The sequence below is a fragment of the Lagenorhynchus albirostris genome, chromosome 20 (genome assembly GCF_949774975.1).
Source record: "Lagenorhynchus albirostris chromosome 20, mLagAlb1.1, whole genome shotgun sequence".
NCBI lineage: Eukaryota > Metazoa > Chordata > Mammalia > Artiodactyla > Delphinidae > Lagenorhynchus > Lagenorhynchus albirostris.
This window is the reverse complement of record NC_083114.1, coordinates 428,695-480,136: the sequence shown is the minus strand read 5'-3', so window position 1 is coordinate 480,136 and position 51,442 is coordinate 428,695. Positions and strand designations below refer to the sequence as shown.

The 51,442-nt window shown below is 58.8% G+C and overlaps 1 protein-coding gene across 6 annotated transcripts; it reads left to right on the top strand.

The window, feature by feature from the left end:
- The first annotated feature begins 878 nt into the window (after positions 1-878).
- MAP2K3 (mitogen-activated protein kinase kinase 3) lies at positions 879-23,319 on the top strand. Of its 6 annotated transcripts, none has more exons than XM_060135940.1 (12): positions 879-1,090; positions 13,294-13,360; positions 13,696-13,744; positions 14,500-14,613; positions 14,709-14,828; positions 15,420-15,536; positions 16,431-16,482; positions 17,637-17,764; positions 18,210-18,287; positions 20,554-20,693; positions 21,731-21,818; positions 22,293-23,319. In XM_060135940.1, exons 1-12 carry the CDS (start codon positions 1,042-1,044, stop codon positions 22,374-22,376), a joined length of 1,086 nt encoding a protein of 361 aa, XP_059991923.1. In that variant the 5' UTR covers positions 879-1,041; the 3' UTR covers positions 22,377-23,319. The 6 variants fall into 6 exon arrangements, with proteins under 6 accessions (XP_059991923.1, XP_059991922.1, XP_059991918.1 ...); XM_060135939.1 differs by having other exon boundaries at positions 17,607-17,764; XM_060135935.1 differs by lacking the exon at positions 879-1,090 and adding an exon at positions 6,762-7,109 and having other exon boundaries at positions 17,607-17,764.
- Positions 23,320-51,442: the final 28,123 nt, after the last annotated feature.

The window sequence follows — 51,442 nt, the reverse complement described above, 5'->3', positions numbered from 1 at the left end:
TGCCTGGGGATGCAGGAGGAAATAATGACAATTAGCAGGCCTCCCCTTATCTCATCTGGCCCTCCCCATCACTGTGTGGGTAGGCCCTGCTGTCACCCCATCTTACAAGTGGGAGGGCACCTTACAAGAAGGTGGTGGAATCTGCTTCCCTCATGTGAGGCTCCTGGCAGGTCACACACTCACGCCCGCGTGAAGCGAGGGACTGACCCCGTGACCTTTGCCAGGGTGTCCATCCTAGTGACCTGGTCCCACTGCCAGATTGGTCAGTGGCTCCCGAAATCCTCCAAGGCTCCACGTGGGAGCCGAAGGGAGGGCTGGCCCGTCCGGACTGAATAGTCAACAAACACCTCCTGAGTGTCCGCGGTAGCCCAGGTCCCTTTCCACCAGCTGCGACCGGAGGCGCGGACGCGAAAACAAGCTCCGGGGTGACCTGAGTTGCCCAGGTCAGCCCCGCTAGGAAGTAGTCGAAGCGGGATCTGACCCTGGCCCCACCCGGGGGGTGCACTTTGACCCCCGCAGCACCCGCCTTCCCGCTCCCCGGGGCCGCAGCTGGGCGGGCCGCGGGTACCCAGGGTTTCCGCGCACAGGAGCCAGCGCGCGTGAGGCGGGGCCCGGGAGTGGGCGGGGCTTGCGACCGGACAGGCAGCGGGAGGGACCCGCCGGGGCCTGGGGGGCGGGGCCTGACGGGTTTCCCGGTGGTGGGCGGGCTTGACAGGCGGTGGGAGGAGCCGTACCCCGGGCCAATGGAGGGCGAGGCTTGAGCTTGACGGGCAGGCCCCGGCCGGCGATTGATAGGCAGGGGCCGGGCACGGAGACCGGCGGGCCAATGGGTGCGCGGGGCGGGGCCTGCGTCGGCGCCGTCCGGCCGGGGCCCCCGCCGCGCTGCCCAGTCTGGCCCCGCCGCCGCCCGCCGCGGACGCGTACCGGCCGACGCCCTGCTAGCCGCCCGGGCCACCCGCCCGCAGCCATGAGCGTGCTCCGCCCGGGCCGAGCTCGCCGCCCCCTGGACTAGTCCCGCCGCCGCCCCGACCCGCCTGCACCATGGAATCTCCTGCCGCGAGCCAGCCCGCCGGTGTGCCCGCATCCAAAGGTAGGAACGCCCGGGCTGCGGACCCGACCTCTGCGCGGTCCCCCGGCCTGCACCCGGGCAGCTCCCCTGCCCGGAACGCCTCCCTTAGGTCCCGGGCCCAGCCGGACCCCAGTTTAGGCCTTGGGGCTGCACCCAGGCCCGAAGTCGGGAGAGGATCTCGTTCTGATCACCCCGATCCAGGTCAGGAACCTTGCTTGGACCTCCCACTTTGGGCCTTAACTGCACCTTGGACAGGAACTCTCCCAGTCTGGGTCTCTCAGCTGGACCCAGGTGGGATTCACGCTGATCTTGCATCCAGCCCCCTTCCACTCCCGGGTCCCAGGGCTGTATCCAGTCTGGGCCCCCAGTGGTGCTCCCCTGCTGCGGATCTCTCTGTAAACGCCCCCTCCCGTGTGGCTGCCCTGGCCACGGTCCAGCTCAGAGCTCCCCGTCCTCTCCCCCAAGGCTCTCCACCCTCCTAGGTCACACATTGCCCCATCCCTGGCGGCCTGCACCCCGTCCTGCAGCTCTGTCTGCAGCCCTGTCTTCCGGGGAGCCTCTCTTGGCCTCCCACCCCACCCTACTGCATGGCCTCTCCATCGGCTCCCTCATCTGGACTTGCAAGCTTCTCTGTGCACGGGCGCGGGCGGGGGGGCGGTGCTCACCTCTGACGCTGCCTGTGGGTCCTGGGCTGGCTGCCCGGTGGGTGCTGGCCCTGCGATGGGCTTGCTCTTGTTTTCTGCAGGCAGCCGGCCTTCCTGGAAATGTCTGTGAGGTGGCGGCTGCGGCAGCAGGCTTTGTCATGCAGAGGGGGAGGATGAGACTTGGAGGGCGAAAGGGGGATTTTTTTTGGCAGGAAGAGGAAAGGATGTTTTTGGCATGTCGGAGTCTCAGCGGGCTGGGCTGTGTGAGAGAGTTCCAAACCGGACGCAGCCGTAATGAATGGGCTGCCCGCGGCTCGCTAACTTGCTGTCTCTGGGCCTCGGTTCCTTTATCACACCTACCTTCCGTGGACTCCTGGCGTAGGATGTGAGACAGTGAATACTAAAGAGCTCTAGGCAAGTGTGGGTGATGAGATGAAGAGCTCAGAGGTGCTGGGGAAGGGGTACTTGCTGCGTTTTATTACTGTTACCATTGTTCTCGCTGGAAAGGCCTCAGCCATGTGGGATCCAGGCCTTGCCTCTGTTGGGCTGTAGCTGCAGAGTGAGGGGGAGAAAGGTAGCGGCTGGCACTTAGGGGGCCCCTAATCAGGGGTTGTCTCTGCCTCTTTTTCTCTGCGGTTGGGGGAGCCCAGGCAGCTGGAGGGCTTGTGGGGTCCTGGGGAGGGTGTGGGTCCTTCGCTGCCCCTGCTCCTGGCGGCTGCTGTGGCTGGGGCCAGAGCCCAGCCAGCCGGGTGGGCAGGGTAATTACGTCTTACATAAGTGGGAGGCCGGATCCCTGACCGTTGCCCAACCACTGTGAGTAACCCAGGAGGCACTCGAGGGGGAAGACGGCTGGGGAGGGACTTGGACTGCGCAGACCTCGTGGAGCTTGGGAACCGGGAAATCAGACACTTCTTTTCCCCAGATCCAGGTGTAGGACTGGCCTGGCCAGCGCTGTGAGACCTCGGGCAGGTCCATCAGCCTCTCTGGGCCACAGTGTTTTCATGGGTGGAAAGAAGAGGTTGGAAGCAGTGTTTGTTTTTGAAGGCCCTTCAGCTCTTCCAGGCAGGGAATGCCTCATCAAAATAAAAATTAAAGTTGCAGGGTTGGGAAGGGAGAAGGGTCATGGGTGTGAAGGAATAAAGCACTTTGGGGAAACACTCAAATGCTGTGTGACCTGAGTCCCGGCATTGCCTTCTCTGAGCCTCTGTGCAGAGAGAGGGCCGGGATGCATTTCCAGTCTGTGGGTCCAGGTAACAGATGATATTGGGTGGGGACGCTGTCATCCTCTTTGGGGTCTGTGGCAGCATGTGGTGGGGAAGCCATAATGACCTCTTGCCAAAAATCCCAAGAGCTCCCACTTACCAAGGTTTTTCCGTGTGCCGTGCGCTAGCCCGTTTATTGCTCACAGCCCCATTCGCAGACGAGGAAGCTGAGGCTCAGAGGTGTTCATTGCCTTGCTTGAGGTCACACAGCTGTGACAGATGGAGCTGCTGTTCTAGGGCTCAGCGCTCTTCTGTGTCCCATTTCTGTGATGGGTGCTTGGGCTGAGCTGGTGGGATCCTCCCCCTCCCCCGTCACACCTCTGTTCTGAGGCATCTCCTGTAGCCCACGCCTGACCTGGAGGACGGACTGAGCAGAGGTGATGTCTCCTGTGTGCAGAGCACTTTATAGCTGGCACATTTCATACTCTCTGCGGTCCGGCCCATTTGTCAGGTGACAAAACTGAGGTCAGCTGGGAGGAGTGGCTTGACCCAGCCCTCCGTGTCCTGGGCACAGGCCACAGTCTGTCCTTCTCGCCACCTTCTCGAGGAATTTGGACCAAGCAGGATGTGGTTGGTGCTCGACCTTAGGGAGCTTTGCCTCTAAGCTTCCTGCCCTGCAGGGGTGCCCTGCCCCGTCCTCCGTGCCACAGCCCTTGGGAGTTTTCCGGGAGTGCGCGAGGCCCCAGGCCCTACAGCCCTGCCGTTTTCCCCGCTTCCTCGCCCGCATGCCATCTCTGCCTGGGATCAGAGGCCGAGGGCAGCCGCGGCCAGAGGGCAGGGGCACGTTCGGTCGGCACAGTCTGGGTCTGCTGCCTCTGGCCACGCTGGCTCCCGGATGCCTGACGGTGACACTGAGGCTGCAGGAGCACCGCGTCCCGGCCCTTCCTGCTGTGCAGCTGCCCTCCCCTGACCTGCCCTGCCCTGCCCTGTCCTGTCCTGTCCTGGCTCTCGGAGAGATTGGAAGGTGGCACTTGGGGACTTCCCCCACCCCTGGCGTGACGCACAGGAAACTATCCGCCAACCTGCGGCTCAGGGCCTGAAGGGAGCAAAGTTCTCAGTCGCTTGTGTGGGGAGAGGGCCGGGGCAGCGGAAGGCTTCCGGCGTGAGTCAGCGGGCACTGGGCGCTGACTCACCCGTGGGGCACGCCAGCCGGCTGGCTGCAGCTTAAAGGGCCAGTGCCTGGCCGCTGGTGGGTGGGAGGGGGCTGGAAGTCCCCACCTCTCGGGCAGCCTGTGGCCCGGAGCTGGGCACGGAGGTGGCCCCCCTCCTGGACCTGGGATAGAGCCGGGAGCCCCCTCCTGGCCCTGCGCCCACCCGCCCGGAACTTCCTCTGTTAGGCAAGGGCCCTGCTTCCTCTGTCCAGGGAGCAGCGGCCGTTTCCCGCCCTTGGCCCAGGGCCTCCTCCGGCTCCGATGTGCTCCCAGGGGCCGCGGGCGGCCGAGGAGCAGAGGTGGTGCAGGGTCCCCTGGGCTCTTGGGAGACAGGGCTGTGCAGAGGTGAAGACTCTGCCGTCAGATGCCAGCTCAGCCCCTTCGCTGTGACATTGGACGTCCGCTGCCTGCTGTAAATGCTTTCAGTCCCCTGGCACCGCCCGGCTCTCGGATGTGAGGCCTCGGTTTCTTCACCTGCAAAATGGGAGTGGGAACCCTGCGTGCCGTCTTGCCGGCAGCCGCGAGGACAGGTGTAGACAGCCTCATTCCACTCTTACTAAGTGTCGGGTCCTGGGAACAGCGAGACTGCCCTCTGCCCACAAAGAACCTCAGCGAGACAGGAAGTACGGCAGAGCCTGGGCTCGGGGGTTCGAATTCTCACTTGCTCCACTGCTTCCCAACTTCCTCACGTGCCCTCTCTGACCCTCAGTCTCCTCTTCTGTAAAGTGGGAGAAAACAGCCCCGCACAGGGTGGTGGTAAAGGTGGGAGATGGTGTTTGTCAAACAAATGTCACCTGTTGTTATTTTCTCATCGTTACGGTGGTTCAGTTGTTCGTTGCTGGATGAATGCCAGCATGGGGACCTCTGGTGATGGACTTGAAGCTCTGTGACACGACTCTGGCTGCAGGGCCCTGTAATGGCAGCTAGAATATACCAGGTTCTTTCCCCACTGCTCCCCAAGCTGGAGCTGGGAGCTTCATTGCCTCTTGGGCCTTCCTGGGGAGGGCTCGCAGGGAACGGAGAGGACGGCGGGCCTGCCTCGGCCTGCACATCGGCGTCCCCTGCAGCATGAGGGCGTGTGGGACCGAGAGTTGGGAGGGTGGGAGCCTCCTAGGCCAGCCCCTCAGTGGGTGGAGCTCCGTCAGGGCCAGGCGGGGCACCTGCTGCAGGAGCGCAGGGGTAGGTGGAGAGCGCCCTAAGCGCGGAGCGGAAGGAGGCCGCGGGGGAAGTGGTTCTGAGGGTCCAGCTCCAAGGCCTCCGTGTCGGTGGGCGGCAGGGCTGAGCTGAGTGGGGAGCAGCTGGGCGGGGCCTAGGCCGCTGTGGGGAGCATCGTCAGCGTCTTGGGAGGGGACACTGTTGGGTCCCAGAAGAAGAACGCCACGCAGGGCCCTGTCCCAGCTGGGTGCGGCGACGGGGCGGGCCTCCCTGAGCTCAGCTTCCCATGCTGGGGCTCATCGCCCTCCCGGGACTGGCCGGGCCTCTCGGTGTGGCCCCTGTGGTCAGGCCTGCTTCCCCAGCAGTGGCCGTGGAAACCCCCCGAAGACTCTTGTAAAGGGCGTGAAGAGCAGGCAGGGCTGGGAGGCAGCCCCTCTGCAGCTCAGACACCACGCTTGGGCCCATGTTCCACCCCAGAGGGGGTCACCAGGCTCACCCTGACAGGGCTTCCCCCTGCCCCTCCCCCCAGTCCTGGGCACAGGTCCCTGTCACCCTCCCCCTGTCCTGAGGTCCTCTCTGGGGTGTCCTTGCAGGCTGAGCTGGCATCCAGGGGCTGCCCTGGCTTCTCTGGGAGGCGTGTCCAGTCGCCCCTCTCCCCTGGTGCTTGCCCTGGGCCGCTCTGCACTGGCCCTTCTGCCCTGTCAGGGCAGACACCGGAGGGATATATGGAATGTACCTGTACGTTTTAAAGAATAAAGAAAAGTGAATTCTGTATACCCAACACCCAGCTAAAGAAATCTCAGCTTACTGTGCGCCTGCAGCCCTTCAGCGTCGCCTCTCCCTGACAACCGTCCTGATGCGTGTGCTCATCATTTCTGTATTATTGTTTTCTTTTTTTTTTTTGCGGTACGCGGGCCTCTCACTGTTGTGGCCTCTCCCGCTGCGGAGCACAGGCTCTGGACGCGCAGGCTCAGCGGCCATGGGTCATGGGCCCAGCCGCTCCGCGGCATGTGGGATCCTCCCGGACCGGGGCACGAACCCACATCCCCTGCATCGGCAGGCGGACTCTCAACCACTGCGCCACCAGGGAAGCCCTGTATTATTGTTTTAAATCAAGCCCTAATGTACGTGTGGTGTCGTTAAGCTCACTGGCCTGCAGGAGCCCCAGGCCGGTGTCCACGCCATGGTCCGTGGGACCAGCATTGGTGTGTAGCGGTGTTGGGGGAGCGGCTAGAGCTGGCTGGCGATCAGGCGCTGCACTGCGGGGGTGATACCGGGACCTGCGTGGAGGATTCAGCGTGTTAACACGTGGCAGCACTAAGTATGGGGCCTCAGGGTTAGCGTGTCTGAGTGCCTGCAGCTGTTATTACTGTTGCTTCAAGTGAACGTTCAGCCCAAGCGGCGCAGTGCTCGGACTGCGCAGCTGTACCACAGCCCTGAGTTGCCTCGTCTGCGTCACTGTGCAGCTTCGAGGGTTTGTCTTAAGGTTTGCACGAGCCAGTGGGCACGAAGGGACAAGTGAAGGGCCTCGGATGTCCGCGGAGGTGTTTGGGTGCCACCAGGAAGTAAAAAGGGGGCCCCGGGACATCGCTGTGCCTCCCTAGGTCGCTGCTTCCCCGGTGTTGGCGGTCAGCGGCTGCTGAGGCCTGGATGGGAGGCTGCCCGAGGCCGCTCGGCGCGGGCCCTGGAGAAAGTCTCCTGCCCTTTGTTCTTCTGTGCACCTGGGTCTGGGCCTCCGGCCCACGCCACCCCCTCTCACTGCAGCCCAGCTCGTCCCGGCCCGAGTTGCCCTGCGCAGACCCGGATAGTGTGGTTGGACCGTTGCTGGGTGAGCCTGCGGGCACTTCCAGCCCGAGCCCCCTGCCTGGCTTCCCCCGCTGCAGAGCTCTCCAGGTTGCCTCCTCTTCCCCGTCAGCCTCAGCTCAGATCTCACCTCCGCAGGGTCCCCTGCTTCCCTTTTCTTCAGAGCACTTAGCACTGTGGAAATCGACGTAAATGGTGTGTACCCGGACTTTGTTAGTTGGCTTTGTCTGTGGCCCTGTCTCTCCCCAGCCCCGGGCGTCTAGGGCCGGATCGTTCTGGCTTGTGGGGCAGCACCTCTGGCCTCTACCCACCAGATACCAGTAGCATCCCAAGTTGTGACAGCAGAATGTCTTCAGGCTTTGCCACGTGGCTGTGGTTAGAGCGTGATCCTGGGAGGGCGGGGCCCTGTCTGCTCACTGCTGAAGGGACGGATGCTGTGAGCTGGGTGGGCTTGGGACCCTCCCCACGGGCTCCGCAGATGAGAAGGGCCCTGGAGGTGGGGGGGACGAGGGATGCCGAAGGCCTCTGAGGCCAGGGCCTGGCCCGGGGGCCACCGTGCCGCTGTGGGGGCACAGGGCAGGGCTGCTGGGTTGAGCGGCCCCCCGCCCAGCCTGGCACTCCCCTGTGGGCTCGGTGGTGCTAAGGGCACCGTGGCGGGTGCGGGCCTGGCCCGTGGAGGCTCCCAGGAAACGGAGAGCCCTCCCCTCTGCGGGACCTTGGGGAAAGGCCACTGCAGAGCTGGGGAGCCGGTGTGAGGGGACGTCCCTCCTGTGCCTGCCTCTCCCCCCGCAGAGCGGTAACGGGGGGGGTCACGATATCGGGGGTGGGGGTGGGCCTTGGCTTAGCTTGGTGCAGGTCAATGTACTGCCCCCCGAAAGCCTCCGCGTCTCGGGGCCTCAGCTTGCCCACTTGAGCAGTGGGAGCGGGTTGGCCTGGTTGGTCTCTCTCTGTGGGACCCCCACAGGATAGAGGTGGCCAGCTGGGGGCAGGGCCAGGCGGGGGCGGGGGCGTCCTTGGACATCTGGCCTCTGACACCTACGTGGTGGCATGCGCTTACTTACCTGATGGGCACGGACCTGGGGGACCCAGGACGTCTCCAGCAGGATTGGAAAGCACGAGAGGCACCCCAAATATCCAAAAGTAGGAGGCGGGAATAACAAAGTGGGAGCCGGTGCTGCTTTTGTCGGGGAGGCCACGGATGAGACAGAACGTGGCGGGGTGTGGGGCTCCCGTGCGCGCGAGGCCCGGCAGGGCCCGTGGTGCGGGGCTGTCTGCCCTGCCCCCCGCCGCGGCCACAGCCTGAGAGCCGGGCACGGCCGGGTTGTTGGAATCTCCCCAGGCCCCGCTCAGGGTCTGCTCCCCACCAGACGCTTGCTGTGACCTCGCCTGGTGCCTCCTCTCCGACCCTCTTGGTGCAGCAGACCCGTGAAGACGCTTCCGGGGCTGCTGAGGGTGTTGACAGAGCGGCCGTCTGGGCTGCGGGCCTCGTGTTAGCTTGGGTCCCACGCGTTTCCAGGTGGCTCAGTCTAATCTTCCTCGCGCCAGAACCACTAAGGCAGGGGACTGGACCGCGCGGGATGCGCTGATACCCGTGCGAGGTCGGTCCGTTGTCCCCACGTCACAGTTGAGGCCCAGAGAGGTGAAGTCGTTTGCCTGAGGGCGCCCAGGTAGGAAGTGGCAGCTTTGCGGTTCGAGCCCGGGCCGTCTGGCTCCAGAGTCAGTGCTGCCGCTGAGATGTACCTGCAGGGCTGTGACTTGTGTGGAGCCGGCTGGACGCGGGAGAGCCAGTTAACAAGGGCGCTTCGCTGCACTGAACAGGCAGAAGCTGAGGCTCGCACGTCAGCTGGGACAGAGTTGCAGGGAAGCGCATTCTGGGCAGAGGGAACAGAACCAGGAAAGGCCCTGAGCTGGGAACGACGGTGGCTCATTCAGGTCATGGCTGGAGTCCTCGTGGCCTCCTGTGGCTCCCCTGGAAGGCCGGAGCGGACGAGGACACAGGCACCCGGTACTGTGCGCTCCTGCACCGGGAGCTGGCGGGCTCGTCGTGCTTTGCTGGTGGCAGCCCACAAAGTCTGTTTGTCGTGGTGACAGTCGCCACAGTGGCCTGCACCTGGGCAGCCCTGGCCCGGAGCAGACGGTGGGAGGGGCCGGTGTCCTGTTTCTGGCCGCCCCGCAGACCCAGTTGTGTCACTCTAGACGTAGGCCTGGGGACCCTGACAGGCAGGGGGTCCTCGCCCTCTTCCCCTCCCCCCCACCAACACTGCAGCCACAGGCAGGGAGACTGAAGCTTGTCAGGGGGACGTTCCCAAAGCCCAGGGCGGGCCGTGGGTGTGCAGGCTGAGCCCAAGAAAGGTGGAAAGGGGGCTGAGAGCAGAGAAGGCGCAGGAGGGCCTGCGGCTGTGAGCCCCGGACACCCCCACGTGGATTGTTACCTTTTAACTTAAAATGTTTTATTTTCTGGTTACAAAATAGCATCAAGTCAAGAATAAAAGCCACCCATATTTCTCACTACTTAGCACGGATTTTTTCACCTCTGCAGAGGCGCTGATGATAACTGTGGTGTCCACCTGTGGGCCAGTAGAGGGCCGCCTACTTTGTGCCTGACCCTCGGCCTTGCCTTTTCGGGTGGCAGGTGCACCTCCGAGCGGGTGAGAAGTAGAGGTGCGGGCAGGAGGGCGCTGTGCCGGGCTCCAGCCGGGCTGCAGAGCTGGGCTTCCTCTGGCCTGGCCTGTGGCGTCCGCACGCCATGGACCCCTGCGCCACCTTGGGGCCTGGTGGTGACTGAGTCTGACCCGGGGCAGCACAGGAGTGGCCTCAGGAACTGAAGCCCCGGCTTTTCTGTTTTCCTCTTGGCGTGTGGAATGTGCTGGCTTCCCTTGGGGGGGCGTGACAGGCCTGTCCCTTCCTCCCTGCAGGAGGGGCGCTGTGAGCCGCTGGCCTGGCCTGTTGGGGTCTCCAGGTGTGACTCCTGGCCAGACCCTTGACTAACGTGCAGTGACTCCACCTCCGAGCCTCGGTTTCCCCAAGTAAAATGAGGCTAAGAGCTCCTCCTCCAGGGTCGTCGGGGCGTCTGGAGGAGATGGGAAGGGCCCGTGTGTGAGTGGCAGGTTGCTGCTTCATGGGCGAAAGGACTTTGGAGGGAGACCCCCCACCCCGGCCCCTGACAACCCGCCACCTTGCCTCGTCTGTAAAATGGGACGCAATCTCTCCACACACAAGGTCACGATTGGGTAGCTGGCACTCCCCCGTGCTGGGGGCAGGCAGGTCCTGGACGGGCCCTGGGGGTTCAGAGGTGGTGAAGCAGCTCGATGCAGGCCGAGCGCTGTCCTAAGTGCTTTATCTGATAACTCTGCAGGGAGGTGCTGGTTTTTTCGTGTGTGTTTTTTAAAATTTGGTCGTGCTGGGTCTTACTTGCGGCAGGCGGGCTCCTTAGTTGTGGCACACGGGCTGCTTAGTTGTGGCATGCGAACTCTTAGTTGTGGCATGAATGTGGGATCTAGTTCCCTGACCAGGGATTGAACCCGGGCCCCCTGCATTGGGAGCCTGGAGTCTTAACCACTGCGCCAGCAGGGAAGTCCCAGGAGGTGCTGTTTTTGTCCCCATTGTATGCATGAAGATACTGAGGCCCGGCCTGTAAGGGGCAAAGGTGGGATTTGAACTTGTGGCAGAGAGAGCCCATGCTTTTGGCAGCAGGGTTGCGCGAGAGCCGAGCCTGGTGTGGAGTGGGCAGGGGCCCCAGCTCTGGGGCTGTGGGCTGTACCATCGGAGCACTGACTCGGCCGCAGGCCCGGGGCCGCCTGGGTCAGGGCCTTTGGCCAGGACTGAGGCTCTCCTGCCGGCCGCCAGGGCACAGACGGATGCACCTCAAGCCGGGCATCTGGGGGCCCCTGGGGGTGTTTCTACGGAGAGGCTGCAAGTGTCTGCCTACGTCACCCACCGTGGGGTAGATGCTGGGACCCCAGCCCCACCGGACTTTTCCAGGTGGTTCACCCAGCTCTCAGGGCAGCTGGGCGCGGGCCTCGTCTTCGCAGGGGCACTGATAACCCCTCCTATCATGGACAGTGGTGGCGGCCCCGCCCCCGCTGCTGGGCCGGAGCGCGTGGGCCTGTCTGGATTCACAGATGAGGCGCTGAGGCTGCGCAGCAGGGTGTGCTGGAGGCTTGATCCAAACCCGGTTCAGAGGTAACTTCAGGAGGGTGTGCACAGGGTCTCCTGGCGCCCTGTGCGCACCTGCGGCACGAGGCACGGGGCCTTGGGCGGGAGGCGGAAGGACGTGCCTGCGGGAGAGGCACATGGGCACCGTTTCTGCTCCGGGTGGTTTCGGGAAGTCCTGGTCGAGTCCCAGGTCGGCCCAGGGCTCTCGATGCCGATTCTTCTTTAGCACCGACCGTGTGCCGGGCACCGGGTCGCACTCTTAGCTGGCCAGAGAGTCCTGGAGAGGCGACACTTCTTGTCAGTCCCTGGCGGTGAGGGGTGAGGGAGGCGTCGCCTCGGGACTCAGGCCCACCCCGCACCCTGGGGGGTGGGAGTGGGCTTCCTGGGGCCGTGTGGTGAGAATGTGCACAGGCTCCGGCCTCCAGGGTGAGTGGGTCCAGCCAGAGCTGGCCCTGCCCGCGCCTTGGGTGGTCTTCCTCCCCTGGGACGTGGACCCCGCCAGGCCCCTCTCACCTCCCACCCTGTTGGCTAGAGCTGGGGGTGGGGCTCCTCACAGATGGGGTTACTGAGGCCCAGGGGCACTGCAGTGTGCCCAGGGCAGTGGGCAGGGGTGAGATGAGGCCATGGGTCCGTCCTCCAGGCCTGGATATGCCCTGCTTTGGCCCCTGCAGGCCTGATGGGCTTACTTCCCGCTTCCCCAGGAAGGTGGGCCCCGAGGAACCTCCCCCGCTCCCAGCCCGGCGTGAGCCTGGGCGGGGATGCCGACAGCATCAGGGGTAGCTGTGGGTACAGGCACCTCAGCCTCGCCGCCTGTCCACGGGGAGGGCTGTGTGGAGGGCTGGGGAGCTGGCCCCAAGCACAGGCAGGCTTGGCGGCAGTGGGAGCTCGGCCGGTCCAGCGCCCTCGCTCCACAGGGGACGTCCTGCCCTGCCCTGGCCAGCCCCGGCTGTGGAACCAGCAGACCCGGGTGCACATGCGGTCCTTTCCTGACTCACCTTCCTGCCCTTGGCCCTGGCCCCGTTTTCCAAGCTGAGCCGGTGCCCTGGAAGGTGGTGTTTGTCCTCATACTGTGTCCAGCTGGGGCCCCTTCTGGGGAAGCTGAGGCTGAGAGGGGCGGGGCGCCTGCACACAGGGTCCCGGCCCACGGGCCTGGCTGTGGACACCCCAGGCCGGGTTGCATGTGTTGCCTGCCGGCAGGGCCCCCAGCCTGCATCTGCGCTCCAGCACGACGGGTGGGGACATCGAGGCTCAGAGGCGGGGTGGGCGGCAGAGCCGGGGCTCCGGCTTGGTGGGTGCCCCCTCACCGAGGTTAGCACTGCATGGGGGTGGGGCGGGTAGAGGCCCTGCTACCTTCCCAGGCTGCTGGACAAAGCCCCACACACTGCGCGGCATCAACACCGCAACCTCCTGTCCCCCGTCTGGAGGCCGGAGCCCATCCAGGTGTCGCAGGGCTGGTCCTGCTGCGGCCGTGACGGGAGGAGCCTCCCCAGTCTCGCCCCCGGGACTGCAGACGGCCATCTTCTCTGACGCGTGTCTGTCTCTGTGTCCAAATTTCCCCTTTTTAAAAGGGCACCTGTTATGTTGGATTAGGGCCTCACCTTAAAGACCTCGTTTTAACCTGATCATCTTCTGTAGCTCTCCAAATAGGGTCATGCTCGGAGGTACTTGGGGTTAGGACTTCAGCTTTCAGGGGTTAGGACACGATTCAGGCCTTCGGAAAACTTGGGACATAGGGCTCTGCGTGGGTGGGAGCACGGGGGCCTGATGGGGGCCGTGGGGGCCAGTCTGTGACGGTACGTCTTCCTCGGAGGTGCCGTCTCTTCTCAGGTGGCTGTGGGGTGACTGTTCCAGGAGGACTGGCAGGGCTCAGGCCCTCCAACCCAGGCTGGGCGCGTCCTCTGGGCTCCCGGAGGCCCCGGGGCCCTGTCACGGCGCCGACTTCGCTGACCCTCGGCGTCTATGTCTGTGCCGGGGCCCTGGGGCTCCTGCCTGTCCCGGGAGACGCTGACTGAGCGGTGGCTGAGCGGACGCTCCCTTCTCTCCCTCCCATTTAGGAAAGTCCAGGAGGAAGAAGGATTTACGAATCTCCTGCGTGTCCAAGCCGCCGGCGCCCAGCCCCACGTGAGTTGGCCTCGGGTTTCCCCTGGCGCCGCGCAACGGCGTCCTGAAGGGGCCACCGTGAGAGCCGGGCCCCTGCCTGGGCAGCACCTCCTCTGGGCAGCACCTCCTCTGGGCAGCTGCGGGGGCCACGGGCCTCGCACGTCCGCTCAGGGCCCTGCTCTCCCGTTGAGGACAGAAGGCGAGGCCCTGGCCGCGTCTGCGTGCTGTACCGCGTGCTGCCCCGCACACGCTCCGTGGCTGGGGGTGGGGGCTCCCGGGCAGGATGTGCACCAGGCTGGGCTGCCCGCTCAGGAGGGCGTGGCTCCCCGGGCTCACGGCCCCGCTCCTCCCTGCAGGCCCCCCCGGAACCTGGACTCCCGGGCCTTCATCACCATCGGGGACAGGGTAGGTGTCGTCGGGCCCTGGGAGGTGGCTGCGGGTGGTGGACAGAGCTGGGCTGGGGCGGAGCGCCGGCTCCCCGCTGCTGACCAGTGGCCCGTCTGGGGCAGAGGTGGTGGCTGCCTCCCGGGGCCCTGGTGAGCCGGAGCCGGCGTGGAGCGCCCCGACCTCAGAGGAGTGGTGCTGAGCACGCAGTTCCCCGGCCCTGCCCTCGGGGCCGGTGCCCGGGCACCTGCGTTTCACTCGCACTTCCTGATGGCTTGGGAGGCCCGGCTTGGGGACCGTGTGTGGACCACAGGACACGCCGAGGCTGTCCCGTTCGTCCCCTGCTCACTCCCTTTTATGGCTGCTCCCTGTGAGGTGAGGCCCTTCTGTTGTCCTGTCCGCGTCCCCGGTGCCTGAAGCAGGGACTTGCGTGTAGTAGGTGCCGAACGAGTGGTTCACTCTGTCCACCTGAGCGGGGCGGGGCGAGAGGGAAGGAGCATCTCTCAAGGGCCCTACGCCGCTGGGAGCACTTCCCAGGCCGGCCTGCTGACACCTCGCAGCAGCCCTTGGAAGGAGGTGCTGTGCCTGTCCTGTAGAAGGTGAGGGGAGGCTCAGAGAGGTTAAGTGAGTTGCCCCAGGGCACACAGCGGAAGTGGTTGGGGCAAGATTTGAGCACAGGTCTGACTGGCTGGCAGTCCTCTCTTTCTGCTGCCCCAGCATCTCCACTGGCGCCTGACTTGGCCCCCGTGAACCCTCTCTCTTTTGTGTCCCCCAAGAACTTTGAGGTGGAGGCGGATGACCTGGTGACCATCTCGGAGCTGGGCCGAGGCGCCTACGGGGTAGTGGAGAAGGTGCGGCACGCCCAGAGCGGCACCATCATGGCCGTGAAGGTGAGCAGGGCCCCCAGCCCGGGGCTGTCAGGGCCGGGGGCACCGGGGGCCGCGCGCCTGCCTCCCAGCCCCTGACCGCAGCCCTCGCCCCGCAGCGCATCCGTGCCACCGTGAACTCGCAGGAGCAGAAGCGCCTGCTCATGGATTTGGACGTGAACATGCGCACGGTCGACTGCTTCTACACCGTCACGTTCTACGGTGCCCTCTTCAGAGAGGTGGGCCCTCGGGGGGCGGGCCCGGGGGCTGGGGCTCAGCCAGGCCCAGGCCGTGGTGGGGGAGACACGAGCCTCACCACAGGCTGGGTCAGAGCTGGCAGGGGGCCCAGGGGCTTGGGGGTGCCCCAGGGGGCGCTGCACCCAGCCTTCTCAGAAGGCTGTCTCGGGTAGGGCGGCTGGTGGGGGGCTGGCGGAGGAAGGGCCCGCCTGTGCCCGGCTGTGGGCGGGGGCGGGTGTGGGGCTGAGGAGGAGGGGTCTGCAGGCCCGGGGCGTGGGGCTGAGCTGGTACAGGAGGCCCCGGAAGCCCCCACTGGAGGGGCACAGTCCTTCTCTCTGGAGCCTGCCGTGGAATTAGGGGTCAGATGGGGGGGCGCAGAGGTGACAGCGGGGGTGGGGGGCTGCCGTGTGGAGCCAGCAGAGTGGGCAAGCCTCGGGGGAAGGGGGAGGAGCTGGGAGGTTGGGGCATCCGCAAAGGCTGAGGGGTGTAGGTGTGTCGGGGGCGCTGGCCGGCTCCGGGGAGGTGGGCACGGGAGGACGCCGGCCCAGGCAGTCCTGGGCGGGCATGGCTGAGCTCCCGATGTCCACGTGCAGGGAGACGTGTGGATCTGCATGGAGCTCATGGACACATCCCTGGACAAGTTCTACCGGAAGGTGCTGGACAAGGACATGACGATCCCAGAGGACATTCTCGGGGAAATCGCTGTATCTGTAAGTGGCTCAGGCCCTGCTGGGGTGGGGGTCCTGATGTTGTTGTCTTGGGCAGAGTCGGGCCCCCAGTGTGGCCCCCAGCTGTGGCCCTGAACCTGGGCGGCTGCCCCTCGAAGCCCAGCTGCCGCCACCCTGGACCAGAGCCTGGCTGCTGAGGAGACCGGGGCGCCTGGAGCTGCACAGCTTTGGCAGAGCAAGGCCCTCTGGGGCCACGAGAAAGGACTTGGTGTTTACAACTTCCTCATGCCCGGGACGAGGCCGCTCTGGGGCAGCTCACAGAGGCATGGTGTCGGGGGAGGGGTTCGCATCCGTGCTTGCCTCCTGAGCTTGCATGTTCCTAGGGCAGGGCGGCAGCCCCGGGCATGAGCGCCCCGGCAGCCAAAGCAGAAAGGGAAATGGAGTCAGCGAACCAGCGGTCCTTCCTCCTGACCGCACCTGCGAACGTGCGAACATCCCCCTGGCGTTGAATCAGGGTCTTTGGGGTCATTCCTGTGGGGAATGGCTCCGAGCATGTAGCCCACTGACTGCTGAGGGAGGGAGAGGAAGCAGGGAGGCTGCAGAGGGCTGGGTTCTACCAGGAGCCTGGTAGGGGAAAGGGACAGCACCCTGGGAGCTCCTAAGTCTGGGACTCTGCAGGGTCGTGGGCATGTCACTTGAGACCCTTGCCCACTCAGAGCGATGCAGGAACCCAGTGCGTCTGCACCAAGGTTGCTGGGACCCCACGGCAAAGGCTGGGATGTGGGCAGGGCCTAGGGTAGTGAAGGGTTGGGTGTGTACCTGGGAGAGGGCGACGGATGGCCCTGGGTGGGGTGTCTTACAGCTCTGTCATGGTTGATGCAACCGGGAATCACAGCCATCCGGTCTCTTCCCCCCTCTTCCTGTTCCAAATGCCAGATTGTGAGGGCCCTGGAGCACCTGCACAGCAAGCTGTCCGTGATCCACAGAGGTCAGTGCCCAGGCCGGCCGGCGGGAGGGGGCCTGGCTGCTCACACACACGCTCTTGCCCGGTCCTGCTGGGCCCGCACCGCCAAGGCTCAGAGGCAGCCGGCTCTGACGTGCCTGTTGGGTCAGGCGCTGAGCCTGTTGCCCGGTCCAGGCCACTGTCCACTCCTCTCAGCCATTTTCCTCAGCCCCCAGGCCCAGTCCCAGTTCCACTGGCTGGTGCTCCGAGCACGGATGGGGTGGACCGTTGTCCTGGGAAGGCTGAGCCGTCTTGTTTTGATGTGTTGTTTACCTGTCGCAAGACACGCAGGGGGCTTGTGTAGCGCTGCGTGAATCTGATCGTTGTTTACGCTGTGTAACCCCCGCACATCAAGGTGAAGGTGTTTCCAGCCTTCCCTGCCCTCCCGGCAGTTCTCAGCCCTTCCTGCTCAGTCATGTCCCCAGCCCCCCACGCCCTGGAGCCGCACTCCTCTGATTTCCCCACAGTGGGTTGGTTTTGCTTGTTCTCAGCCTCCCGCTTGGCCCGCTGATTCTGAGACTCACCCAGGCAATGTACGTCCTGCCTCTTCATCTGTGTTCTGGGTGCTCTGCTTTTCCAGACCAAGTTCATTAGGCTAAGCCCCCTTGACCACTCAGTGGCAGGTTGTCACGGAACCTTCGGCCCTTTTTCTGGGCGTCTGTATCCACACAGAAGTCCCCATAGAAGGCAGCAGAGATGCGTGTGTGTGTCCTGTGTGTGTGCTCGCTGGGCGGTCCCTGCTGTGCCCTCCAGCACACTCCATGTCCACCTCGAGTCCGGGGGCTCTGGGTTCTCCCGCAGACCCCTCTCCTGTGTTTTAGCTGCTGCCCTGCGCTTCCTGGACAAATCTGCCGACCCCTCTGGGTGGGCATGGGGTGGTTTCCAGTGCCCACGCTGTCAGTGACGGGTCCCCCTGGAGCCTGGGTGGACCGCAGAGCTAGAGGTTGTGCTGGGAAGTGGCGGCAGAGTCCCAGCTGGTTGGCTGCAAAGACATGGTCCCGGGCGAAGCCCCAGAGCCCTGACCTCCTCCCCTAACTGTGGCTGGAGCCCGGGGCTCCTGGCTGTGTGGCCACCAGCTCTGACCTGGGCAGTGGGGGCCCCACAACCAGGAGCTGAAGGGCGTGTCCTGCCCCTGGCAGACGTGAAGCCGTCCAACGTGCTCATCAACAAGGAGGGCCACGTGAAGATGTGCGACTTTGGGATCAGTGGCTACCTGGTGGATTCCGTGGCCAAGACGATGGATGCCGGCTGCAAGCCCTACATGGCCGTGAGTGGTTCCTGGGCCACCCCAGGAGGAAACGGCCAGGCTTGGCCACCCCTGCCATGTCCTGTGTCCATCAGGGATGAGGCCTCCCCAGACCCCGAATTTCCTGCCGTTGGGGGCAGAGGGGTCTGCTGCCCGGCCCTTTCCACCCCTTTCTGACTGGCCCCGTGGTGCCCATTTGGGTAATAAGTCTCACCTCAGGGAGGTGGCTGGTGGGGCCTGCGGGGTCCCACCCCTCCCCCAGTGTCCCGAAGGTGGGACCCCCAGGCAGGGCAGCTGGGTGGCAAGACTCAGGCCTCCACCTTGAGACCCTGGCCCTCGCTGGCCTCAGCTTCCTCATTTGCCCCGGGCGAGGTGGGATGGGTGAGCGCTGGCCCCTCGGTTTGGGGTAGGGAGGCCAGACCCAGCTGAGGATGCCTGGGCGACCCTGCTCTGGTCCCTCTTACAGCCTGAGAGAATCAACCCGGAGCTGAACCAGAAAGGCTACAATGTCAAGTCCGACGTCTGGAGCCTCGGCATTACCATGGTACCACCTGGGGCTCCCTTGCTACTTGGGAGGGGCTGTACCAGGTCCTTGAGCTTCCGGGGCCTGGGAAATAGTTTAGCCTTGGACAGAAATGTTGGTTGGCTTCACAAACTGAGGAGAGACTGTGTCATCAAAAATTACGGTGTCTTAAGGGGAGCATCTGCAGGTGCCTTATGCCCGCCGTGGGGTGAGGGGCAGCTTTACATGTTCTCGACGTCTCTGATGACTCGTCCATTGGACTTTACCTGGCGCTCGTGGCGCTTGTTGAGAAATCACAGTCAACCCCAAATTAAGTGAGCTCCCTGTACATGTGGCCCCCTCACGATCACAGTGAGACTCAGCCCTGGCGCTGGACGGTCACACTGCTTCTCCACGTTTACTGTCACAGATAACATCGTGCTGTGCATCTCTGTGCCCAGAGGCTGTTGATATTTTTGTGGTTTTTTTTTTTTGAGCTCCTTAGAAAAAATTACCAGGAAAGGAATTACGAGGTCCAGGGTTTGGACACTTCTCTGTCTTCCTACTTGTAAACTCTGGTGGTCCTTCTCTGCTGCCCAGGCAGGGTCCTCACTTCTGTGTGTCGGAATCATTGGAAACTCTAGGAAAAAACGCAGGCTGAGTTTGTCCTGTGAAAACCCAGGGTCACACCCACACGCACCGCACTGTACCGCCTCCATCTGAGGGGTGCATTTGTGTCTTGGCTGGAAAGGGGCCTTTAGCCTAACGGGAAGGTGCTCTCTTAGCACAGGGACTAGCGATCTGTTTGGGTGCCAGTCACCACCAACAAGAAGCGTTTGCTTGAGCTGAGGTCTCTTCTGTTCACTACGGTGATCACTTGTCAGGGAAAGGGGCCTGGGTGGACCTGCTTTGTGTTTTCATCTCAGCGGTCAAAATCGGAACCCAGAGTTTGCTGTGAGCTGCCAGTCTTTTTTAAAAAATTAATTAATTAATTAACGGCTGCCTTGGGTCTTCGTTGCTCTGTGCGGGCTTTCTCTAGTTGCGGCGAGCGGGGGCTATTTTCGTTTCAGTGTGCGGGCTTCTCATTGTGGTGGCTTCTCTTGTTGCAGAGCATGGGCTCTAGGTGTGAGGGCTTCAGTAGTTGTGGCTCACAGGCTCAGTAGTTGTGGCTCGTGGACTCTACTTTTCGTTTAGGTGTGCGAGCTTCTCATTGTGGTGGCTTCTCTCGTTGCAGAGCACGGGCTGTAGGTGCGCATGTTTCAGTAGTTGTGGTGCATGGGCTCAGTAGTTGTGACTTGCGGGCTCTACAGCATCAGCTCAGTAGTTGTGGCGCATGGGCTTAGTTGCTCTGTGGCACGTGGGATCTTCCCGGACCAGGGCTCGAATTCGTGTCCCCTGCATTGGCAGGTGGATTCCTAACCACTGCACCACCAGGGAAGTCCCGAGCTGTCAGCCTTTCCCACAGATGACTGCTGCCAACTGCAAGTGAGGCACCCAAGGCACAGGGAGGTCTGGGTCTAGTAGGAGAGATGAGGCCATGGTAGCCTTGTGTCCAGTGAGTCAGGGAGAAACAGTGATGAGGTCAGAGCTGGAAGGCTTCCTGGAGGGGGAGGCGTTGGAGATGGGCCTTACAGGTATTGGTGGCTGGGCAGTGGGGACTCTGTGGAGGAGGAGGGGCCTGTAAACTTCATTTCCTAATGGAGTCTGGTGGATTGTTGCACAGTCCAGTAGATGAAACTCATGGTCAAAGGCAGACCTCACAGTCTAACATTCCTTCTGCAAACACATGAGAGTCATTTCATTTCCTGTTTGTCCTTTCAGTAATAACAACAGCCCAAATAAATGGCAGCAGACGCTTAAGTCATTGTTGAGACATTAGGGAGTGGGGAGTGGCCTGTGGCAAAGGAAAGGGAAACTGGTTGCCTATCCGAGTTCTTTTGCTGCCAGCAGCCTGTGGGAAAGCGTCCCCAGGTTGGCAGCTCCTCTGATTTCTTCAGATTAGCTGAAACCTGGGTTTTCATGTACAATCTTCTGAATTCAGATTGTTTGAAAACCTGATGATAGCTAAGCCAGTCAAAACTCAGGGTTGGATTTGCTCCATGAGCCATAGCTGCTGGCTGGGTCAGAAGAACTAACTACTGGTGTCCCCTTGGCTTGCATCTTTGGTATGATGTCACCTATCAGCCCCTGGACCTGCCTCACAGTCCAGCTCTGGGTGCTGGACCAGGACAGGCAGGATCTGTGAAGGCCCTGCTTCCGCGTGCAGAATGTGGGTGCATCTGACCCAGTGCCGCTGTTTCCACTGCAGATCGAGATGGCCATCCTGCGGTTTCCTTATGAGTCCTGGGGGACCCCGTTCCAGCAGCTGAAGCAGGTGGTGGAGGAGCCATCCCCGCAGCTCCCAGCTGACCGCTTCTCCCCCGAGTTTGTGGACTTCACTGCACAGTGGTGAGTCTCAGCCCTGCCTGGACCTCTGGGCCTCCCCAAGCCCAGTCAGTACCCCTCCCTGTCCTGGCCAGATCCCAGCTCCTCCCTGGGCTTGGTCTCCTTCTCCTTTAGCAAATAACCCCCAAACAACATAGCATCAAAGTAAGTAAGGCAGAAATAGTTTGAGTGCAAGGAAAATTTGACAAACTATGGTCCTAGTGGGGAGATTTTAATATAGTCCCTCTAGAAATGGACAGATCATGAAGATAGAAAAAGAAAACAAAAAGCATATGGAGGATTTAAATGCATAACAAATTTGCTTTCATTGCTGTTTAGAACTTCGTATCAAATTAAAGAATGCCCACAGGATCCTTATAAAAATTAATTATGTTTGAGATTACAAAGGAAATAGAGGAAGAGGCAGAAGGCAAAGCCATATAGGCCACGTTCTCTGACTGTAATTAGCTGGAACAGGAAATCCATAACTGAAGAGAAAAAAGTTACATGCAAATTAAAAGTAAATTCTTCTAATGCACTCTTGGGTTATGAGAGAGATTTAAACAATAAAATTATAAACTAGTCAGAAGTGAAGACGATGAGAGTATAACATGTCAACATCTATGTGTTGTGGCCAAAGAGATACTCAGAGGAAAATTCGTAGCTTTTATTTCTTTTATTGGAAAATAAGAAAGACTGGAGACAAGTGAGCCTGGCAGACAGAGTCATTTTCTCCCAAGACCCGTGGTAGGGGGTATCACGATTAAGGATACCAAGTAAGTGATTGTTAATGTTAGCATTTTGGTATTGGGATCATTGCAAATTCCCTAGATCACTATAGAGACAAGAAAGCTAACACCCCAAGAGGCAAAGAAACTTGGTCCAAATCTCTGTAGTTTGCACCATGGAGCCCACTCTGCCCTTGGAAGCCCCCCCAGAACAGTCTGGCCCCTTCTTCCCTGAGCCCAAGGAGCATGTGTGTCCCCTTGCTGCCCGGGCAGGGCTGAACCCAGACTGGCTTGGCTGGCCTGGATGGGCTGGACTCACTTCTTCCCTGCCAGTCTGGCCCCAGCCTGCCCTCAGCCTGCCCTGTTCTGTCCTAGCCTGAGAAAGAACCCTGCGGAACGCATGAGCTACCTGGAGCTGATGGTGAGTGTGGGCGGGACTCTCTGGGAGAGGGCTGCATCTGTGCACAGCGGTGGGCAGCTCCTCTGGCTTGCCTGGGCATTCACTCCTAGGAACTCCCGTCACTCATGTGTACCCTGGCTCCCTCCTCCCCACTCCATGCCAGGCCCTGTGGAGGGAGGCAAAGGGCAAGGGGGGGCAGGTGGACCATTTTCTTTGGAGGCATCAGGGAAGGCTTTGCAGGGGGACTGGGCCTAGAAGGGTGAATAAGGATTTACCCGCTGAGGGACGGAGGCCTAGCGTGCATGGGGAAGAGTGAGTTGAGGGTGGCTGCGGGGGGGCTGAGGAGGAGGCCGTGAACGTTGCCTCTAACAGGAGGGCTTCTGGGGGGCAGAGGTCCTGGAAGGATGACTAGGAGTTTGCTGGGCAGGAGGAGCATGTGGGAGCACCTCCACCTCGCCCCCTCCAAGGTGACTGACTGCCTTCTCTCCCCATCAGGAACACCCTTTCTTCACCTCGCACAAAACCAAGAAGACCGACATCGCTGCCTTTGTGAAGGAGATCCTGGGAGAGGACTCGTAGGCGGCGGGGCCTTGGACCCACTCTGGCCCCGTGGCGCCGCGCAGCCCTCTGCTGCGGCAGTGCTTGCCCACACCCATAAGCTACTGCCAACCTGGCCTTGGGCACCCGGGAGGAATCCAGGGGGCTGCTCCCGCCTGACAGGCTGTCGGTCCCAAGTGCCAAAGAACCAGACCATCGGGGCCCTCCGGTGCCTCTGCCCCTGCTGCTCCAAGGACTTTGAGACTCTGGACTTGGAGGGGCCAGACGCCCCTCGCAGAGAAGGCAGTGGTGCCTTGTACAGGCCGCTGCCTTGGCCCGGCCCTGGATGCCACCCAAGTTGTATATTTTTTTATCTCTCGACTGAATGGACTTTGCACACTTGGCCCAGGCTGGCCACACCTCTGTCCCGGCATCGGTAGGGGGACCCAGTAGGGGGATGAGCCACGTGAATCCCCTGGAGCCCCCATGAGGCAGATGCCAGAGCCACCGAGGCCTTCACCCCAGCACTGGCAGACGGGGCTCTAAGGGGCCCCGGGGCCGCCTCGCCCCTGCCTGCCGCCTCTAGGGGTGTTGTTTCACTTTTATTTTTTTAATTTATCCTCTTGATTTTTTTCTTTCGCTTTGTGGGTTTGGCTGGTTTTTCTTGCATGGTTTGGAGCCGATCACTTTTCTGTCACCTGCTAGGGGACCATCAGGCTAAGACCTGCCCTCTCTGCTCAGGCTGGGGTCTCGGGGGATGGGCCCAAGGTCTCTGCTCAGAGAGGCGCTAGGGGAGCCATCCAACTCACTCTCCTTGGGGACCGGCTCGACGGGGGCTGTGGATTTGCTTTTGGTATTGTTTTAAAAAAAAGAAGAAAATATATTTTTTTGAAGAAAGGACTTGCCCGTCCAGGGTCCTGTCCCTGATTGGCTGGGGCAGTTACCTGATTGCTGTTTTAATTTAAAAAAAAAAAGTGGGACAAAAGGTCGTGTGAGACTGTGTGTCATAGCGGCGAGCCCTCCTCCTGCTTAGTGACGGCTGGTGGCCCTGGAGGGGGGACCCCTTGCCCCGGGACAGGGACACGGCAGCGTGATCAGGGGAGTGGGGGCCTCTCACCTGCCGGGGCCCTGCACTTCCACATGTGAGGACACGAGGCTGCCCCCAAGGGCCGTGACGAGCTGCCAGGCCCTTGCTGAACACTGGACAGAGCGGCAACACAAGCCCAGTCCCGAGGGGCCACCTGTCCCCCTGGCATTGACGAGTGCATTGCCAGGTGCTGCACCTGGGCCTGGGCCGTCACCTCAACTGAGGGGTAATATCGTCATTCCCAGATGAGAAAACAGGCCCGGAGAGCCAAAGTCACTTGCCCAAAGCCACATGGCTTGTGAGATGGAGAAACAGGCTTGGGGACAGGTAGTAGCCCCTACGGAGGGAGTGGGGCAGCTGGAGGAAGGCATCCTTGGCAAGATCCGGTCTGGCTCCGTCATCCTCGGGGCCTGGGCTGGGGCAGAACGGGGTAGAGGCCCTCTTCCATCAGACTGAAGCAGAAGGGGATTTAATAGCTCATGTAAGCAGAACTGAGTCTGGCTTCAGGCATAGTGGGATCCAGGAGCCAGGTTAATATCCTGTGGAACTTAAGTCTGCCTTAGCTGTTTCCTCTGTCTCAGTTTCACACTCCCCACACAGGGCCATGTCAGGACTCAGTGGCTCCCACCGGCTTAGCAAAGGGGCCCAGAGCTCCCACCGAAGTCCCAGGGCCGGCTCTTCTCAGCTAGGAAGGGTCATGTGCTCATCCTCAAGCCCATCTCAGGCTAAAAGGACCCAACACAGGAGAGTCAGCCTCCCTACATCCCAAGGTCTGAGGACTAGCCTTGCTAGTCCTCCCAGGGCAATGGGTGTGTTCCCACAAGGAGACACGGATCCCCGGGGGTCCATCTCCCCTCTGCCTCGTCCACCAGTCCTCCCAGCCTCAGTTCGGCCAGAGGCAGAGTCCGATTCTCGTCCCCAGGTAGCCTCAGTCTGGGACAGCCTCTACCTATAACCCTCCCTGGCACAGCATTTAACAGCTCCAACCTCCTTCCCACGTGAAGGCTGTTCGCCCCTCGGGGCCTTTGCACTGATTGTGCCCTCTGTGTGGAACGCTCCTCCCCATCTCCTTGTGGCCCCCTGCTCACTGGTTCCTGTCTCCCCTGTCACTTCCCCAGGGAGGCCCGGCACCTGGTCCCATCGGCGTACTAACCTCTCTCTGAATTATCTGGGCCGATCGGACCCGCCACCATCGTGTGCTCAGTGCCCGCACCCGGGGAGCGCTCAGCCTGTGTTCAATGAAAACACTAGTGAATGAACACACGAAAGGAAGGACGAGGGCGTGAGTCCTGAAGGTGCGCGCGTGGGCGGATCGCCCTGCGTGCGAGTGTGGCTCCGTGTGCACACACGGCCTCACACACGCCCACGAACGCACGCACGCACGCACGCGTGTCCTCCGCGCGCGCGCAGGACCAGCAGACCCAAGTCCCGGCCGCGGCCCCGGCCCCTCCTCCCTCCGCGGCCACCAGGAGGCGGCAGAGCCCGCGCTTCGACCCCGCGGCCCCGGAGCGCCCGCCCCCAGCCCCACCCGCGCTTGGGCCTGGAGAGGGCGGTGTCTGGGTTGCGGGGAAGGGGTCGGGGGGACCCTCGCCGCCCAGCTCTGCGCCCCGGACCGGAGCCCAGCTGGCGGCCCGCGCGCGTCCGTCCTCAGCGTGGAGGCCCGGAGGGGAGCCCGGGGCCGAGGGAGGGCGACTCCTGACGCACGTTCTCCTGGGTGCACAGCGCTCTACAGCTGGCAAGTCATCTGCAGTGTCCACAGGACTGCGGTTTACAAAGCCCAGAGCTGTTTACAAAACAGAGCTTACAGAGTAATTTATCGTGCACAGGGCCTCCGCAGGATTATGAGGCGCTTTACAGCTCAGCAAGTGGTTCCCAGGTTGCCAAGCCCTGGCCATATTAGAACGTCAGCGTTTGTAGGTTCCTCTCGGCATTAGTGCAAACACGGTTGTTTACAGGTTCGGGTACTATTTAGGGGACGCTTCGGCTTTTACAAAGGGTGTCCAGGCATCCAAGTGGGAGGAGCCAGTGTGCAGGTCACTGACGTTTACAAAGCACGTGCCAGTGCCCAGGCCCTTGACAGTCTATTCAGCCCGTGATTGCCGCACGTGGCAGGGCCCCCTTCCCTGTCCCTAGGCTGTGGGGTGGCGGTCATGGGCACAGGGACCAGATGGGCAGGCAGGGGCCTATCCCAGACCTGGGGTGAATGAGTCTCCCTGGACTGACAGCCACATGGTGGAGGTTCCTGTACTTTCTGTTTCAGTTACAGCCACGAAGGCCTGCCTCCTCGACCGCCAGCATTAAAAATACGGCGTCTAGGGGCTTCCCTGGTGGCGCAGTGGTTGAGAGTCCGCCTGCCGATGCAGGGGACATGGGTTCGTGCCCCGGTCTGGAAAGATCCCACATGCCGCAGAGCGTCTGGGCCCGTGAGCCATGGCCGCTGAGCCTGCGCATCCGGAGCCTGTGCTCCGCAACGGGAGAGGCCACAACGGTGAGAGGCCCGCGTACCACAAAAAAAAAAAAAAAAAAAAAAAAAAAAAATACAGCGTCTGGGCCTGGTTGAGAGCAGGAGGTGGGCTCTGAGGGAGAATTTGGCGAACTCCCTTCTGGAGGCCAGGAAAGGCGGCTTTGCTTGTTAGACACCAGCTCGGCCTCCCCTCTCCTCAGAGCCCTGCTGTAGCTCCGGCCTCCCTCTGTCCAAGCCTCCGCATGGCCCCCACCAACCAGCCCTCCCCCCACGCCCCCGCCCGTACTCTCCCTTGCTCCCTGTTCTGCAGCCATGCCGTGCTCACCTGCCTCAGGTCCTTTGCACTAGCTGTCCTCTACTGCCCAGAGCGGGCTCCCCCAAGCCATCCTCCTGGCTGGCTCAGGACACCTCTGCTCACCTCCTCAGAGATGCCATCTGCTCAGTGAGGCCTCCCTGACCACCCTGTCTCTCTGTCCCTTTGCCCTGCTGTGTTTTCCTCAACCTATTTATTCACACTCTTGCCTGCTGGCCAGCTCCCTCACTAGACTGGGAGCTCTTCTAGGGCCGAGATGGGTCTGTCTTGCTCAGAGCCTGGCATGGACGAGGGTCAGGCAATGACAGAGGAAACAGGGCAAGTGCAGGGAAGGTGCCCTCCGGCCCCAAGAACGATCCCAGAACCAATGCAATGGGGCCCAGAGAGCAGGGCCCTGCCAGATCTGTGCGAAGGCTTGGGCTGGGGGTGGGGGTGGGCACTGCAGTTCTATTTATTTGGGGCTGTGGATCCCAGGAGGGCTCTCTAGGACCGAGGCAACCCCCTGGTTGTACTGAACGGGGACTCTGCGTCAGAGAAGGGAAGCGATGAGCTCAAGACCACACAGCGAGCAGTACCAAAGCTGGGACCACGTCGGGGTCTGAGGCAGGGCTGCCTGCGTCACTGCGGATGTCAGCACAGCAGTCCCAGGAGCGGTAAGGTTTACCCGCCCTTCCCCCCACCCTTGCTCCAGTTTTTAAGTCCGTGGGGATAACTCTGGCTCAGGAAAAGGGGAAGGGGCCAGCACCCGGCTCCTACCACCAACCCTACCTCCGGCTGCATCCCTGACTGCTTTGTGGACAGGGGCAGTGGCTGAGAAAGCGGGGCTGATGCCATCTTCTCTCCCAGCAGGGACTTAGCATCTGGCCAAGCCTCTGCCCGGGGCAGGGATCCCTCCCCACTCACACCGCTGCCAGGGGCTGAGGCCTCTGCTTGCACACCGCCTCTGATGGGGAGCTCATTCTCATTCAGACGTGCTTCTTGGAGGGATCTGAGATTCTTCTTGTCCCGGTTCTACTCCCCGGGGCTGTGGCGTGCGAGCCTCATGTGTAAACCCTGGCACGCTCTAAATGTTCATTTCTTTGCCTCTTGTGAAAGCCGTTTTGAATCCTTTTGGAAACCAGGTGGGAGGGTCTATATATAAATCAGCTGTGCTATCTTTAGTGTCGCTCGTTCATCCTCAGGCCCAGGGCAGTCAGGCTCTCCTGGAGGCCACAAAGCCTCTGGGAGGGTCCAGGCTTGCCTGAGGCCCACCAGACAGTGAGCCAGTAACCCAGGAATCCTGCCCTACCCCCAACTCCCACCCTGCGTGAGCCACCTGCCGAGCCGGGTTTAGCTGCATCCACCCCCTCCAGCCTTGCAGAAGACGTGGGCTGCTCTATTTCTGTCCTGGGCTGGCCTGGTGGCGGGGACTTGGGTGGGGAGGGGCTTGGGATGCGGCAGCAGCTGTCAGCTCTGGTTGGGGATGCACCAGCCCAAGAAGTTCTCCTTTCCTGGCTTCCAAACCCTCCATGGCTCCCTACTGCCCACAGAAGCCAGGGAGGGGAGGCCCAGCACCACCTTTCTACGGCAGAGCCTTGTCCGGATTATTCTCTGCAGGGCTTGGCACATGGAAGGTGTTACCTGAGCACCTACTGTGTACCAGCAGCGTTCTAGAACTAGAGCTGTAGCAGGACCTAGACAGACCTGGCCTACCCTCCTTGAGCTCAGAGGGCATCAGACAGCATAAGCAAACTCATAAATGCTTACAGCAACATTCCCCACTTTTTTCCCGTTATCATTCCCTAAGGAGAAACATTGACTTATTGAATTAAATCATTTAATTAAACTTAATTACAGTTAAGTAAATTATTTAATTTCTCCCCAATGAGAGATACGATACTAATGAATAAGATTTTGTCATGTGGGGCCACAAGTAATTGTAACATCTATTTTTTCAGTCCCCCAAGAACCAAATTTTGCCCCCCTTGAAAATGCACGGCTCAGAGGATTATAATCTGTGCTCAGTGGGGTGAAAAGGAGACACACGAGGCGGGGGGGGGACCCTTACTGGGTGCTTGTCTTGGGGGGCGGCCCACAGCCTCAGAAGACTCCCAGTGAGCGGGTAGGGCAGCAGCGGGAGGGCTGGGAATCATATAGGTGAGGAGTGCAGAGAGCAGATGGGAAACAGCCTGTGTAAAGGCCCTGGGGTGGGAGGGGCCTCGGTGCCACCGAAGAGAATCGGGGGTTGGGGGCAGATCACGCAAAGTCATGGCAGAGACTCCGGACTTTATCTTCGGGGGGGAGGGAAGTCGTGGTCGGGTTTTAGGCAGGGGAGAGACGCAACTGGATTTACATGAAGAACAACAATAACAAGAGGATCACCTTTCTGAAACGCCCTCGTGTCTTTTGGCCTTCAAAGCCCTGTTCCATGCCTCCCACCCCCAGCTCGTGGGTCAGACGGCCCTGAGCTTGACCCTGTCACCCCGGGCAGTGTGACCTTGAAGACATCATAGCGTCTCTCAGACTCATGTCCTCTTCTGCACATGGAGGGTACTAATGCTGATCTTACAGGATAGTGGGTGGCTTCCACGAAATGCTGGAGCGCGCAAGGCCCATCACGATCCTGGCACACGGTAGGTGCCCAGTTAATGAACCTGTCCCTCCGGTTCCTGGGCCGCCCCTTGGGCCAGGCCCAGAGTGAATCACGAGCTTCAGTCCCTGTATTCCACGGCTCCAAATTCATTCCCCGTCTCACAGTTGCCTTTAAAACAAAGCTTCATTCCTCCTTGTCCCCCTAGGATGTACGGCTGTGGCCGAGATGGGCTTGCCTTTTAAACCTTGGTCTCAAGGTCTGTCCTTGCGAATGTAGGATTTCACAGGCTGCTGTGGCAGGTGGGGACGGACCCGCCCGTCTCGGGGTGCTGGAGCCCCTGACTGGAACAAGGGCAGAGCCTGGCCAGCATCTAACCCTCTATGGGCGACCTTCAGCAGGTCACCACTTTTCTCAGGGCTCAGCGTTGTTGGCTGTGAAATGGATCGGAGAGGATGACCCCCATCCAGCCTGCCCCCGTGTGATCGCAATGGTCTCAATAAGGGAAGCCTGGGGGAGGGCAGGGCTCGGGTGCAGGGCCTGGGGGTCAGGATCTCTCATGCAATCGCTCCCTTCCACTTCTTGCTTATCCTGGTCTTTCTGCCAGGATCTCCCTACAGAGTTCTTTGCTGCGAGCAACACAAAGCGACTCTGTCCACCATAAGTAAAGGGGGGCATTTCTTGGCTCAATCTAAGGGCTTACAGAGTGGACAAGAGAACTTTCAGGGGCTAAGGGGGCTACAGGGGCCTGGCCATCAAGGCCAATATGGTCAGGACTCCCTTGTCGCCATTGCCCCAGATATTAAGCTTCAAAGTCCCAGGCAGGAGTGGCCTCCTGACCAGACCAAAGTCTGGCCCTTTCAGCTTCTGCAGTGGGAAATAGGACCCTGCCCACTGGGGACTCTACACAGAGGGATCCCTCCCAACTAGGAAGGGGTTTGGGTGCTGGAGAGCCACCCCACCCCAACACACATATTCCCTACACCCCCTTTTTTGCTGGCGAACTCCTACTCATCCCTCAAAACCCACTTCCACAGGTACTAGTCACCTCCTTTGCAGGGTTCCCCCCAGCCCCCTGCTTCCCTCCATCCAGCCCCAGTCACACAGGTGGCCATGTCCATGTCCCAGTCTGCTTCCCACACCGGATCTGCTGCCTTGAACCAGAGGTTGGTCAGCATGTTTCCAGCACTCGTTCTGTGCCAGGCACATCCCCAACCCGTGCTCTTTGCAGGAGTCGTGCATTGAACCCCTAGGAGGTGGCTTCTGTTACCTTTCCCATCTTACAGATGGAGAAACCAAAGCACAGAGAAGCTAGGCAGCTATCCAAGATCGCACAGCTGGTAAGGGGAAGACCTGGGATCCAAATGCAGCAAGCCTGGCCCGAAGGGCAGGGGAGCGAGGGGCTGTCCAGTCCCCCAGGCCCGACTCCATCCGGGTGGAATCTGGCACTTGGCTGCTCTTCCCCTCTCAGGCGTTTGAAGACAGTGAGTGACCTTCCTCCCCCCGAGTGGGTTAATCGAGTAGATAAAATGCCAATGTCCAAATGAAAAGCTCTACGTCACTCAATCCTTGAAGTTGTTCGGATAAAGAAGGCACACAGGTCTCAAACACTGGCATGCTTTATTTACTCATTTATTGGCCGCTGCGCTTGTGGCATCTTAGTTCGCAGGCGACGGATGGAACCAGGGCCCTTGGCAGTAAAAGCGCGGAGTCCTAACCACTGGACCGCCAGGGAATTCCCGCTATTTCTAGAACTTAGAGGGAGAAAGCGCTGGAAGGAGTGGAAGGATTTTGTGCCCAGGGCCAGAGGGGCCACGGGAAGCCCCTCGACTCTGAAGAAGGAAGTACCAGCCTCAGCTGGTGCAGAGTGTCGGCCCCGCCCTGGCCCCGCCCCTGCCACCCGGCCGCGCCCCGGCCCGCCCCGGTGCCAGGCCCCGCCCCCGCCCGGCCCCGCCCCACAGGCCCCGGCCCCGCCTCGCAGACGCCGCCCTGGTACCGGTGCCTGTGGCGGTGCCGCCGCCGCAGCCGCCGCCCCTGCCCCCGAGCTTTCTTGGGCCCTCGCGGCCCCCAGCTGCCCCAGCTGGATGCAGCTCCAGGCGCTCAGGGGAACTGTGTTGAGAACGCGCCCCGTCTCGCTTTCCTGTGGGCATTTCCCAGGATTTCCTTGCACCTAAATCCTCCTCAGTGTCTGCTACCTCAGAGGGAGCACCTCTGCGAATGAGGGTGGGGACGCAGGCGCTAACCGAGGTCAGGTTTTCAGTCCGTAGATGTGCTCGGTAAGTGACACCTGCAGTCGTTACAGGGATCCTCCCGCGGCGCTGTCTCCTCCCCATCAGCTCAGTCCCGGCTCTGCACAGAATCTGGGGTCTACTTCTCCCGGACTCTCTCAGGGCTTTTACGTTACAATGCCCCTCCCCTGGCCCACCCACCTCAGTCCCTCCACTTCAGCTGTGTGGCCATGGGCAAGTCGCTGCACCTCTCTGATTCTCTCTGTGCTGGGACTTGTTGCCTTTTCAGGGCAAACGCCAGCATGACTTCCTGGGCAACCAAATCCGCAGTGTCGCGGCATCTTACAGCACTCTTGGCTAAGGGTCCCAGGGAAGTGTCTGTGGGGCCGTTACTCACCTCGTCTGGGGCCACAGTGTGAGGAAGGTGGAGAGGCTGACAGGATGGGAATCGCAAAAGGTCTGGGGGGCTTCCTTCTGTGTGTGGAGCCCTGTCGGCGCCTTGCCAGAGCTGTCAAGGGAACCTCTTACCTGGTCCCCCCACTGTCCTGGGCCTGGCAGCTGGCATCCCACATCTCAGACCTGCTTCAGAGAGTGGCCCTCAGGCCCCCGGAGCTGCATTGCCCTGAACAGCTGGCATGCCTGGGAGTTGACACCTGCCTCCCTGGGCACCTCCGGCCCATCTGCTGCAGTGGGAGAGCCCAGCTCCTCGCTTGGAGCAGCACAAACTCAGAGGTGTGACGGACACTGCAGGGCTCCCTGGGGTCGGGCCACGGCCAGGACAGAAATGCCCCCTTGGTGGGCTTCTGCTGCTCTCTCCTGTTCCCCTTGCTCCATACTGGTTTCTGCTGGGAGAACTTGCTTCCTGAAGCTCTGGCACCTGAATCCTTGCCTCAGGTTCTGCTTCTGGGAGAACCTGACTAGACAGCCTGCTGGCGCTGGGTGTCTTGGGGGCATTTTAATCAGGCGAGTTTATTGGTTAGGATCGAGGTTTGGCGGCTTCTTAAAAACACCAACAAAACCAAGCTAATGTTGGTTTAAACCAGAGAGACGATCATCTCTCTCTCCCGTAACAGTTTGAGGGTCAGTGGTCTGTAGCAAAAGGGCCGTTTCATGGAGCAGGGCCTAGATTCCTTCCATCCTGGGTGTTTGATGCCTTCATCCACGTGACCCCAGACGGTCCCCGGCACCAGCCCACAGTACTGGGCGGCAGGACGGCAGGAGAGGTGGACAGGTGGCACATCCCTTCCCTTGAAAGGCACAGGCATCATTGGCTCACATCCTGTTTCAGTCACATGGTCACCACGCTGCAAGGGAGGCTGGGAAGTGTAGTCCATACAGGCAGCCCAGCACCCACCTAAGCTTCAGGGGCTCTATGGCCTGGGAAGAGGGGGATAGAAATGGGGGAAGTCTGTTTATTCTCAGCACACGTAAGGAGGACAGAATATTACTCTAAATCTGGAACAAAATTCTTCCTTCAGAGATAATGGTCTCTGTTTAAGAAAATATGCTTAGGTTCCTGTGGCAGTAAAGGGGCTCCTGTTCGGGAGGGCCCGTGGGTGCAGGGGAGGTTAGGGCTTGTGCGGTGCAGCCGGGGCTGGGCAGGCAGAGACAGGAAGGGGCCAGGAAGAGTGGCCTGTGGGAGGGGCCCCTCCCTGTGGAACCCACCAGCCTCCACCCTTGGGTGGAAGTGTGCCCCACTGCAGCCTGGGCGGGGCTTGTCCGGGGGCAGAGGGGAGAGTTGCAAAAGACAAAGCTGACCTGGGGATGTGAGAGACACAGGCCAGAGCAGGCTGGGTTTGAGGGCTTCTGGAGGATCTCAGGGAAAGCCGATTCCCCATGAGGGGCCAGGGTCAGGGCATCTTAACACGCTTCATTCTCACAGCGTGTCCCATGAAGCTGATAAGGGCTCCGCTCATTTTCCACGTGTGTTTGCAAAACTGGACTCCTGACAGGCGTACAGACGTGCATCCTCGGTTCACCCAGCGTTAAGTCCACCAATTTCCGTTTTGGTGGCTGCCCAGCGGTCCATCGCCATGATGTCCGTGCTTCACCGACACGACCCCTGTCGCGGGATGTGGCCCCCAACGCCAAGCTTTCACCCCAGTAACTGCGCCGGCGTGGGCATCCTCGAGCGGGCAGGTTGGCTGGCGTTTCAGGTTTAGATGATTTCCCCGGGCACGATTCCCAGAAGAGAAGTGGGGCGGAGGCAACCACATCTGCCTGTACGGCCACGGCTTGTGCAGCCAAATGGCTTCCTGGCTCGGTCTTGCCAAGGGGCCCACCCGCCTGCAGAGCCCGGGCGAGAGGGAGCCAGTTTGGTTTAATCTTTCTTTACCAGATTTTTAAAGTGCTGTGTGTTCATTGTAGAAATTTTAGAAGATGAGTAATGAGCAATTTAAAAAGAAAATGTATCTATAATCCCATCTGCCAGAAGTATTTATGGCTAGCATTTTTTAGAATTCATTTTCACTGAGATACAATTGACATATAACATTGTGTGAGTTTAAGGTGTACAGCTAGCATTTCGATTTATATCCTTCCAGCCTTTTTTTCTATATATAAGTTTTTATTGTGCAAAAATTTACATACATAAAGCTTTCATTATGAAAGGGTCAAACGTATACAACATTAGGTTGAGTAATGAGCCTGCAGGCACCCAGCACCCTGTTTCAACAGTGATCAGCACACACCAGTCTGGTCTCATCTCTGCGCTCGCCACTTTTTCCCTCCCAAACTGTTGGGACAATCGTCCTGTTCATCCCAGACATTGTGTAATTTCATCCACAAATATTTCAGAGTGTATTTCTGAAAGGTTGTGACTTAAAAGACCATATCACTGTTTAGAACTTCATATGTAACAACCATTCCTTAATATCAGCAGGTATCCAGTCTCAGTTTACAATTGTGTCCTAAATGTCAAAATGAACAAAATATGGTTTGAATCAGGATCTGAATAAGGTCCCCACGTCACACTGCCTGATGTAGCTCCCAAGTATCTTTCATCTAAAGGCTCAGCCCGTGTTTTCTTCCTTGTACCTTACTTGTTGGGGAAACTGTATTCCCCCCGTGGGAGGCGCGGCGTCCTACCATCTCTGCTGTGTTAGCAGCTGCTGATTCTCAGCGCCTGGATTCACTACTTCATTAGTGGTTGTAGACTGGTGACATCCTAATTCTACCATTCCCACCTCATTTGTTAGCTGAAGTGTTTCTCGGAGAGAAAGTTGCCCTCCCCAGTGTTTGGCTACCTGGTGGTGCAGTTTTATAGAGGAAAGGCAGGATATATGCTTGCCTTGTCCCTGTAACAGTTTTCTGATTAAGTTGGTCTTCCAGTGGTGATCAAGTAGGGATTAAAAAAACAATTAGGAACACATGGATTTAAAGATACTTTATGTTTCAGCTGTTTGTGATAATCACCCTTACTGAGGCTCTCTCCCCTGTATGTAACCGTTAAAAAAAAAGGTTTATCCTTGGTGGTCATTTTAGTTGTGAAACACAGCTACGAATTCTTGGACACACATCTCATTGAGAAGTGTGGTCTCTGTCCCCCCCTTGACTCTGGGGAACTTGGGCCTGCCCCAGCCACCGGCAGAGTGTGGCTGACGGGCGCTGGGGGCCCGCAGAGCTGGGTGTACACGCCCGCAGAGCCGCGCTCCGCGGAGACCCTGTGCTGGAGAGCCAGGTGTAGACACACCAGTCCAGAGTCCCTGCGAGCCCAGCCTCCAGGCCAGCCTGTCCTCCAGCTGGATGCCAGTGAGGGACCTCCGTCAACGCCACGTGGAAAAGGACCTACGCGGCAGGCCTGCCTGGGCTCCTGACCACGAAATCGTTTGCACAGTGAACTGATCGTCTACGCCAGCCATGGGGTGGTGGTGGGGCAATAGGTCATCGGAACTCTCTCCTCCGAGCTTTGCACACTGGAACACGAGCTGACCCCTACTGCATGCATCTCCCCCTACGGCACAGCTGCTCCCTCCGCCTCAGACTTTCCCTGGATGGCGGGCTCTGGCGGTCACTCCAGCTTTGGAGCTTCCTTTCTTAGCCAACCTGAAAATCTGTTTTCTATTTATAGGTGAGTTAAGACCAATCGGTCAATATGTTTAGCCTCAGTTCTGCATGGTGTTTTATGTTACATTTACACCTACCCGTGCAAGAGTTTTAAACAATTTGTCTTTAAGTGTGGCTTTTTTATTTTATTTTTTTATTTCTCGCGGTACGCGGGCCTCTCACTGTTGTGGCCTCTCCCGCTGTGGAGCACAGGCTCCGGACGCGCAGGCTCAGCGGCCATGGCTCACGGGCCCAGCCGCTCCGCGGCACGTGGGATCTTCCCAGGCTGGGTCACGAACCCGTGTGCCCTGTATCGGCAGACGGACTCCCAACCACCGCGCCACCAGGGAAGCCCTCAGTGTGGTTTTTATATTCCCTCTCTCTTACCGGACTTTATCTTTTTGGTACTTAGGAAAGGTTCCTAATTTTGTTGCAACTGTTACTTTTACAGTAATATCTGTACGCAATATTGGTCCTCTCTTTTATTTGTCTGTTGGTTTCCTACTATGAGCGATATTGAAACTTGCTACAATCCTCTGCGCACAGCATCTGATTTGAATTAATATCCTTTTACTCTCAGACTTTAACTACAAGGCAGTCAGTAAGCTTATTCTATTTTCTCCATGTTCTTCCCACTTTCCCTCAAATATACTCTATCTGGTGTGTCCATCACTGGTCTTAACTGTGTAAGTTCCCATGTGTTCTACCCATTTAGTACTCACAGTCAGACCTTAGGATTATGTTTCTCTGGTTGTCTTGGTTGGTTGAGACCTGTTTTCTGGTGGGTCCTCAGAGGGCGTGTGGGAATAACGTCCCGGAGTTCTTGCCTGTTGATAACTGTTTACGACCTTTGTACTTGAAAGGCAGTTTAGCGGGACCTGCCCCGCTCTGCTCCCGACCTTGGTGTCTAGATGTGCCCCCGGGGCTTCTGGCAGGAAGTGCTCACGTCAGAGAGTCTGACGACAGCCTGATTTTCCCGGAAGTGACTTCATCTTTTTTTGCCTGAATTCCCAAAGGCAGCCGTAGAACATGTTGTAGAATATGCCTCTCTGTTGGCTGTTCTGGGTCAGCTTGTCCAGGTACCCAATGCTGTTTCAAGTTTTCATATATTTCAGGAAAGTTTTTTTCTTTTTTTAAATTACAGCATTCAGCGTTTGACTAAACACTTGGACTCCTTCTGCGGGACTGGTGTTGCACACGTTAGATCTCACTTAGTAGTCACTTTCTCTTGAATCCTACTTCTCTCTCCCATTTTTTTATTGTTTAAAAATTTCCCTCCATTCTAACTTCTGATTCTCTTAGGCATCATCTCACAGTGTTTCGTTGTGTTGTGCTCCTTCTACTGCGGTTGTCATTCTGAAATGCGTTTTTTTCTCTTCTTCCTAATTCTTCCCTCAGTTTTAGCACATCTTTTCTGAGGTCTTCACATATTGATTTGTTATTCTTTTGTATCTTTTCTTTTTTTTGCTGACTCATGCAAAAATTTTAGGATACATTTTTTTGTTTGTTTCTGGCTGTGGTTCTGTGGTGTGTGTTTCTGGAACACTGCCTTCATTATCCGTAGGGGCACTGCTTGGTTTTCTCATTTCTCCAGTAACTTGGTATGGGACTTAACCGTAACCTTTTCTGTTGTTCATTTTTATCTGAAATGCCTTTCAGAACGTCATAATCTTTAGTTTCCTTTTCTGCTGTTTTCATGAAACGTTAAAAAAAAATGGTCTTGTATTCCCTCCTTCTTCCCTCCCTCCATCCCTTCCTTTCTTCCTGTTCTCCTCACTCCCACACCTTTCATTTTTCTAGTTTTTGGCCCCTCTTGTCTCTGTTCTGCCCATTTTGGACTCTGTTCTCAGCACCTCCTTCTCAGTGTAGCGCCCTGCCCTGGAGGCGAGTTTAGTTTGTGTTGAGAGTTGCAGGCCTGCCATAGTTCCTTCATACATTGCCTGCTTACAGGCACACACACCTGGGCGTGTGCAGCGAACCCTCCCAGTTCCCAGGCTGCGTACACGGTCTCTCCACCTCCATCACTGCTGTGCTCTTCTTGGGAGGCAGAGCTGCGTTGGGAGGGCCCAGACCCCCCATCAGGCCATGCCAGACCACGTGGGAGCCAACAGTGAACTTATAGAGTGGGGAGCCTTTGAACTCTGGGGCTCATTCCACAGCCTTCCCTGTTCTGACTCACAGAGAAACCAACACGGAGGAGAAATGCTGCCACTGCAGACCCGTGGCGGGGGGCGCTGGCCTAGCTGAGTGTGGCCAGGCGGCCGGGACACCGACATCCGGGGCTGGAAAGACAGAGCCGCGTCCGCAGAGGTAAGCCATCTGCAGACCAGCCTCCTATGAGGGTTGGGAAGGTGCACGGAACGGCTTCTGAGTTCATGGTTCCCGGGGAGAAGTTGGGAAAGAAGGGGTCGGTAATGTTGCTTTGCTGCCATCAGCTGCATTTGGCAAGGGTGACAGGAAGGAAATCAGCTCAGAAGGAATGCAAAGGTGTTGGGGTGAGTCAGAGGTTCAGGAGAGAGCAGGGCGGGGACACTGGGGGGCCTCCTGATTCCTGACAGTCAAGTGGGGTTTAAAAGGCTTTGGGCCAGAAACCCAGCAACATCCCTCACTGGGTGAACGTGAGAGTGAGGATTTGGCCTTCCCAGCTCTGTTTCAGATAGATTCAACCAGTAACTAGAGAAAGGGGCCCGTAGATGATAAAGGGAAATTGCGTAGGTGAGAACTGTTTCTTGGGAAGAAGAAGTTCAGGTGTAGTAACTGGCACGTGGAACAGACCTGAGGCGAGCAGGTCAGAACCTGCTAGGTTTCCAAAGGGAGTGTAATTCCAATGGAATCCCATTCCTGGCCCGCAGAAGCCTCGGTAACTGGAGACTTGAAATGGGATGAGGTGGCGTGGGGACTTTCACCCTCCCTGGAGACGGGCAGGGGGCTGAGCAGTGAGGAGAGTCACTCCGGATGCGGCCAAGAGGGGAAACGAGATAGGAGAGAAAGAGGCGCACCCCCAAAAGGCAGAGCGAGGGGTCACCGGAACATGGCTTGCGGCGCAGAGAGGGCTCAGGGCCCAATGCCTCAAGACGGGGATGCACAAAGTGTGCCTGGTGGCTTTGAGCTTGGAAGTGTCCTGATGGGCTCCAGATGGGAATCTTACTGTTGTTGTCTGATGCCTGTATCTCATGTGTGTGTGTGGAGAGGGTCGATAACCCACTGTTTTAGTTCACAAGGCTCTGGAGTTAAGAGGAGCCGCCCAGACAGTGGCCACTGCATATCCCCAGAGATCCCTTGCTCTGAGCTGGAGGCCGTGCTGGACGGGACGGGGGGTGTGTTCTCTGTGTAGGAAGGAGGGGGCAGGCGTGTTTCGAGGATTACAGCAGAGGCCACGAGCGTTCACTGGAGGCCCGTGTTTCCAGTCTCCCTGGCCATTGGGTTGGGGCCACGTGACTTGTTTGGCCCATGGGCAATGAACAGAAGTGACACATGTTAATTTCAGGATGACACAGGTGGGAGCTGGAGCTCCTCCATCCTCAGCCTTGTGGACAGAGACTCTGCAGGTTCTGAACGAGAGGGTGGAGGCTGCCCGGATGCCAGCTGTAGTCAGCACGCAGGGGAGAGCAGCCGTGACCATCGGCCAGCTTGTTCTGGGCTGGGACGTGAGTTTGAGAAGCGTGGTTTGGCTCACCCACCAGGACTGTGGGCGTTTGCCACCCAGCGTATCCTAGTCCTAACCAACACAGATGTGTACTTTTTTTTTTTTTTTCTGTGGTAGGCGGGCCTCTCACTGTTGTGGCCTCTCCCGTTGCGGAGCACAGGCTCTGGACACGCAGGCTCAGTGGCCATGGCTCACGGGCCCAGCCACTCCACGGCATGTGGAATTTTCCAGGACAGCGGCACAAACCCGTGTCCCCTGCATCGGCAGGCGGACTCTCAACCACTGCGCCACCAGGGAAGCCCTGTACTGGTTTTTTTCACACAAAATTGAGGCCCTACCAACCATGTTATTTTTTTTTTAGTTAGCTAATTAATTAATTTATTTTTGGCTGCATTGGGTCTTTGTTGCTGTGCGTGGGTTTTTCTCTGGTTGCGGCGAGCGGGGGCTACTCTGTTGCGGTGCGCGGGCTTCTCATTGCGGTGGCTTCTCTTGTTGTGGAGCACGAACTCTAGGCGTGCGGGCTTCAGTAGTTGTGGCTCGCGGGCTCTAGAGCACAGGCTCAGTAGTTGTGGCTCATGAGCTCTAGAGCGCAGGCTCAGTAGTTATGGTGCACGGGCTTAGTTGCTCCGTGGCATTTGGGATCTTCCCGGGCCAGGGCTCGAACCCGTGTCCCCTGCATTGGCAGGCAGATTCTCAGCCACTGCGCCACCAGGGGAGTCCCCAGCCATGTTATTTTATAACATTCTTTTCATAAAGGCTGTTAACAGTCTGCTTTATTGAGGCATAATTTATGGATAATAAAATCCACCAATTTTAAGTGACACCTTGATGAGCTTGATAAGTGTCGACAGCTGTATAATCGCCGCCTTGATCAAGGTTAGGAACAGCGCTTCCTTCGTTCCCGAAATTCTCTCTGACCAATTGGCAGTCGACCTCCAGTCCCACCTCCGGCTCCTGGCAAACACTGGTCAGTTTCCTGACACTGTGGTTTTGCCTTTTCCAGAGTGCTGTATAAATGGAATCCCACTGTACGTAGCCTGTTATGTCTAGCTCCATTCACTTAACGTGATGCTTTTGAGATTTACCCTAAAGTCTGTTCCTTTTTGTTGCCAAGCAGCCCTCCACAGTATGCATGACTGCTCCCCAGCGGACAGACAATTGGGTTCTTTCCAGTTTGGGCTGCTGTGAGGAAAGCTGTTATGAACATTTGTGCCCGAGTTTTGTGTGGTTGTGTTTTCCTTTCTCGTGGGTGAATACCTAAGGGTAGAATTGCTGGGTGCTGTGGTAAAGCATATTTGACCCTAGAAGAAGCCGCCAGGCTGTGTTCCAAAGCGACCGCACCACATTGTTTCCCAATCAGCCGTCTATCAGAGCATAACCTGCTTCTAAAGTTAACTCATATATCAGCAATATTTCCCTGAAACAGGATTTCAATGGTTTTGATAACTCAAACCATCCCCTGTTGTTTAGCACTTAGGACACTTGCATTTTTCCTCATTACAGATATGATTGGGAAGGACCTCTATGTGATCCTGGTACACATCTCTGGTTATTTTCTAAGGCAAAAATTCCTAAAAGTGGGATTACGAGGTTAAAGGGTCTAAACTTTTCTTTTGACTTTTGATATATATCAATGCGTACCGCCTTCTTAAACCGTGGGACTAACTTATATCAAGACCAGCAGTGTGGGAGCGTGTTCATCTTTTCTTAGCTGATTTGGAAGGGCCCTTCATATAGCGGTGATGTTAATCTCTTCTGCCTTATGTTGTGAATACTTTTCACAGTTTTTGTTTTGCCTTTATGACTCTGCTTCAGGCATATTTTATCCACAGACGTTTTTAACTGTTTTGTCATCCAGCATGTCGGCTTATTCCTTTGGGGCTGTCTTTGGTGTGATGCTTGGAAAATCCTTCCTCAGCTGAGGATTATAAAAACAGTTACCTAGATCCCCTTATTATTATTATTTTTAAGAACTTCTATCTTTACATTTAGCACTGTATGTATTTATTTTTAACTGTGAAATCTATGAGACATACCAAAGAGTCTATGACACGAATGCAAGTTTAACAAATAATAGTAATAAAAATGCCTACCCCAAAAATAACCAGGAGAAAAAGCAGTGTCAGAAGAGACGTCGCATTTGCTTTATTGATTTTATTTATGTAGAGGTTATAACTGAACAAAACTGAACTATCTGTTGTTTAAGAACATGCCTGGCAAAAGTGTAAAGGAAAGCAAGGACGTGGTGAACACAGCGTCTAAAGGGTAGTTTCTTCTAAGGGATGTGGTGAAATCAGGCAGGGACGCTCGGCTTCACAGGGGCTACGATGCTCTATTTCTTCAGACGGTTTGGGCCCACGGGGGCTCGTCTTTGCATTCTGATTCAACCTGGACAGTCATTTTATATACCCTTCTGTATGTGTATATCCCACGTATCATTTAAAAGTTTTAAAATTGTGGTAAAATACATGTAATGTAATGTTGAGTATCTTAGCCATTTTTTTTTTTTTTTTTTTTGCGGTACGCGGGCCTCTCACTGCTGTGGCCTCTCCCGCTGCGGAGCACAGGCTCCGGATGCGCAGGCTCAGCGGCCATGGCTCACGGGTCCAGCCGCTCCGCGGCATGTGGGATCTTCCCGGACCGGGGCACGAACCCGTGTCCCCTGCATCGGCAGGCGGACTCTCAACCACTGCGCCACCAGGGAAGCCCAATCTTAACCATTTTTAAGTGCATTTTTAAGTTCATTCCTGTTAAGTACATTCACTTGTCGTGCAGCCACAGCCCCCAGAACTCTTCACGTTGCAAAGCTGAACTCTGTCCCCAACATAAAACAACTCCTCACCCCCACCCCAGGCCCTGGCATCTGCCATTCTGCTTCCTATCTCTATGAATACAAGTATGATATTTGTATTTTTGTGATTGGCTTAATTCCATTCAGCATAATGTCCTCAAGATTCACCCACGTTGTAGCAGGATTTGCTTCCTTTTTTTTTTTTAAGATTTTTTTGGTGTGGACTATTTTTGAAGTCTTTATTGAATTTGTTACAGCAGGGGTCCCCAACCCCCGGACCATGGACTGGTACCGGTTTGTGGCCTGTTGGGAACCGGGCCACATAGCAGGAGGTGAGTGGTGGGCGAGTGAGCGAAGCTTCATCTGTGTTTACATCCGCTTCCCATCGCTCGCGTTACCGCCTGAGCTCCGCCTCCTGTCAAATCAGCGTCGGCATTAGATTCTCATAGGAGCGCGAAGCCTACTGTGAACTGCACGTGTGAGGGATCTAGGTTGCACAATCCTTACGAGAATCTAACGCCTGATGGTCTGAGGTAGAGCTGAGGTGGTGATGCTAGCGCTGGGGAGAGGCTGCAAATAGAGATTCTCATTAGCAGAGGGGTCTCAGGGCTCCCACTGATTCTGCATTATAGGGAGTTGTATAATTGTTTCATTGCGTATTACAATGTAATAATAATAGAAATAAAATGCACAATAAATGTAATGTGCTTGAATCATCCCGAAACCACACCCCTCCCCTCCACCCCCACCCCCCCCCCCGCCCCCCAACCAGGCCCCGGTCCGTGGAAAAACTGTCTTCCACGAAACTGGTCCCTGGTGCCAAAAATGTTGGGGACTGCTGTGTTACAATATTGCTTCAGTTTTATGTTTTGGTTTTTTGGTCAAGAGGCATGTGGGATCCTAGCTCCCCAACCAGAGATCGAACCTGCACCCCCTGCATTGGAAGGGGAAGTTTAACCACTGGACCACCAGGGAAGTCCCAGGATTTGCCTCCTTTTTAAGGCTGAATAATATCTTGTTGTATCCATATACTACATTCTGTTGATCCATTCATTCATCAATGGGCTCCACATAGAATTTTAAAGAAATAAATAAAAATATGAACCGTTTGCTTCTGCATTTGACCCTTTAATTGACCAGGACTGTATTTGGGTAGATGGTGTGAGGTAGGGGTAGACAGCTCACTTTGAATTTCTCCACTTCTTCACAAACTTTAGTGTAAACATACATCACGTGTAGGGCCTGGTGGAGATGCTAAGATAAAGCATCTATTCGGATCTTAGTTCCCCGACCAGGGATCGAACCTGTGCCCCCAGCAGTGGAAGTGTGGAGTCTTAGCTACCGGACCACCAGGGAAGTCCCAAAGCATCTGTTCTTTCTTCACCAAATATTATTTGAGTGCCTGCTACTCGCCAGGCACTTTTGTAGGGTCTGGGGGTACAGCTCCATGAGGATGGATAGTGACCCTGTCCTTGCTGTGCCGTGGGTTGGTGCCAAGTGCTGAAAAACGGGGACCAGCCTATGGGTTACAGGAGGAAGGGGTCACTTCCTGCTTTGTGGGGGATGTTAAGAGAAGGTGGCCCTTGATCTGGGCCCTAAAACATGGCTGGGATTTGGAGAGGCTTGAGAAGAGAGACCTTTCACTTTGAAGGAATGACTTAGAGGCCTGGAAGTCGGATGCAGGTATCGTTTCATAGTTTATCAGTTAGAAAGTGCTCAGCTGCAGGTGACAGAAATCCCCAACTACAGCTGCTTGAATAATAAACAGTCTCATACCAAGAAAAGTTCAGAGGCGGCAAGTTCCACTGGTCAGTGGAGGCCCAGTCTCCTTCCATCCTTCTGTTTTGCCCCCTGCCATGTGTTGGCTTTTGTTCTGAGACTTATTGCCTTATAGCTGCAAGAAGGCTGCCTTAGCTCCAGCCTTCACATCCTTTCACTACAGTCTTCAAAGGCTGCAGGCAAGGGTGGGTCACCAATGTGTAAAGTGTCTGCTCCTCCCACATCCATCCCTTTGTACCAGGAGATCATCTTTCTCAGCCTTGCCTTCTGTCTTCCTCTTCAGTAGAAGAGACCAGCCACTGGCTCTGGGCAATGGGATTCTATGACTGGTTTAGACCCATCAGGATTTATCCTCTAGAGCTGAGGACTTTCTGTGAAGGCGGAAACGCTCTGAATCTGTGCTGCCCGGTGTGGTGGCCGCTGGCCTCACGTTGCCACTGAGCACTAAACTGTATGTAGCTAGTGAGACTGTGGAACTGAATTTTTATTAAATTTAACTTTAATTAATTTAAATTTAGAAAGCTACATGTGGCTAGACGCTCCTGTAACGGCCAGCACAGCCGGAGTAAGGTCTGGGTTCAGGGATCCGGGGAGAAGGCTCTGAGAGGGTCAGCGAGGGGTCTGCTCAGGACGGCCTGTGAGCAGATGAGGATCCGGTGTGTGTGTGAAGGGTGAGGCCCCGCGGCTGCAGGTGCTTCCATCTCCGCCCAGGCGGGGAGCTGGGGAACACTCACCCGTGGGTGGGTTGGCCGGTGCACTGGGCTCACGGCTTCCGGTCCCACCTCGAGCGCTGTAGAAAGTGCAGTTTCCCATCTGGCGTCTCCGAGGACCCTCTGGCTCGGACTTCCACCTTCCGGTCAATGTCCTGACCCCTCTTCAGGCATCCAGCTGAGGCCCTGCTCCAGAGCACAAACACTGACTCAGCAACAGTGCCCACTGCCCTCATCCTCTGCTGAGTCACGCTGAATCTGTGTCACCGCAGGCCACGGTGTGGGGACGAGAGGAGCCGGGTGCACATGCGTCCAGGGAAACGCCACGTGGACCCTCAGGGGGCGGGGCGATGCAAGCCCATTTCTCGGGGTGGGGAGAGGTGTGGTGGTCCCCCTGGGCTGAAAGACGGGGTGTCACCCGGCCTGGCTCCTCCGGAGCCTGCAGGGCCTCTGGAGTCAGAGCTGGAAGCAGCTGCAGACCCCAGCCCGTAAGCCGGGGAGAGCCAATGGAAACATTGTGTGCGTGTGTTTTCAGCCTCGCTGGCCAGAGCCAGAGGTCGGAGTCCGGCCGTCCGTCAGGGAGGATGAATGGGCTCGGCGGTGGGCAGAGGCCTCGGGCTGCTGGGCCTCCCGAGAGAGTCCGGGTCGGGGGTGGGGGGGGGGTGGTGGGCGATGAGCCCAGAGGGTGGTGACGTGGCCAAGGTCGCACTGTGTGTGGGGCAGAGCGGGGAGGTAAAGCGCCTGGGGGTGGAGTCCTGGGCTCTGGAGTGAGGACTCAGCTCCAATCCCGGCTCTGCCTCGGGCTGGTAGCTTTACCTCCCTGGGCCTCAGTTTCCTCATCTGCAAAATGGTGTCACAGCACTGCCTCGGGGGTGGATGCGAGCCGGCCATGGCCCAAGGCAGACACTCAAAAGCACTAACATTTGTGCAGCCAGTTCTGTTCTGAGCACCTTCCGTGCCAGCCTGCAGGGGACAGCTCCCCTCCCGAGGGCGCGGCGCAGACGTCTGACCCCAGGTGGGCGGCTCCAGGCTGCGCTCCTTGCCGCGACCCCGCAGGCAGGGCTGGCTCCGGGGCCATTAGAGCAGTGCCGTTCTCCTCAGTCCTGAAGCCCGCGGCTCCCGTTCTCCGCTGAGGCCCGGCCCCCCCAGCCTCGTCCTGCCCTGCCGATCACTGCCTCTGCTCCCTGGAGACCTCCCGGCCTGCCTGTGGTCTCAGGAGATTCTGAGCTCGGCTCCACAGGCCCTGATTCACTCTCTTGTCCACTCATCCAGCACGCGTCCACCAGCCCCGCTGTGAGCAGGCTGCCTGTGGATGCGACCCCGAACTTGACCTGCCCCGGGGGGCTCAGGCTGGGAGGGCGAATAGATGGCGGAGAAACAAGTCATCCTAATCACAGTCACAGGAGGGGTGAGGCAGGGCCAGCGTTCCCAGGGTTTGCTGAGCCGTCTGGGGCCCCTCAGAAGAGGTGACATGAAGTGGACAGAGATGTGGACGGCAGTCCTGGCAGGGCAGGTGCAAAGCACCTGTGTTGAGGAATAAGCAGGGTCTGTTGGAGGGATGGAGAGAGCAGCCCTCTGGACGTCCAGGCTGGCAGGGCCGGGGGTGGCTGTGGCTAGAGTGCAGCAACAGGGCCTGGGGGTCCCCTCGGAGGATGGTGGTGTCCCTTTCCAATGGCTGACTTGGCTTGACCCGGGCCCGCAGTCTCGTGGGGTCAGAGGGAGGCCCAAGGCTGCGTGGCTGGGAAGGGGCAGAGCCAGAGTGAGCCCAGATCTGAAAGCCTCTGGGGCAGGTGTCTCCACAACACCAGGGTTAAGTGGACTCATTTTGTCAACCTTTTCTTCATGGTTCTGCTTAAATAAAGCGTGTTCACGACGTGTTCACGCGTCCGCCACGTGGCCACCACCCAGGTCAGGCCCCGGCACCCCGCAGGCAGCCCCACTCCGACAGCATCGCCGAGAACCAACGGGCCCGTTTGGAGGCATGTGTGTCTGGGTCCCTCGCCGGGAACGCGTCCGCAGTGCTGGTCCACGTGACTGGTCCGCGTCGCCGCCGTGCTGTGTGCCGCCGTGTGGATGTGCATGGTGTGTTCATCCTTCCTCTTCTTGATCGGTTGCTTCCAGTTTAGGGTGATTCCGAATAAAGCAGCAAGAACGCTCTGCTGTGTACCTTCTAGTGGATTCACTTCCTGTGGGTTCACACCCAAGAGTGGATCTGCTGGGTCACAGGCTGTGGGCATCTTTAGCAGATGCTGTCAGATGGCTTCCAAGGCGCTTATCCTAATTACACTCGTACCCACACTGCATGGAAGTTAACAAACTTATTGAGAAAAAAAGAAGGAACGTGCTCCAAGCCCCGATATGTAAAACACATTGGAAGCTGGAGCAAGGTTCAAGGTGGGGGGAGCCTGCACCTCCTGCGCCTGGCACCCCTGTGGATCCGAGGGTGCTCTGGGACCCAGTTTAAACCCCTGTTCCAGCCCAGTCCTTCCCAGCCCTGGCCATGGGTAGGAGTCATGGGCACAGGCAGACAGGGCAAGGCGTGTTAAAATACAGGTTCCGGAGCCCCATCCACACAGTGTTTGATTTGCAGTCTGAGGCGGGACCTCCCGCCCTCCCCCAGCCCCCCTGGACCTCACCCAGTGACTCACAATCATGACCGGGTTTGAGATGGCTGGGATGAGTGGACACGGTGCCTGGGGAATGCATTTTCCTGGAGAAGTGTAGTCAGAGCTGGTGCCTGAGTTTTACTTCCTCTAACTTACCTTAATTCAGGTCAGGTCCCTGCTGGGACCTGGCCTGTGCGGGGTTGGAGGACAGGGTGTGGACAGAGTGGCTTCTGCCCTCGAGAGGTTTCCATGCTGGCGGGAAAGATGCCGCTGAACTGACCCTTTCAGCTCAGGGCCCGGGCCTGGGGGTGGGACACAGAGAGAAGGATCCTGCCTGCAATCAGGGCCAAAGAGGACATTAACGTGGCTGGGCTTTGAGGGTTGCACACAAGTTGGCCGTGGTCTGGCAAGGAAAGAGGAAAGGGCGCACCAGGCAGTGGAAGCGACAGCTGCAAAGGCGTGGCAGGTGCAGAAAGTGTGGTCGGCCTGGTGCGGCCGGGGCTGCAGGGGCATGGGAGGCCCTGCCCGCCAGCGGGAAGCAAGGCAGGCTCTGAGCGCTCCTCCTTACCTTCCCGTTGCCCCCACGCAGGCCACAGCCAACTCTCAGATGGAGGAGAAGACCCCTCCTCGCGGGTCCAAAATCGGTGGGGAGGGGACGGATGCTGGTCCTTGTACCCTTGTCTGCTGGGGCCTAGCTGCCCCTCGGCCAATGAACAGCCAGTGCCAAACGTCAGGAGGGCTGAGAAGGCGCCCTTGGCGTGAGCTTTATCTGCAGCAACACGTCTTTATCAGTGAGCCGCCAAACTGCTGGCAGAACTGTCACAGCCGTCCATTCCCAGCGTGCGCACTCTTCGTTCACTGCGGCTGCATCCCCTCAGCTCCTCGTGACGGGACAGTGGGTAGGATGCCCCCTTGCAGATGGAGATGAGGCCTGGAGATCTGGCCCACTGAAACCTCAGATCTCCTCACCTGAGAAATGAGGATATGATGCGTACCAATCAGCTCTCGCACTGTAACATACATCCCCTAAACGCAGGGGTACAAAACGACAGTGCTTTTATTTTGCTCACCATCTGTGGGTTGGTGATTTGCACTGGGCTCGGCTGTTCTCCACTGGGCTTAGCTCACTGTTGGCCAGCTCAGGTGGGGTGCCTGGGCCTCACTTCCAAGAGGCCCCTCGCCCTCCAGCAGGCCAGCCCAGGCCAGCTGACCGGAAAGCTGCAGGCCCTTTGGAGACCTACTCTTAGTCTCGGCCCGGTTTCACCTCTGCCTATCCTACAGCTACTGTAAAGCTCACGGTTCAAAGCGACTGGGAGATAGAGTCCACCTCCTGGTGGCGGTCACTGCGAGGAATGTGTGGCCATATTTGCAATTTACGTGTGGTGAAAAGCCATCATGCATTCAGTCAGTAAACATGTTCTGAGCTCTCAGGCCTTATGTTGGGTGTCTCTGGTGCCACAGAGAAATCAAACTCAGTGTCTGCTCCCCAGAAGCTCTGGTGTGATGGAAGGGGCAGACACGGTCGGGGGGGGACTAGAAGTTAGGGTGCTGGAAGTTGATGGAAGTTTTGACCTAACAGAAATGAGGTCATGGAGGCGGGCTGTGGGAAAGAAGCTCTAACGGGCTTCATGAGATAAAAAGTGCTGATTTTGTTTATTATTCACCACAGGTGTTCGTGATGCTCTTGTCGGCTCTGGGCTATTAGCTGAGGCCCAGGCAGCTGAGGTCACTTAGCCTGAGGTCGGTCATGGCCCAACCGGCTTTGACCGCAGTGATTCAGTAGGTGAGCCACTGACCTCACGTCCCAACACGCAGGTGTGTGTGCCTGGACTGGACCCCCGCAGAGCCCCCAAGTCAGGCACGGTGAGGGCCTCCAGCTGGGCCTGGTCCCTAGCCCCACTTGCTCTGGCTTTGCTGCCGACCTCTCCAGACGACTCACACCTTTCCTTTCCCTTCTGCCGTGTTTGTTGTGTCAGTCATGCCGGGAAGGGGGTGAGGGAAGGTTCTCCCTGAGGACAGCTGCAGGCCCTTGGACGGGACGCTGGCGTCCCCTGCACGGAGGGGCCCCGCCAGCCGCAGCAGCAGCAATCGTGGCGCCAGTGTCATCTGCTGGGCGCCGCCCTGGTCTCACCTCCCTTCCTGCTCGCGACAGCATCCCGCACTAGGCGTTATTAAGCCCGTTTTGCAGATGAGGAGACCAAGGCAGAAAGGCAAAGAGCTGGCCCAGGGTCACACGGTGAGTCAAGGTGTGGCCCTAGGAGTGTCCGACTCGGCGGCCCTGCTCATCTCACTGACTGGCCTCAGAGGCCGGAATGTCAGGCCCAGCCAGGCGCGTCGTCTGTGTCACGGCCCTGAGCTTCCACGACAAGCTCTGCTGTGGGGCCGATGCCACCAGCCACGTGGGGGACGGGAAGGCCACCCGTCACAGTCGTGTGGCTGGAATCGGGGAGCCGGGGTGAGTCCCGAGCCCAAGCTGCCTGGCGGGGAACCGTCCGGGCTCCAGGGCCTGTGGCTGGCGGGTGCTCGGGGAGCGGGTTCTGAGGGGCTGGAGAAGCCATGTTGCTCCTTGGGGAAGGTCCACTCCCCAAACCTCTGCTCCCTTGGGGTCTCCTCTGCCTGGCCGGCAGGGCTGTGGCACACAGGAGACGGTGGGGACAGCAGCCCCAGATGCACCTGCTCAGAGGGCCACGAGGGCCCTGGCTCTGCGGAGCCCCGGCCTCCCCTCGGTCCCAGAGGCGACTCTTGTCAGCTGGGCTCTTGCTAAGGGCTTCGTACACTCTGCCTCACTCGGGCCTGCGGCAGGAGCTGCTGGCCGTGTCCTGTGGAGGAGAGTAGAGCTGCAGGACTCGCCTCCCCAGCCGGCGAGGGGAGGGCCCGGGCGGCACCTGCGTCCTGCTCTTTCCTCTCAGAGCCATCGCTGCTGAGGGGGGGAGGCCTGCGGAGAGGACGGGTCTCACCCTGGTCCCCCAGTGCCTGAACGAAGAGCCAGGACCCAGCATGGTGACAGAGGGATGAGGATGAGCCCACGTCCTGGGCGAACCCTTCGCTTCCCCGGGGAGTCGGTTTCCCCACCCGGCAGACAGGACGCTCAGGGCATCTCCTCAGGATGCAGAGCGGTTTGAAGGTGACGTGAGTAGAGACACGTCAAGCATCTAAGCAGCACCTGGCGCGTGTGACGCCGGTGAAGCCCCTGTCGGGGGCGTGTTCATAACTGGCCTGGAGGCGGTGCCGGGTGTCGGTTCCCATGGAAACCCGACGAGGCAGGGCGCACCCTTCAGTTTACAAGCCGGCTCCCCAGGCGCAGGGTCGAGGCGATGGCCTGAGGCCCCTGAGCCAGGAACGCGGGGACGTGGCCCCGTCACCCCAGCCCCGCCAGCGGCGAGCGTCCCCTCACCGCATTCCCTGGCCTCAACCGGCGCCGGCCCGGCGGGGACCGGACGTGTGCCTCGGACACTTTGGGGTGACACCCTGGTGGCCGGTGGGGCTGCCCAGCAGTGACTTTACGGGGGAGGGGCCCCCTCACGTTTCGCTGACCAGAAAACTAACAGCGGTGATAAACACGCACGTGGCTCTAGCGCTGCACCAGGCTCGTTCTCACAAGCACGTGGGGCCGCTCTGCAGGGGGCCAGTTCCACGGTTGCTGGACAGCAGGGCTGGGCTTGAACCCTGGGCAGGGGGCTTGGAGGCTGTACCTCAACCACCCACGGTGGGGCAGGTAGTTTTAGCATCACACATTTACTATTGGGGAAACTGAGGCACAGAGAGGTCTTGCGTCTTTTCCAAGGCTCCCCAGCCATGAAGTGGCTCTTGGAGGCTGCCCCGGGCCCCGGCCAGCCCCCTTGAGCTCACCCCTCCCTATCAGCTCGCTGGCCACTTCATGTGTTCACCTCAGGACCAGGCCAGCGTGTGTGACTTTCGGTGGAGGGTAACCTCCAGGCCTCAGTGTGCCCATCTGAGAAGTGACCTTGCAGCCCCACAGGGCAGGGGAGGATGGGGTCTCCAGGCCTCCCGCTGCACCCTCCTGGGCCCAGACACACCTGGCCCTTCCCATCCTGCGGTTCCCTTGTCACCCCTCCTCTCCCCCCCCGCCCCCCACTGCAAGCACTTCTCTTCCCTTTGAACTGTCTGTCTTGCTGTGGAGGAAGCTATTCATAGCTGAGATGATGCAAAATTTATAAAGCAAGGTTGGTAGGGCTGAATCCGCCCCCGGCACAGGCCACGCTGCCCGTCCCCTCCGGGCAGCTCTTTCTGCATGTGTCCGTGTGTGAGCGTGTGTGCGCGTCCATGTGTGCGTGTGAGGGCCAGCTCCCTCCCCCGCCCTCTCCCCCCAGCCCCCTTCCTTCCTGGCCTCCCCTCTCCGCCCAGCCCGCCTGAGTCTCCACCCTTGGGCGGACTTGGGCTTAGCACAGCCAGGCTACCTGGCATGGAGCCGCCCAGCCTGTGGCCCCGTTGCACATTCCAGCCTGACCCTCTGTCTCTTCACCTGAAGAACAGGGGTTGTAAGACTTAGACGTTTGACCCACACCTGTGGAGCCAGTGCCACGAGTCAGGACTCATGCAGGCCTCCCTGCACCCCACAGAGTGGCTGAAATTATTACCCACATTTACAGGTGGGGAGACTGAGGCAGGGAGCCACTGACTGTGGCAACTGGGTCCCGAGGGCGGAGGGCTGCGCAGTGGGGGAACTGGGATTTGAACCCTCTCCTGTTGCGTCATCCCCGCTGCTGACCCCGTGAGGCTCCGGGAGCAGAAAGGTCCTGGGGCTGGGAGCTCTGCAGATGGCTGGTGTCTGGTCCCTTCACAGACGGGTGGGCAAAGCCCCAGACAGGTGGGCAAAGCCCAGGGACGAGACGCCAGCTGACCAAGGATGC

Bases quoted from the DNA above. Each gene is read 5' to 3' on its own strand.
- MAP2K3 (XM_060135935.1), top strand. From the start codon at position 6,932: ATGGGAGGCTGCCCGAGGCCGCTCGGCGCGGGCCCTGGAGAAAGTCTC. The intron at 20,694-21,730 runs GTGAGTCTCAGC...CTTCCCTGCCAG, and splicing joins GTGGACTTCACTGCACAGTG to TCTGGCCCCAGCCTGCCCTC. The intron at 21,819-22,292 runs GTGAGTGTGGGC...TCTCCCCATCAG, and splicing joins TGAGCTACCTGGAGCTGATG to GAACACCCTTTCTTCACCTC.